At 41.4% G+C, this 64,522-nt stretch overlaps 1 protein-coding gene across 1 annotated transcript; it reads right to left on the bottom strand.

Moving 5' to 3' along the window:
• Positions 1 to 4,174: 4,174 nt before the first annotated feature.
• LOC114023476 (kelch-like protein 4) lies at positions 4,175 to 48,968 on the bottom strand. Its single transcript, XM_027836135.1, has 10 exons — positions 48,799 to 48,968; positions 48,113 to 48,249; positions 46,280 to 46,476; positions 41,877 to 42,089; positions 34,018 to 34,204; positions 21,121 to 21,345; positions 17,086 to 17,248; positions 12,660 to 12,872; positions 6,620 to 6,791; positions 4,175 to 4,697 (listed from the first exon to the last, which is right to left on the bottom strand). Exons 1-10 carry the CDS (start codon positions 48,939 to 48,941, stop codon positions 4,638 to 4,640), a joined length of 1,710 nt encoding a protein of 569 aa, XP_027691936.1. The 5' UTR covers positions 48,942 to 48,968; the 3' UTR covers positions 4,175 to 4,637.
• Between the last annotated feature and the right edge of the window lie 15,554 nt (positions 48,969 to 64,522).

Genomic DNA, 64,522 nt, shown 5'->3' with positions numbered 1-64,522 from the left:
ACCTTTGAAACATTATATATATATATATATATATATATATATATATAATGTTTCAAAGGTAGGAATGAAAAGGTTGGCAACGTGAAGAGTTGGGGACGACATTTAGGTTGAGGACTTGGGTGATGGGGAATGGTGGTAACCTGGACAGTAATAGGAAAGTTTGGGAGGGGGTAGAGTTTGAGGGAAAACATAATGAGCTCTCTTTGGGATGTGTCGAGTTTGAAGTGCCCACAGGACACTTGGTTCGAGATGTCCAAGAGACAGCTGGGGATGCGAGGTTACGGCTGGATAAATAGGTCTGGAACTCATCTACAGAGACATGATAATTGAATTCAGAGAGATCCAGGAAGTCTAACAGTGCGATCTTAAATTGCGTTAACTGATGTATAGAATTCAGAGCAGAAGAGACAGTGCAGCCAGCATTGGTAGTAATGCACGTGGAGTATTATATTCAGTTGTGGGTACCACCTTTCAAGGGGATCAGCAAGTGAATGTGTATCCATAGGGAATAAGCAGGATGATGAGAGACTGGAAACCAAATCAGTTGAAGGAGCTGAGGATGTTTAGCTTGAAGAAGAGGAGATAGAAGTAATGTAATAAACTCTGTGTTCAAATGTCTGAAGGGCTGTCCAGTAGAAGAGGCCCTAAGGTGAGTACTGTGTTGTCCAATGTGGAAGAACCTCCTACCACTTAGGGGATGAACATATACCTTCAGGAGTTGAAAACCAGGAAAAAAATGGTCTCATGGATGCTAAAATATTCATAACGGCAATTTTTGTGGGAGCAAAAAGCTGGAAACCGAAGTGATTGCTCATTGAGGAATGACTGAAAAAGTCATGGACATGAATGGTCTCGTAATGGCCAACTCTAATGGCCTTTTCTCAGTCTTCTTCCACCTTCACCTCTCTGTAGCCTTTGACATTGTTGATGACCTTGTGCTCCTTTTTCATCTCTAGGTGTTCATGACCCTGCTCTCTCCCTGTTGTCCTCCTGTCTAACCACTGCTTTCAAACTACTTTGCCGGATCTTCAACCCGGTCACTCCCACTAACAGAGGATGTCCCCTGGGGCTTTCTTCTCTCTACAATCTTGCTTGGTGATCTTACAGCTCCCATGGTTTCAGTTATAATTTCCATCCAAATAATTCTGTGATTGATACATTTGGACCTAATTTCTCTCCAGTCCTGAATTACCAACTGCCTCATAGACATTTTGAACTGGGTGGGCCATAGACATCTCACACTCAGCATGTCCAAAAGAGAATTCATTACCTTTCCCTGAAACCAGAGGTGTGATAGTAAATGTTTAGCAACCAGGTTGGGGGGAGGGGAATGTATGTAGAACAAATTTTTTTTTAAGTTTAATCTATATAATATTAGCATTTTCTCCATCACAATCAACAAAACAATATATCAAGCTTGTTTTGCAGTGCCTGATGGTTTCTGAGGTGCAAATGCTCACATTGAACATTTAATCATTGAGAACTGGTTTGATCCATATCTAGCATGCTTCTGCCTCAAACCTTCCCTCTTCTGAACTTACTTATTAATGTCAAGTACACGTCTATCCTCCCTGTTACCCAGACTCACAACCTCAGTGTCATTCTTAATTCCTTATTTGCGGTCACCCCCCATTTCCAATGTCTTGTCAGATCTTGTCACTTTACCCTTCACAATCTCTCTCATATATGTCCCCGTCTCTCTCCTTATACAGCCGCCACCCTTGGTATGGGCCCTCCTCACTTTGTGCCTGACTATAGGAATAGCCTTCTGGTTAGTCTCCCTGCCTCAGTCTCTCCCCACTCCAACTCATTTTCCACTCAGCTGCCAACATGATTTTTTAAAAACCTAGATCTGACCTTAGCAGCCACTTACTCAAACACCAGTAGCACCCTTTTACCTCCGGATTCAGATTTACCATCCTTTATGTGGCATTCAAAGCTCTTTATTAACATGCCCCCTTCCAGGTTTCTTCATCTAATTCCAATTGTTTTAGCCCCACCTGGTCCTGGCCGCTTAAATGCCACATTGCCCAAGCTAGGAAAACAGAATCTGGAGGCAAACTGCGTTACTCTTCTAACACCCTACCTTTGGAAGCTGTGAGCCCTGAAAGGTATATGTGGTCTGCAAGGTAGAGTACAGTGCTCACGGATAACAGATGGGCAAGGAGGAGGACGATGCTGTTCTTCCAGATGGGCAGTGGGCTTCTGCCTATGTGGTATGACACTACAGGTGTTAAAAATGATTCCAGGGGCAGCTAGATGGTACAGTGGATAGAGTGCTGGCCCTGGAGTCAGGAGGATCTGAGTTCAAATCTGGCCTCAGACACTTGACACTTACTAGCTGTGTGACCCTGGGCAAGTCACTTAACCCCGATTGCTTAGCAAAAAAAAAAAAAAAAGAAAAGAAAAGAAAATGATTCCCCTGACCAAACAAATCTTCCCATGACTTGTTCATACTCCTTATCCTAAGCTACAGCATTGGAGAAAACATTATATGGTAGAGAGAACCGGGCAGCTGAAATCCTGAACCCTGCCTTTGCTGTTTACTAGCTATAATGCCCTGCCTCAGTTTCCTCCTCTGTAAAAGGAGAGAGTTGGAGAAGATGATTTCTCAAGTCCTTTCTCCCTCTATGTCTTATGATATTATGAATGTCTGTATTAAATTCTAGATGCTGGTTGGGAACAAAGAGTAATTGCTTAGTCTTTAGTAATTACTATGTGCCCAGCACTGTGCTAGAACTTTGGAGAATAGAAAAGAAAGCTCTGCCCTAGCTTCTGCTTTGAAAGAGTACTCTGGGGATCACACGAGGACTTCATCTCCCTTTATTATTTACGTTACATTACTTTGGGCACTGGGAAGGACAGCATGAAAAGGAAGGGGGAAACAAGGTTATATACGCCACATTCAAGAATCACTCATTCTCTCAGAGAAAGCCACGTTTATTTGAACTCCACATGCCAATTTCCAAATACCATTTTGTGCCGATTGCATCGCAACATTAACAACCAGTAAGGATGATTCGCTTTCCGTATCATTCTGTGGAGATTCTTAAACGTTTTCTTCACAACCAACAATAAAAAGCCCATTGAAAGCAACACATTCACAATCTGAAAATGAAGTCTAATTTCACAACCTGAAAAGCTGTCAAAAGGAGACTTTCTCAATGGTTTATCCTGAATAATTTTATAGCTAAATGAAAGTTAGATTTTTAAAGCGAAAATAGTCACTACCCAACTACACTTTTATGTTTGATTAGAAGTACATTCTAAACATTCCTTATTGGAACCTTACCAAGACTAAATTAGCAAAAACAACGGCAATGAAAAACAACTTCATATAAACTGACGTATGAAAGAAATCTGTAGGAACAGTCATGCACGTTGAACACTGTGGTGTTTCCAAGTGATCACCAACCTTCTATGAAGCATATCTCCATCTTGAATTTTGATCTTTTTACTTCCTTAGCAAACACACTCAGTTAACAGTTGCTAATCACTGAGTTCCCAGGGATGTTGGAGGAGCCCACTACCCACTCTTTGGTGGTGGCAGGTGGTGGCACTTTGAAGCTGAAGCCACAGTTTGTATCAATGTGACAAATACTGGATTTTTCTCAATGTGTGAGTCATGTTTATGAAAGGACCCTAGCCACTTCCTGTTGCCAGATTGCATCCGTAACTAAATATGAGGAAAGTCCAATTTGTGAGTAAGTCCTAGCAGATGGTGGGTGAAGAACTCTGTTTTCATGAAGAAGGTAACATACTGTGATCAGCACAACAGTAATATGGGTCAGCAGGGTAATTTGTAGTATTTCTTTGAGGCAGCAGTGGATAAGAGAAGAATGCCTTGTTGGAATTTAGACAGATTTGAAAGTTCTTACATTAGAGCGTCAGATGTTCACTCCCATGTTCAATCATAATATTTTAGGTAATCAGAGAAACTTTTTTTTTTTGGCAAGGGACAATCCCACAGCATTTGCCAGTTTGGAAAGTTTGTTTTTTAAATTGAAAGCTATTAATAATACTGTGGGGGTTTGGAAAACATGTTAAATAAAGCCTCCTTTGGGTGTGATTGAAGTTCACAGAAATGGGGTGGGATCTTAGAGACCATCAAGTAATAGGATCATAGATTCAGACCTGGAAGGGACTTTAGAGGTCATGGAGTCCAACCTCTTCATTTTACAGCTAAGGAAACTGAGGCCCAGACAGATTAAGTGACTTCCCAAGGTCACATAGGTAGTAAGTGGCAGATCTAGGATTTGATGACCCCAAGATCAACACTCCTTTCTCTATTTTGTTTCACATCATAACGTGTCCTGCCTTGGCCATTACCAAGTTTCATTAAACATTGAGTATTTTCATTCAAAAGACTTAAACGTGGTTCATTGGATGGGGCTTTATATGAATCAACTGTGACAACACTTTTAGGTGACTGTCATGTGTAATTCCTGCTTGGAAAATAAAGAAACTCTAAATTTAGTTTTGAATCATATACCAAGCCCAATGTGATTTGCCCATTTAGTAGCTAGCTCCCAACAAGCACAGCTGCTACTTCAAATGTGTTTGCTTTCTTCTTCTTCTCCTCCTACACTGGTTCATGAGCTGGGAGTTTGGTTTGCTTTTATGTTTGCTGGATCTCATTAGGGCAGTTTCACAACCACAACGCAAGCTCCAGCTCTTCCAATGTTAACAGGAACTTCCTGAAGAGAAAGAGATAACACGTGGATGTCACTAAACGAGATCCTGGGGAATGGGGGTTAGTATCTTTTGTGAAATACATTTCAGAATCTGAAACTTAGAGAATGTAAGAGCTAGAAGGGACATCCATGGGTATCTAGCTGAACCACTGTATATGGTGCAGGAGGAAGTTAAGGCCCACAGAAGGGAGGTAATTTACCCCAAATCACCTAACTAGTTAAGGAGAGAGACAAAACCAAAAACAGCCTCTTGACCCTGTAGTATGGTATTATTTCTGTTATACCTCTTGAAGTCTAAAGCATAATTCTATAAGCCTCTGACTGAGAGATGGTCTCTCCTACTATCTGAAGACATCACAGGCAAATGTTTAAAGATCATCAGCAAAATGGTTTCTTTATTTGCACCTTTTAATGTATAATGCTCAGAAAGTTCGTTCTTGGGTCTCAGCTAAATCTCTCCTGCTGCTCTAATGGTCTTCTTCTTCTCTTTCTGTCCTCTGCACAGGGCTGCCCCTCAGCACAAAGTTCCTGATCGCTGAAATACCAAACTAAACTTTTCTTTTCCATCATCTCAAATTCCTCTTGAAGTGGATAACACTTCATGCCAAGGCTCTTTTTCTAGAGGGTTCCTGGTAAAATAAATTTACCTGGGATGGGAATCTGGACATCATTTAGTCCAGGTCACTGCATTAGTATGAGGGACAGGTTCTTTGTTCAGCATAGTTGGAATGGAAAGTGTGTGAAGAGGTAATGCTTAAGAAACCTGGCAAAGAAGACTGGATTCCAATTGTGCTAAATATCAGACAAAGGAGTTTGTGTTTTATCTTGGATGTATTCTGTTAGAGAGCCACTGAAGCTCCTTGGGCAGGAGAATGACACAGGGAGGCTGATGCTGTAGGAAAAACTTATTTCACAGCTCTATGGAAGACAGACTGGAGATTGGGAGAAACTGCAGGCAGAGACGCCAATTAGGAGGCCACTGTAATAGTCAAGGAAGGAGGGTGGACAACCTGAACTAGAGTGGTGGCTACACGTGTGTGAGTGGAAAGAATCCCGGTGATAACATTGGACTGCAACTATTGTATATGGGGGAGAAGGAGAGGGAAGAGTCAGAGATGAAAAAGGTTGTGAACCTGCTGACCGGAAGGATGGTAGAGCCCTTGACGGAAATAAGGCAGTTACAGTGGGGAGGGCTTGAAAGGATATATATCGAATTTGGAGTCAGAGGACCTGTGTTCACATCTCAGCCCTGTCACTTACTACCTATGTGACCTTGGGGAAGTCTCTTAACCTCTTCAGACATCAGTTTCTTCATCTGAAGGATAAGAGGGTTGCACTAGATGGTCTTTGAGATTTCTTCTGTCTCATATGCCATCTCCTACAGGAAGCTGTTAGTAATGACAGACTGGATTCTATCTCTAAATCTGTGACATGAAGCATTCCTCATAGCAAATATATGCCCAGGGCTTGCTTGCTTTTTAAAAAAAATTTAACGTTGCTATCTTTCGTTATTCAAAGGGTTATTACATGGATAAGAAATTAGGTTTATTATTGATTTCTCTTGATCCAAGTGGGCAGAACTAAGGACAGTGGTAAAGGTTATGGGGAACAAGTTTTCACCCTAAACAATTAGGGTCATCCCCAAAAAGAATGGACTGCCATGGGAAGACATGCATTTCTCATCAATGGAGGTCTCTGAGCAGAAACCAGAGGCCCCTCTGTCAGGGATTTTAGAGAGAGTATTCATGTTTCAGGTGGATGGTTTCAGAGGGTACTCTCTTCATGCTAAGATTCTCTGATTCTATCCTAGAATCTTGCCCCTCTCTTTGCACCCTGGTCAGGAGGTAACAGAATTCCCAAGCAGTTTTTTTTTTTTTTTAATGTAGGGAAAAGTGCTCTGTATATGAATGTTTCTATGATCTTACCTCTGTCCATTCATTATTTTGTGCATCATAGGACTCGACTGTGTTCAAATACGAATGTCCGTCATATCCTCCCACTGCATACAGACGATCTCCAAGAGGACAGACCCCGACAGCATCACGAGGGATGCTTAAAGGGGCTACTGTTGTCCATGTGTCTGTTTTGGGGTCATACCTAAGAAATTGTAGAAGAAAAATTGTGGGGAGGCAATCCAGTGGGAAGACAGTTCAAAACAACCATCCCCACACATAGCAAATATACACATGTATGTACGGATATACAAACACAGCCATATATACATATATTATTTAAATACACAGGTACAGGGGCAGCTAGGTGGCGCAGTGGATAGAGCTCCGGCCCTGAAGTCAGGAGGACCTGAGTTCAAATCCAGCCTCTGACCAAACACTTGACACATACTAGCTGTGTGACCTTGGACAAGTCACTTAACCCCGACTGCCTCACTAAAAAAAAAAAAATACACAGGTACATCTCAAAACAAAGACTTGACAGTATATTTCAGAATGTTCAATAGCCCTCCACAATAAAGTTAGGACTATTTAACAGGCTGCATGTCTTCATTCAACCACTAGAGGACTCTCCAAGCACATTATAAAACTAGAAAACATTTGCAAGGTATCAACAATGTCTTTGTTGGGACTCAGAGAGGAAGTCTTACAATTTCTAATCGCATCCCAGAAAGAAAAACTCCCCATTGACCATAATTATGACTGTTTGTGGGGGTTGGGGGGGGGCATTGGCTTCTCCACTATATTTTTGTCTCTTTTTTCAGAAGCCCTAGGTTTTTTCCCATTTCATTCTCAAGTTAACTCCTTTTTCCTGAACCTTTTCTATCAGTGAGATGGAAAAAAATCCAGTTATCCCCACTCATTGGAAAGCCTGAGGAATTCTTGTCCCAAGGCTTGGCGCATTTTCCTACCAGGTACAGGATAAAAAAATCAAAGAGGGAAAACCAATAAAACAACACACTCACCTTAACCCCTGTTATAAGCCTCTCTGATTTTATTTTTGTCTACTAAAAATCAAATGGTAAGTTTATTTTATTCAAGAGAAATAATTTTACGATATTCTACTGTATTTTAAAATTAAAGCTTCTTGTTAAACAACTTTTCTATTACATTCTGCTTTGTTCCATCTGTTTCTATCTGAACATAACTGAAACATGTAACTTCTCTTTAATCTGACCTCAGGACAATTTATATTCCTTTAATGTGCCTAACATATTCCAATTTGTATCATATTTATCTCCATACATGTACTATTTCTCCCAAAATGCATTAATCGTAAGTTCCTTGAGGGCAGGGACTATACCTACTTCATCTTTTTATTTCCCCCCAAATTTAGCACAATGCACTGCACAGAGTAGCTATTTAGCAAATATTTGTGAGTGAAAGAATGAATGAGTGAATGAACTTGTCTGTACACTTAGGAGGAATCTTTTAGATTGTATGGATTCAACTGTACATTAAAAGAAAATGGAAATATTTAATCACTTAACTTTTAGCACCACGTACTTTGTTATATATTATGTGGTGACATTCTTAAATTCTCTGGCTGCATTCTCTATCCACACTGAATCCTCAGTTCAACAAAACTGCTATGATCAATTGCTGCAAAACTCATCTGTCTATGAGGACAGCCACATGTGTGAATAATAACTCATTTTATATAGATTTGTTTTTCTTAGCAGATTTGCTTGAAAAGATTCAGAATTTTGCATTTGTGTGGTGACTAATAAAATCTGGCTAATGTTCACATCAACCAGAGGAGCTGAGTAATGTCCGGTCTTCCAAAGGTTAAGTGAAGGACAAATTTCAACGACACTGCTCCTAGTGAAGATGTTCGGGAAAAATCATCAGCCCCACCTGCTTAGTAACAGGCTGATTACAAACCTAAAGAAATCCCTTTCCCTTTTGTTTCTCTTTCCTCTTAAATATTAGCTATGGTACCTACACTGTACAGCTAAGGATGCTCTCAGGGAAAGCATGGTGGGCCAGAAGTCAAGAGAACCAAGTTTGCATTCTTGTTTTGCCAATTACAGTGTCATTAGGGACATCCACGTAACTTCCTGCACCTCCTTTTCCCCACTGATGTAAAAGGAATCCCTCTCATCATCCTCACTCCTATCTGAACCCAAATCAGTTTTTGGTGGCAATTGTAAACAACTGGATCCGAGGTTCCTCCACGTTTTCCAGGCCATCTTGTCACATTCTTTGCAAGGATGTTTGAATATGTTTGGACTATAGGTTTAAAGATTTTTTTTTCTTTTTGTTGTTGTTATTAAAGAGTAATCATATAAAAGGGAATAACGGTGAGTTAGGAAATGGAATGCTGTCAGTCCACATGACCAAATGAGATGATAGATGGAAAACAACCTGAAAACCTGAAAAGTGTCATATAACAGCTAGCTAGTATTAGTAGTATTATTGATATTATTATTTACTGTTATTGTTGTTAAGCAAAGTGCAGCTAAAACAAGAAAAAGGAGTTCTTATTCATCTTGCTGTATGCATTTGCAAGGAAATGTAACTAAAGGTATGGACCTTTAGACCTTTCTAGAGCAGACTGCACTGTAAAAAACTCCATGGCCACCAAACCAACGTTCTGGTCCTTCAAGTCACCTCTGAGAGAGGCAGCGTGGTCCGGGGAAAGCCTGCTACATTGGGAGGCTGAGGCCCTGGGTTCCAATGCTAGCTTGGCTGCTTCCTACCTTTGTGACCCGGAGCAAGTCACTTGCCCTCTCTAGGCCTCGGTTCCCTCGTCAGAAAAGTGGGAGGGGTGGGGGAGGTGGCTTCCAAGGTTCCATCCAGCTCTCTATGTCAGCCTGAGATAATCTGGTAACTCTGGGAGGCATGGCTTGGAACAGGATGTGTAGGCCAGTGTGGGGGATCAGGGTGGGCATCTGATCAGGAGGTTGTACACTGCCTGAAACCCATGTCCCAGGTGGCTGAGGAAACCGAGGCAGATAGTCTGGGGATTTGGAGGCGTGGGGACAAGCCCTGTGGCCCTAATGTCTCTCAGCAGATAACTGTTTAGAGTGAAATTCCCCGGTCTACACACAAAGGAGAATGCTCAGTTATTTGGACAGTTTACAGTGAAGTTTAGTCACAAAAGTAATGTGTTACCAATCTATTTGGTGCTTTGATGAGGTCAAGTTTACATCACCCTCATAAAGATGCAAAGCACCGATGGGGCCCTGTTTTCTGGCTATCATGCTCCATAGATCCATGTGTTTGGACAAAAGTCCTCTCAAAGATCCTGAGCAGTAAACAATGCACTGTCTCATGGCAATCTTCTGTGCACTTTCCAATTGCAGTTTAATGTCTTTACCATGGAACAAATGTTTTCCATGATGAAGCAATTAATAATACTTCAACACTTATATAACAATATTTACATAGTTCTTATTACGTGCCAGGCACTGTGCTAAATGCTTTCCAATTAATATCTCATTTGCACCTCACAACCACCTTGGGAGGTAGGTGCTATTATTCTCCCCATTTTACAGATGATGAAACTGAAGCAAACAGGTGTTAAGCTGCTTGCCCAGGGTCACACAGCTAGTCAGTGTCTGAGGTTGGATTTGAACTCTGGTCTTCCTGATTCCAGGCATGGCGCTCTATCCCACCACGGTGCCACCTAACCGCCCCAGATATTTGAACATACAATAGGCCACACCAGATCTCCCTAAAATATACTCCAGTGTTCCACTGCATTATGGTCTCATCGATATGGGTACCTTATCCCTGCCTGCCTATCCCGTGTAACTTTGTCACAGCAGGTCTTCCTCACATTCTCTTGACCTCACAAAGATCCAGGGGAGTGCCTATACCTCTCTGGCTATGCCTGGCTCTCACTAGGTGACCAGTCTATCTTCTTTATACGCGTACATTTCTTTTATGACATCCTTCATTCTACTTTCTCCTTCATTTGCAACTTGCTCAAAACACAGCCTAAAACACAGGCTCTCAGATCTGGGGCTGCAAGTGACCTCAGAGGTCAGCTTGTATATCTGCCTCATAAGAGAGATGACAAACACGAAGCCCAGAGAGGCCAGAGCACTTTCCAGGCTATCCAGGTCAGAAGGAGCAGAATTGGCATTGGAATCTAGTTCCTTCGGACTCGGACTGTGACATCCCTTCCATTACACCACACAGCCTCTAGTCCATATACTGACTTTTACTTGCCATTACGCATTAGCTGACTAGGTAGAGATTATCACCATCTTCTTTCTATATTATTCTGTCTCTGTCTTTTGGCATACAACTAAACACACTGGGTTTTTTATGATCTAAAATCTAAAAAACCCAGAAAACTCTCCTAAAATTCAAATCAATTTTATTTGTTTTGCGGATAAATGTACTTAGGCCATATTAGGGAAGTTAGGTGCCTGACTGTTTTCTCAGACTCATGGAGGTCACACTCAACATGTTTCATCTTTAAAGAAATTCTCCTTAATTCTACAAAAAAGGGAAACGCTCCCACTTGATTATGTTTCAGTACTCCCAGACATGCTGGATTTGCTCATTGTGGCTACTGCTTCACACAGCAGCGTGTACTTGTAATGAGGCCTGTCCTCGATGTGATTTCTTCCAGCTGACTCTGTGTGACTCAGCACTCGGGCCCTTAGGGGGAACGGACTTTTTCGACTGCTCAAGGCTAAAAGGCTTTGTTGCTTTGCTATGATGCCTTTTTTCTCCTAGAAATAGAATGAGAAGGGTGATTTTATTATATAGCCAATAATCTCTGATGATATAAGTACCATATGGAGGAGAGCTCAGGCAAAAACCTGGGCGCCTCTCACTTGTCACGTGACCTTAGATAAGTTTCATTTTACCTCCGTGGGCTTAATTTCTTTTGAATGAAGAGGTTGAACTAGATGCTCTATAGGAATATTTTCCAACCCACACCATACCATAAATTCTCTACTGCAACTCTGCCCTACGTGGATGGTACATCCTTGGTGCCTCAGGGCCACAGACAAGGAGTCGGAAGTTAAGAAGGGCAGAATACAAAGAGTTTCTAACGTTTTTTTGAGAAGGGCCTATGGCACTAAAATGTGTCTTGGGCCATGGACTGGCAATTAGGAAATGGTGATCTAAGAGGCCCTGATCAGCCCTCACACTCCATCACAGTTCTAAGTTGCTGTTCTTTGTTATGGAAATCGTACATGTGAGGACTTGAAGGTGTTTATAATTTTGTTTGCTTTTTGGTGGAGCCCTAAACAAGACACAGACAGCTTCTGCTGACCTCTGCAGATGGTTAGGAACAGCAGTGTGCATCATCTCCCTCCAACACTCAGGCCTGTAGGACATTCTCGGAAATCTCTTTGGCCTTTGAGGGTGGACTTTACTTTCGAAGCAGCCAAATGTCATTCTGAGCTAAGTTTGCTAAATAACGTCAGCAAGTTAATCTCAGCAATGATGACTGTGGTGGGAGGTCTGGGGGCGCCAGGGAAGGGGAAGATCATGATGTGACTACAGTGAGGAGACATGTAATATGTATGTGTGACTCTGGGCCTTCCATGGCTCTGAAGGCAATTCCAGATGTGGTGCTCCAAAATTCATAGCAATGACAGCCTCTCTGGGATAAGTGCACTTAGGCAGCCCCTGGCAGGTGACTGCTCTGAAGGACGAGGCTCATTCAGTGTTCTGCTAGGTTTGTAAAAAGAACAATCTGCACAGTCACACCTTATTAACTCAGAGAGGACAAGGATCCTGCTTCATAGCGCTTCCCCAGCAGTTCCTAGTACAGTGCTTAGCATGAGCTAAGTAAAAACTTGTGTCATTAATTTATAAAGAGGGAAGGGATAGAAAGAAGGGCAACAAAGAAAGAAGAAGGAAAGAAGGGATTTAGAAAACGGAAGGGAGGGAGGACGAGAGGAAAGAAAGGAGGGCAAGAAATTAGAGAAGGAATGGCAATAAAGAAAAAGAAAGGAAGGGAAAGAGGGAAGGAGGAAGGACTATGGAAGGGCAAGGAAGGGAATGAGGGAGAGGGAAATAAGAAAGCAAGAAAAGGCACCTTTCCACACAGTCAGACAGCCTGGAACAGTGGTTGGATGCAGGGGCATCATGTCCTCCAACAGCGTATAACAATCCATTGTACGTTGCAACCCCAACACCGCCGCGTCTTTTTGACATTGATGCACACATACTCCATTTGTTGGTGTGAGGGTCAAAACACTCCATAGACTTTAAACAAGAGCTTCCATCTCGTCCACCAACAGCATATAATCTAGAAAAGGAAAGAGAGAGAAAGAGAGGCTGTACAAGGCTCTCTATTTCCTAAGTTGAATGAACAAGGGAGGAGCCATGGAAAATTATTGAAATATTATAAATACAGACTCGACTCAATAGCAGCACTGAGCTTTGGAGTAGACGGAGCAGGTCATATGCTATGAACTGAGTCATGTAGTCAAGTCCTCTCCCATTCCCCAGCCAGTGCCTGAAATCCCACCATTAGAGTCATGCCTGTTTTGGTTCTTGAAGGATTTAAATTTTCAAGAATTTATTCATTATTTAAATGCCAATACTCTACCTTCTTGCAGATCAGTATTCTGTGGGGAAAAATGCCCAAGGCGGAATTGGGGGAAGCATGTTAAAAGGAGGTCACTAAAGACAGACTTCACCTGCTACACAATTTTGCCTTCTGCTGGCCGGGCCTAGCAGGACAGCCCGGCCTTGCAGGACAGCATGGCCTGGTAGGACAGCATGGCCTGGCAGGATAGCCGCTGCTGCTTTGGAGAACTTCCTCTCTTGCAGATCAGTGGCTGGGAAATAGTAAGGCATGCATCTCTTCCTGTATATCACATTAATCTAATACAGAGACAACATGGTAGAGGGACCATAGCTCTGATCTCGGAGGTGAGATCCTGCCTCACACACTGGGCAAGTCATATACTCATTCATTCATTTTTTCATTCACTCAACAACCATTTTATCAGGCACCTACTATGTGCCAAGCAGTGTGCTAAGTTCCATGGACAAAGGGACAAAACCCAAATGGTCAATGAGTTTATATTCTATTGAGAGAAACCTCATGTACACAGACACAGAAATCCAAAATATCTACAAGGAAGGCCAAACTGGAACCACACACAGACAGGACAGCTTTCAAAGCTACCAGCAATCATTAGATACTACAGAGCTACAGTTTTAAGTACAAGTCTCTTTTGACCTAAACATATAAAATAAAATGCCCATTTTATGTAGTATTTGTTAAGTTTGGAATAAAAATAAAATTTGCAAATACAAAATAAATACAAAGTGTCTGAGAAGGAGCAGACCTCAGTAAGTGGAATCATGAGAAGCCTCGTGAACGGGGGTGGCATGAGGGCTAAGCCTGGAAGGCAGCTGGGGACTCTAAAAGGGGGACTGAGAGCATTATGGGTAAGGAGCCCAGCCTGTGGAAAGGCATGGAAATGGGACATAAACTGTCACGTACAGGGAATGGCAAGCAGGCCAGTCTGGATGAAACGCAGAGCATATGAAGGGGCGTACGTGATAGGAAATATAATAGAATTCTGTCTATCTACCCATCTATCTGTCTATCTGTCTGTCTATCTATGGCTGGAAAGTTAGGTTAGAAAAAAAAAAAGAAAGTTAGGTTAGCATCAGATTGTACAGGGTTTTAAATACCAAACAGAGGAATGTATGTGTGTGTGTGTGTGTGTGTGTGTGTGTGTGTGTGTGTTTTCCTGAAGGCAATAGGGAGCCACTGGAATTTCTCGAGTAGTGGAGTGACATGGTCAAACCTGTGCTTATTAGTAATATCACTTAGGCAGCTCCGCAGAGGATAAATTGGAAAGGGGAGAGATCTGAGACAGGGTGACTCATTAGCAAGCTGGCATAACAGTGCAAGCAAGAGGCTATAAGGACCTGGGGGTGGGGTTTTGAATGAGAAGGGGAAGGGGTATATAGCCTAAGCACCTTGGAAACCTGAAAGCACTCTATACATGTAAGTTCTCATTAGTATAACAATATGTCAAAATTCTATTCTAGAATATTATATATTATTAATATGATGATCTATTGTTATTATCATAACATAAGAACACAGATGAACTTTAAAACTGGCTTTGCCCCTGAAAACTGTATTGACTTGAGTACTTTTCCTGTGGACTTTAAAACACCACATAGAGAGGCAAAGGTGGGGTGGGGACACGTCTACCTCGAAGCCTGGAAGATCTGGGTCCAGGCCACAGTTCTGACCCACTGAGTTCGCTGGGGCTGTGTAACCCTGCCACTCTTAGGACTAGCCATTGCAGAGAAAGTGCTGAGTTGCACTGGGGGAAGTCTGGCAGAGGAAATTCCTCACTGGAAGGCCTCTACCAATGAAATCACAGGCCCAGTGCTAGCCCTGTCCTTCTAAACCTGTCTCCTCCTTCCCCCAGAGAGAAAATGGAAGAACTTCAAATTTGGCTTTCACCCTAGAAAATGTATTGACTTAGGTGATTTTACTATGACCTTTAAAATATCACACTTGATAGACAGACCTGTGAATTTAATTTTAACTTAATCCCACATTGACAAATAAAATAAATGCTTACGAAATTACAAAAGTCTTTAACTGGCCTTCACGCTGAGTTGAGAGCGACTGAAACACAGCAACCAATGAGTTCGACTTGACGATCTCAGCATGTTCCTTCTTGGGCAGTAGATGTTGTTACCAACCCCACTGGGTGACCATTTGAAAGAGAACTTTTGACCTGAGTCACTGTAGGGCTGAGACTCTCTCCTCTTGAACACAAACCCCTCAGGTTTGTGCTGGGGAAGGCACCAAAGACAGAATTTGGCCTGAATGTCATGGTGAGCCTGTGCCTCTACTGTGCCCACCGGCTCCACACCAAAGCCAGATGGGCAGCCATGAACGTAGCATGAGTCGAGAAGGGCTGAAATGCAGCCACCGCCCTGCCCTAGGTACTTAAACGGAAGCGGTGGCCCTGAAAGGTACCGGGAAAAGCGTACATGTTAACAGTAGGCCATGAATACCTATGGAACTTTGAGCGTGGGCTTATACCCTGTCAGGGATTATTACCGAAGAGGGATAGGTTTTGATCAGAGGTACAGGTGAGAGGTTCAGGGAAAGTCAGCCAAGGTAGAATGTTAGGGGACACTGTGAGGGGGGAATTCCAAGAAGAGAGAGGGATTACTGAAAGGGAAGGTGCTCATGCCAGAGCTAGTAGAACCATGATTAGGAATGCTTTTGACTAGGGCAAGTGACATGAAGCACCCTCAGATGAGTGTGTATATGTGTGTGTGTGTGCGTGTGCGTGTGCGTGTGTGCGTGTGTGTGTGTGTGTGTGTGTGTGTGTGTGTGTAAGGACCTCACTGGTAGCTTCCTATGTTAACTAACTAGTTGCAAAGCCTAGTGCCAAAAGAAGACAAGTATTTTCAGCACCTTCTAAATTTTGTGCCCTGGGGCAAATCCCAGGCCACCCCACCCTGTTTATGACTTTAAGAGCTGGTCTGGAGGCCCAGCACTGATCTTGGCCGGATGGAAAAGCACAGATTGGGAAAGGAATGGGCAGATCATACAGGAGATTTTTATATGGCAAAAATAGGAACTGTTCTATAAATTGTTCAATCAAACATCTGTTTCAAATAATTGTTCTTTCATAATGACAACAGGTTCCTAGTATAATGTCACTTGCCAATAAGCAAGATACTTCTTTCCTTATGAGTACCTTATTGGTAGGTGATATAAAGGACACATATACTGCATGACCCAAGAGGCAGTGAGATAGGGTGGAAAGAATACTGGATTTGGATTCAAGAAGGCCTGGCTTCACATAGACACTTGCTAGCTTTATGAATTTAGTCACTTAATCTGTCTGAGCCTCATTTTACTCATCTGTGAAATGGGAATAATAATACCATACACGACACAAGATTTTCATGAGGACCAAATTATTATCCTTAGGGCTGAAGATAGTGTATTAAAAGAAAATAGTGTATTAACATCATGACTGGTGGTGTTACATAATGGACAAAACTAGTGTCACACTCAGAAAGCCCCGGGCTCATGCCCTGCCTCTGTGGTCCTGGGCAAGTTACTTCACCTCTCAATTCCCACAGGCAACTCTCCAAAGACTAAGGTGCAGATTATCTGGGGATCTGCATTGGCAGACAGTTTCATCACAGGGGTCAGAATAAAAATATGTAACAGATAACAAACTATATAAAAACACATATACTGTACCATATGGTCAACTTCACAAGTGCCATAGGAAAATGTGCAATTATGATGCTACAGATTTTAAAAATGCAATGGTAACCTACATCGATGTAATTTCCATCATTTTCCCATCAATTTTATTAGCACCTTAATAAAAATGTGGGCCTTGCAAAGCTCAGCTTCTTTAAAATTTGGGGAAAAAATGAAAGAAAACAAAGATCTTGTTTGAAAGGATAGGTAGGTGCATGTGAGCTGGGAAGGGTTTCCTTACTTGCTGTTCAATGCCGCGACGCCCACTGTGCTCCGAGGAGTTGACATGCTAGCCACGTAATTCCACTGCCGTGCTTGAGGGTCCCATCTTTCTACAGTGTTAAGATAACTCCATCCATCATGGCCACCAACAGCATACATCGGTCCTTCGAGCATGGCCACCCCTAAAGGAGGAGAATGGTGTTAGAGTTTTGCCTAGATTCAACATCCCCCATGATTACTGTACTCCTTTTCAAGTAACCACCGGCTTTGGATTTGATTTTCATTTCTCAAAGAATCTTCTGCTACTGATCTGAAGCTAAAGCTGTTCCCATAACCCCGTAAAGGCTCCCCAGGGACCCTTTGGGCATAATCAATGTCTCATGGAAGAGTATCATTGTTGAAATTGTGTGAAGCCAATGAAGGTTGTAGAATTACCTTTTCTGGGAATGTCAATATGTAGGGGACACTTTTTTTTCCCGAGCACAATGAATTACATGGGAGAAGTGGTATAAAGGATGTCATCAAATCAATGTATAATCGAAAAAAGATGGGCTGGCCCCATAGCGAGAGGGAGGGATAAACAGTAGACATGGGCATCCTGGCAGGGCCAAGAGAATTGAAGGAAACTGTCTCCTCCCCCTACCTGTTTCATGGATCCCTGCAGCAAATTTACAGGAGGCTGTGGACAAGATTTGCCCCAGTTGGGCAGGAATGTCCAGGCTGTGCTCACTGGAAGGAAAGAATGGCCATATTCTTTATAGGCTCAGAGCTTAGATATGGCCTTGTCTGCAAGCAGCGTCTGCATGAACTCATCTATGTTGTAAAGATCCATCTGAGAGTGGGTCCTAGCAATGGCAGTTCTCTTTCCCTTTGCAGATCGTGAGTGTTAGCAAAAGAAGAAGGTAATGGGTTCATTGAGACATCTCAGCGGACAGTTAATTTTCTAGGCTCTGCTAAGAGATTTCCCACTTAGCTCCTTCTGATGGCCCATCCCTGCATTGCTTTTCTTCACCACTCCAGGAATTAATATTGTTGGTTTATTTGCTTCCTTCCTCTTTTAAATCTTAGTCAGTTTTGCTGGCAAATCACTATCACCTCATCTATATCCTCACTGACATTAATTAGGACATTTCTTTCATTCACTCTTGTTTCCCTCTAGCATAAGCTATACCTCTACTGACACAGTGAAATTGAGGTCCGAGTAATTAGTATAGTCTATGATTCAGGTAGTTAATGGAACTGTCTGGTATATAAGGGAATGAGTAGTAGACCCTGAGTCAAGAGGTCTGGATTCTAGTATTAATTTTGCTATTCAGTGTGAGACTGTGGATAGGTCACTTAAGATGTCTTGGCCTCACTCCTCTGTAAAATGTGGGATGGGGTTGGTTAGATTGCCCTGCCAACGACTGAGAGAGGAAAGCTCTCAGTAACATGAGAGGACAAGCAAGATCCCTGCAAACATGATGGAAGGGCATGGGTGTAACAAAGACTGGAGGGGAAGCTGGCACACCTGAGGTTCTTTGCCCCCCCTCACCATAAAGGGCAACTTGGGACCCGAAAAGCTGTCTGCAAGAGGTTCACTGCAGCCCGAATTCTAGAATTTTTCCCAACTGTGAGGCTTCACCCCTTGAATTATCGTCTCCGCTCTTTGTTGTTGTTCCTATGTATGGACAAAACCCTGTGATTCTGTGATTTTCTGTCCTGGTAAATTAGCTTTTCATTGGGTTCTTCCTCAGGTTATTATTTAGGTTAGAAGTGCTTAGACTAAGTAATGACTAACTTCTGTGTTTAATGAATAATTAGGTGCCTGATAAGCAAAAATATTTAGTCAGGCAAAGCTAGAATATTTGCACAGGATGTAGATAAAGTTTCATATATTCTGAAAGAGGAAATCAATGATACATTGACTTTTTTTATACTGCAAACAGACAGGGAGCCTCTTTCTAGGGAAAACATGGTAAGGCTAGCATTATGATCACCAGTATCGAGCCCCACGCTAATGATGCCTTAAATAGCCCTCTTCCTAATGAGTAACATTGGTGTTAAAACCTGAATATAATAGGATTAGCTTGTTACTTTTGTTTGAGGAGATGTGCTTTGACCTGTGGCATAAATGAATACAGTAAATGAGGAGAAAACTATCACATGAGGGAGAAAAACAAGAAATTTTGTCAAGTATGGTACTGTGGAAAGATCACTCACTAGACTTGGAGTAAATGACGAGTCTGAGGCCTAACTCTCCTACATGTTGTGTGACTTTAGGCTAGTGCTCACCCTCTCTAGGCCTCAGTTTCTCTGTGGGTTAGACTAGATGATTGTGAAAAGGATTCTATATCTTATGTGAGACTCTAACATCTTTCATTTCTCAATCCTAAACCATATTTTCCACCATATTTTTAATTTTGCCATCCTCTCCCGTGCCCCGCTTTGTACTGAAGTCACCTTCCTTTGAACGAGATTTCTCTCACAAGGTTCCATTATATAAATGAGCCATTTCTCAAAATGCACTAAATGAGTTGCTTTGCAATGATTATGAAAAGAAAGGTTCTGACTGAGCATAACCCAAAGTTTACAAAAGCCTCAGGCTTGTATATTTGGAGTAAAAAGTCACCTTAAGTCTCTGAATGGTTTTACATTTAATGCTTTTCGGTGGTTCTGATGGACACAGGAAGCTCATGGACCCAGAATGGAAAAAGATATCCCGGAAAATATCCAGTTAAATGCTTCCTCCACCCCCTCCCAGGCCTAAGGATGTCGGTCCACATCCCAGCAGGCCAGAAATAAGTTTCCCTTCCCAGAAATTCTGGGGAAGCTAAGATAGTTCTTACAGTGACTAGGGCTTTTGTCCCATCCAGTCTTCTACTGGGGTGGACTCAAAACCACCCCATTGATCCCATCGTTCCTGTGGGGGGGTGAGGATAACTCAGGGTTCCTTCCAACTGCAGCAATTTTCCTAAATAAGTTCTGGTCTAATTTTGCATTCTAGCAGCTTTGCTGAAATGCAGATTGGTCCCCATGGGGAAGGGAACAAGGTAACATTTACCTAGAGATAATTTCCTTACCCCACCTACCTTTTTTCCCATGACAGACTTCTGAAATTCATTGATTTTCATTGTTTCAAGTCTGTCAGTATGTCCCTCCTCAAAATTTCCATTGGGAAATGGAACCAATAATGATGATGTTAGCCCACAAGGCTAACAACTCTGTTCTAGGCAAACTATGGAATGCTCCATCTTGGTTTTGCTGTATGTGGTACTTGGTGGGGGGGAGAGATACTATTTGACTTGGGTTTTTGAGAAGCATTGTGACAGTGAGCCAGGCTCAGATTTGAGAAGACCTGGGTTCAAGTCCCGTCTCTGACACATACTGGCTGTGTGACTGTGGCTAGATCAAGTCAAGTCAACAAGCATTTATTAAGCACCTACCGTGTGCCAGGTACATTGCTAAATCACTTGATCTCTAAAACTCTAGGCAACTCTCTGTGTAACTCTCTAGGTTACACAGTAGGTGCAGTTTTACTACATCAGTGGAGACAGTTGTTTCACCAAGAATTCCCTATATCAGTGAAATCCCAGATCTGGCAAAAAAAAATAGCCAAAGTTTTCTTGGAGGGCGAAATTAGCTGACTCCTCCATTAAAGTCCTATTCCAGTAGCTTATTTGTGCATAAGACTATGCCAATGGAGCACAAGCTCTGTAAGGTCCTAAACGAGTTGGAAAGGCTTTTAGCATAGGCCTGGTGATGGACCATGTGTTTACTGTCTGAGGACCAAGCTTGTTAAATTCAGAGGTGTTCAGCACCAGGTCATCCACCAAGTGTTGACTTATTTTAGGTCAAGCAACTCACAAGGGTATAGAGGAGTTGTGATCTGCAATGGAGAAGAGAATGCCCATACCTAGGAAATTACAGATTCTTAAACTTGTGGTTTGTTATTTGACTCATGACCTGTGCAAATTCTTGTAATGACTAGCAACCTCATGGTCCGGCTCTACTGTATGCTCATTTCTGTTTTCTGGATAAAATAGATAGACTACATTTAGTGTATTTAACTTACCCAGACCATGTCTATGAGTTGACATGGGAGGCATAATGGACCAGATTTTGGCCACTGGATTAAAACATTCCACGGTGTTTGAAGTTTTTAGACCATCTCTTCCGCCCACAATATAGAGCTTGTTGTCAATGACTGCAACTCCAAACTGCAATCGCCGACCATTCATGGTACCAACTTGTATCCAACTGTTTGTACGAAGGTCATATTTTTCAATTGTGGTGGTGCCTGTTAAAAGATGAGCCTCATAACTATCACCTATGTTTTAAGAATGGCATTTGTACATTTTGCCCCCTGATGCTTATGTAGCATACAACTTCTCATACAATAATAAAAATCCAAGAAACCAAAGTGAATCACTCCAGTCTATGGGAGGGTGCCGGAGAAGCTCCAGTCCAAGCAGAATTGGAAACGACTAGTCCAGCAGAATATACCTAATGTCCTGTCAGCGGCTCCACCACAACAGTTCCTAGCACCTTGGCAGATGTGCCTAGTTGGTAGAGCTCTATGGACACTAATAGAATGCCACTGACAAGCTGGCAAAAATCATAGGGGCTGAAGCTCGTAGAACAGTCAGAAGGAAGTTTTCTCTTATTTCTGACTATCGGTCAGTGCTTCCTCCCCTGTTCCAGCATGCTCTTGGCAGCTCAGGAATTCTTTGGAATGCTGCTCTTCAGTTGTTTCAAGTGTGTCAATATGTCCCAGTAACAGCCACATTGTGTGATGGTCAACTATGAATGACTTAGCTCTTCTCAGCAATACAATGATCCAAGGCAATTCCAAAAGACTCGTGATGGAAAATGCTGTCCATACCCAGAGAAAGAACTGATGAACTCTGAATGTCATCAAAGCATACTATTTTCACTTTCTTTATTTTTTTTCCCTTTTGGCTGTTACTTCTTTCACAATTATGACTAATATGGAAATATATTTTACATGATTACACATATATAACCTATATCAAATTATTGACTATTTTAGGAAGAGGTGAGGGAAAGGAGAGAGAAAAATTTGGAACTCACAATTTTGTAAAAATGAATGTTAAATATGACTAATGTGGAAATATGTTTAACATGATTGTACATGTATAACATATCAGATTGCTTACTGTTCTGGAGAGGGGTGAGGAAAGTGGGGGAGGGAAAAAAGTTTGGAACTCAAAATCTTACAAAAACGAATGTTGAAACTATCTTTATGTGTAATTGAAAAAATACTATTAAATGCAAAAAATGAATGTTAAAAATTGTCTTTACATATAATTGGAAAAAATAAAATACTATTAAGAAATAGGGGAGTAGTTAGGTGACACAGTGGATAGAGCACCGGCCCTGGCATCAGGAGGACCTGAGTTGAAATCTAGCCTCAGACACTTGACATTTACTAGCTATGTGACCCTCGGCAAGTCACTTAACCCCAATTGCCTCTCAAAAAAAATAATAAAAGAAAAAAAGAAAAACAACAACAAAAAAGAAAACAAAAAAAAATAGGTCACGCAAGACCAAAAAAATAACATCTTTTCTCAAGGTTTCCATTGGGAAATGGAACCAATGATGATGTTAGGATGCCAGATTAACAACTATGTTCTAGGCAAACTATGGAATCTTATGTTATCTACATGTTATGGTGGAAAAGACCCCAAACTTGAAGCAGAAGGCGTGAGTTCAAGCCCTTATCTATTGCTTATTAACTGTGTAATTGCACCTCTCTAGATCTCTTCATTTTGTAACATGAGGATAATAATCCCTGTATTTCTGGCCTTCCAGGTTTGTTCTGAGTACATGGAAATATGAGCTAGGAGTAGTACAGTGGCTGCATACTTCACTAATCTCCCATAGAACTCTTGTTCTCCTCTTTGCTGAGGGATTCTCTTCTTGGTATGTGAATCTGGGTGTCTTGTAAGGGCAGAAGCAGGAATCTGGGAATGGCTACTGATTTGGGCCATGGTTGTATGATCCTAGTAGTGTTCTCTAGAGGAGTTGGTTTGCTCCCAGACATCCCACTGGACAACACTAAGAGGGCGGGTCAGATGGTCAATTGGAGGGACCCTAATGGTAGAACTAACAAGCACAGGCCGCCTGTGATGAGCACAGGGCTATAGGCTAGTATCTGAGACAACTAACTACTTAAGTCAACAGACATTTATTAGGCACCTACTATGGAGCAGGCATTGTGCTAGGCCCTGGGGATACAAAGGCAAAAAGGAAATTGTCTCTCAAGGAGCTTACATTCTACTGCGGGAAAAAAAAGAGAAGCAAATAAGAAATATATACAAAGTCATTCTGGGGAGAGGGAGTACAAACAAGTGGGGGGGCTCAGCATTCCAGGAAGTGGAGGTAGAGGAAGGAGAGCACTCCAGGGATGGGAGACAGTTTATGCAAAGACAGAAGCAAGAGGTACAGTGCTACATTCAAGGGACAGTGAGTTGGCCAGTTAGGCTGAAACCTAGAGCGAGTAAGGGGGAAAACTGGGGAATTCGTTTGAGAAGATGGATCAGAGAAGCCAGATTGTAAAGGATGTTAAAACCCAAACAGAGGAGTTAGTATTTTATTCTGGAAGCAGTAGGAGGGCCACAGGGCAGCTCTTGCTGCTGAGTCTTATGAGAGGGCTCATTAGCGCCCACTGGTCCTCTGGGAAATGCTTATTCAGTCCAAATTTTAAGCCTTAATTAGGGATTTTTGCCCATACTGAGTCACTGAAAGCCCACTAAGCTAAATCAGTGCCTTGCACACAGTAGGCATCTAATAAGATTTGTTGAATTGAATTACAAATATACTATACAACCAGAACCTATGGCTAAATATATACCCTACCATTAACATTTTAATGACCTCTGTCAATTTAGTGCAATGATTTCTGGGATGCTTTGTGTTTTAAAGACAAATAATTAGTGAGCCAGGACGAAAATTTGAGATCAAAGGGACCTCCAATGTTGGTCCTCCCCCTGGCCCATGACTATATGAAAGGGTTATAATTAGGAGGGTAGAGTTCTGAGGCATTTAGTCCTTTATATACTAATAGAGGGCTTCTTTCTTCTCATTTACTGGGCTACAGCCATTGACCGCCATAGAAAATTAGACTGCTCCCTGCCAGGCATTCAGTCGCCCCTGATCTTTTGTCAGTAAAAGCTAATTTAGGCTCTTGTGCCGTAAGATGTGGAATGGGCTGCCTTGGGAAGGAGTGAGCTCCGTGACCCTGGGAGGTCTTCAGGAGACCTCAGAGGCCATACCGTACAACGGAGATTTTTTTCATTTCATTTTGTTTTTTAATTAGCAAACATTTCTTTTCTCTCTCTTCCATTTCCCCCAATTTTTGAATTACATCTTTTTTTTTCCATGAACAAAAATCTATTTTCTCTTCCACTCCCCCCCCATTAAAAATATAGAACCCTTGTAACAAATATGCATAATCAAGCAAAACCAATTCATGAATCGATCATATCTCCCTAGGCACCTGGAGTACATCGCCTCCATCAGGAAGTGGGTAGCATGTTTCATCATTGGTCTTCTGGAATTCTGGTTGGTCATTGTGTTGATCTGGGTTAGGATGTCTTTTAAAAAGGTGTCTCCTTTATAGTGTTATCCAGCTCAGGCTGGAACAAGAGTCTCTACTACAGAATATCAAACAAAGGGGCTTCCAGCCTTTGCTTGGATACCTTCAATGAAGGAGAAAGCATTCCCTCCCAAAGCAGAGCATTGCAGGTGGCACTGTTAAGGTGGAAACTGTCTTCTAAATGATGCCCACCCACTCCTCGTTCTGCCCTTCCAGTGCCCATATGATAATCTCCCAAACACTTGAAGATAGTCAATGGAGGGCAGGTAAATGCTTAGGGAAAAAAATGTATGCACAATGCACTTCTTAGTTTAATCTTCATTATCAGTAGGATTAATAATTGGCAAGGAGCATGCTCTAGCACATTCCTGAAGATAGCTATCATTTCCCCTCCCTGAGTCTAGATCTTACAGGAATTCAAGTCAAGTTCATTGGCCTAGAGTTTGCAGGCTTTGGTCTCCTCTTTTTTGAAAATTAGGACATCTGCCCTTCTCCATTCCTATGCTCAGTAATCTTTCAAGGAACAATGATAGGAACTCCACAATCAGATTCCCTCAGTTCTTTGGGCACCTCCTGGATAAGCAGAAAAAATGCTTTGTGTTGAGATGAACTTTCCTCGACTGCCTTAAGTATGCTGTACTACTGATGCTATACTTCTAGCCTCAGGCCATGGTTTCATATTCTTTCCATTACCTTCCCTAGCTTCCCCCTTTTCTACATGTCTTTTAAAAAATCTGAGTTAGTCCTTTTTTGAGAGGTGGGGAACACTGCATATACTGGCTGATATGTTGGTTAGTTAATAACAGCATTTATATAGCACTTTAAGGATTGCAAAGTACTTTGCACATGTTATCTCATTTGACCCCCATAAGTACCCTGTCAGGTTATTATTATCCTCATTTTATATTTGAGAAACTGAGGCCCGGAGAGGTTAAGTGACTCATTCAGGGCATACGTTAAGAAGTATCTGAGGCTGGATTTGAACTCTGGTCCTCTTTACTCTGAAGTACAATGCTTTATTTTGCTAGCTATTTGCATGAGACTGTGTCTTTCTTTTTTATTCTTTATTATAAGGGATAGCTCTCTGGATTGGGGGGAGGGAGAAAGAGATATTGGGAAATGTAGGTGATATAAAAACAAAAGCTAGCAATAAAAGTTTTTAAAAATGTCAGTATCTAAGTTGGTTGATAGACTCCTGTACAACCTCATCAGTCTATTTAGGCAATTCCCCCTCTTCAGCCTCAACAGAACTGGTTCTCTTTGTATCTCTAGAAATTCATTCTTAGGGGCTTCCCATCCCACTTCCCCTATACAGTATAAAGTTGGTTCCGGGCAGCCTACTGATTCTTTCTCTGAGCTCCCTGAAATTTGCTTCCCTAAAACTTAGGGTGCACATGACAGCAGGCCCAGGTTTCCTTTCCTCCCCTATCACACTTTTTAAAAAAATTATTTATTTTTAACATTTTTTTTTTAGTTCCAAATTCTCTCCCTTCCTCCAGCCCTTCCTCCGTCCACTGAGAAGACAAGCAATATGATAGCCATCCCACATGTGAAGTCATGAAAAAACATTTTTCCATATTGGCCATGTTGCAAAAAAAGAAAAAGAAAGGAAAAAAAAACTGCTTCAATCTGCATGCAGAGTTCATCACTTCTCTCTCTCTGGGGGTGGACAGCATTTTTCATCCTGGGTCCTTTGAAATTGTTCTAAAATGAAGTAGTCACGTCCTCCTGAGATCACCAACATCTGCAGCCCCGCCACCACCAACAGTGACACTGAGATTCACACTCAAAATTCCCCTTTGGACTTTTCTATCTTTTAAAGGATTAATTTTGTCTTTAAGGCAAGTCAAGAAGAGATTAGCTTCTCTGCTTTTAGCCTAGAGCTCCAGGCAAAGTCTGACTAATTAAAGCCCCCATCACCACGTATTGATGAGTCAATCAAGAACTACTGGACTATTTCTTCAGCATTTCCTACATTTCCAGGGCTGTGCTGACTTAGCAGTGGAGATTTAAAGAAAGAGGGCAGCAGTCCCTGGCCTCAAGGAGCCTTCCAGGGAGAGAGCACGTGGAAGGACAGGGAGAGGGAAAAGGAGAGGGAGGGAGAGAGAGAGAGAGACAGAGACAGAGAGACAGAGAGAGACAGAGAGACAGAGAGAGAGAGCTCAATACACAAGCTGTAGGTGTGCCAACGTAAAATAGGACAAAGGACTGGGGGGTGCAGGGAACCAGGAAAGTTCTTTTACAGAAGGTGCCATTTGAGCTGATTCTTGAAGAAAGCCAGGGCTCCTAAGAGACAGAGGTGAGGAAGAAGGGTGATCCAGGCATAGGGGACCACCAATGTAAGGACACCAAGAAAGAGACCTGTGTGAGGAATGGCTAACGGGCCAGGATGGCTGCACTCCAGGGTTCATGAAGGAGAGGAACATTTTAGAATACCTGAATGATAAGAAAGTGCCAGCTTGTGAACACTTAAAAATACCAAACAGAGGGGTTTATATTTGATCTTAGGGGTAATAGGGAACCACTGGAGTTAAGTGAGTAATTTATCAAGTTTGTACTTTAAGAACATCTCTTCCGCAGCTGTATGTAGAATGCTTTGGAGCAGGGAGAATCTTGAGGCAAGGAAGCCAATTAGGAGGCTGGTGCAAGAGTCCAGGAGAGGGGTGCTGCGTGAGCCTGAAATAAGGTGGTGGTTGGCTGTGTGACATATTGGAGTGGTGTTATGGAGAGAGAAGCAAGATTTGGCAACTGACTGAATGTGTAGAGTGGGTGAGAGTGAGAATTTGAGGATAACACCAAGGTTGCAAACTTGGCAGATTGGAAGGATGAGGGCGCCTTTGAGAGTGAAAGGGAATTTCAGAAGAGGGGCACGTTGAGACCTGTTGAGCGTGACATGCCTTTAAGACACCCAGTGTGAGATGTCTAATAGGTCATTGGTTAGTAGGCATGGAACTCAGGAGAGAGACTAAGTCTGGGTACAAAGATCTGGGAATCATCTACAAAGAGATGATCATTGAACCCACAGGAGCCTCCATGACTCCTTCTCCATGTCCATTCCCCCTCCCCACTTTGTCCAGGTTCTCTGTCATAAGCTCAATCAAAATATCACTTCTATTTCTACCTGCATAAATTTTAACCCAAATTGTCTTTCCCATGCTTCAGAGCATCCTCCTCCCTCTCCTGGGGGTTCAGAGATTTCCTCACGTGAGTATTTCTTCTTAATATCCCTGTGCTACCTACCCACCCTCTTTATCTATTGTTTCAAGCAATCCATTTTAGTCAGTTGAATTGTTTTAAAATATTGCTCACTTTGAGTTTCCCTGACCTTCCTCACTATCTGCTTGTCTCTCCTTTTCCCAGTCTATTTCTTCTTCCTAATTATTTTGATGAGTGAAATTTCCCAGAATGCCAATTTAATTCATCATGAAGGGTGGGGGTAGAATCATAATTATTGAGAATATGAGGATATTACTGTTATACTGAACACGGCACAAAACAACATTACCTAGGAAAAGTCTAGTTGCTAGCTCTGCGACAGCTTTAAAAATTCTCCCAACCCCAGTAATCGCAGTCAATGTAGAGGAAAAAATGTGTCTTACACTTCTCATTTGTGATATTTAGGACTAGTAGACAGTCCCACAACTAGGATGGGTAAGTGGCACTTTGCCCCAGGGTGCCCAATTTCGAGGGTGCTGGTAGCACTTGGGGCCCTTCAGCAACACATCGCTTAGCATCTAATTAGCAAGAATAATTAGTTAAAACAGGAAGCCTCATGCCAGCATCCTAGAGCTTCTGTTTTCCTGCCTGGAGAGGGTGATGTCCATTCTCTCCCCACCATCCCTTGCAATGAAGTCCCACCTAGCAACACTTTCTCCGGGAATGCTTTGTGCTGCTTGCCTCAGAAATAGACATTGCTAATGATGACTGTTTGCAGTTGAGGGAACATAACCTTGATTCTGAATGTCTGTCCGTATTTCTGCCCATTAACATGCCTGTCAACACTTTTGCTTGTGGCTCATGCCTGTCTGTGTTAGAACTAGCTCCTGAAATCTGGCTCCTTCCCTGGCCTCTCATGATGGAGGTCATTCAGGAAACCACACTTCTGATTAGGAATGCTTGGGATCTCTCTTGTCTTGGAGATAGGTTGCAGAATTCCCATTAGTAGAAGAGCCACAGACCTTTGCAAAAAATTGCTCCCCCATTCAACTTTAAAGCTCTCCTCAGCCCTGATTTTCTGGCTGATTTGTTTAAAAAAAAAAAAAAAAAACAACAACCCTGTTTTCCCCAGGATACTTGCAGCTTAGAATACATCTGTTTTAGCAGTTTCCTTGATCTGCTTTTAAAAGAAATCCAAACACTTTCATATTAGCCTATATCCTGCCCCTTCCCTGGTTACCCCTTTATCTTTTCTTCCTTCTGAAAATGTGCACCAGTTACCTACTATGGGCCAAGCACTGAATGCTTGCCCTATTTTCGCAATTTTTCACGTGGACATTGTAACAATACCAAGCTTCTGAAATTCTTTTAAAAAGACAAGTGAAAAAAGACACTAAAAGGAAATCCAGATGTTCATTAAATATTCTTGTAAAACTGATTTGTAAAAGAGCATAAATCAGGAATATGATTCTTTCAGTGGCAAATGTTTTATAAAAATAAATGTTCAGTTGTCAGTAGTTAACAAGGCAATGCTCTGAAAACCGGCCCCATTATGCTCTAATCAGGCCGTGCTTTTCCCTTCCCTGGCCTCTCTTCCATAGTTTTGCATAAATCTACTTATAGCAATAGTAGTTGTAAGAGAGCTAGAAGTACAGTTAGAAGATTATCTCATTCACATATATGCCCATTTTATAGATGAAGAAACTTAGCCCCCCCCCAAAAAAAGGAAGTGGCCTGCCCAAGGTCAAACAGTTAACTAGTGCAAGGGCCAGAACTAGAACCCAGATCTGTTGATTCTTAATCCAGAGCTCTTCCCTTTTGAAGGGATCATGGTCTGTGGGCTTCATTGGTATCCAAGGAAGGCTTCCAGCACAGTGGGTGGCCCTTCTGTAGTAAATTTATGGACAACATGGAGGAGAGTTTCACAGATATGGGTGAGTGTGAGCTGCACTCTCCTTGTCAAGTAATGATGCTAACAGCTTTCTTTCAAGTCTCAAGTAAAAATGCTAATAGTTCTTATGCATGGAGCCTTCGAAAGCTTACAAAGTGCTTTACACGCAGTCTCTCATTTGAGGCGCCCACTAGCTCAGTGAGGTGGGTGCTCTTATTATCTTCAATTTGATAAATGGGCAACCCAAGTCTCAGACAGGTTAGGTGACGTCCCCATGGTCACACAGCCAGTAAGTGTCAGAGGCAGAATTGGAAGCCAGACTTCCTGATGCCTCATCTAGCTCCCTCAACTACCCTCAGCCTTCCTCTTCTTTCTCCTTTGAAACTCAGGATATCTGCCCTAGTATTTTATACTGAATATTAGTTGTTCAGTCATTTTTTAGTTGTGTCTGACCCTTCGTGATCCCATTTGGGGTTTTCTTGGCAAAGATACTGAAGTACTTTGCCATTTTCTTCTCCAGCTTATTTTACAGATGAGGAAACTGAGGTAAACAGGGTTAAGTTACATCCCCAGGGTCACACAGCTAGGAAGTATCCTAGGTAGGATTTGAACTCGGGAAGATGAGTCTTCCTGACTCCAGGCCTGGCACTCTGTGTACTGTGCCACCTAGCTGCCTCTTTATATTGAGTATTCAACCTAATGAAGAAGGAAATGGCAAACCACTCCAGAATATTTGTCAAGAAAACTCCAAATGGGGTCACGAAGAGTCCAACACGACTGGAAACGACTGAACAACAACTCAATGGAAACACTGCACGAAGAACTGGCTGAAACACTGTTCACATTTCCCCTCTATGGTCAAATGCAATCAGATTGCAAGCTACTAACTGAGCATCCCCGTCACCTCCTCTCTTCTGAAGACCAAGAGCTCCATGGAGTAATCCTACAGGCTTTGGGAATCATTACATTTCCAAGCTCTTGTTCAAAGCGCTGTGATTAATTAGCATGTTTCTTATGAAGCAGTCCAATTTCCAGTGACATAGATAACGGAGGAAAGAGCAGATTTCTGACAGCAGAAATCCTTTCCGCATGATTAGACGCACATAGGAGGAGCCGCTTGATGCAGAAAGCGTTGAAGGGGGTTCATTTTGATGGGTACCGCAGTGAATGTGGCATTACCTCTCCAAATGGCTACTAAAGAAAAGGAGCTAATCCAGCCAGGTTTTCCTCACCAGTATAATAACACTAGGTCACAGTCAGCCAGCCAATAAACACTTATTAAGCACCTACTGTGTGCTGGGCACTGTGCTAAGTACTGGAGATGCAAGAAAGGTGATGGACAGCCCCTGCTCTCGAGGAGCTCACAGTCTAATGGGGGAGACAATATGCCACTATGGATGAACAAGGTATAAAGAGGACACGTGAGGAGCACTTTAAGTTTGGCAAAGGCCTTTTCCTTTCATTGTCTCATTTGAGCCTCACATTGACTTTGTGAACATAGGTGCTATTATTCCCATTTTACATATGATGAAACTGAGGCTTCAAAAGGTGCACTGACTTGCCCAGGATGTCCGAGGAGGGATTTGAACTCAGCTCTGAGCCCAGGGCTCTGGCCACGATACTAATGTCATTTCTCTAGCTCAGGAACATCCGACTCCCAAGAAACTTTTCCTTATCTGCAAACTGAGAAGGCTTTCAAAGGGCCTTTCTCATTCTAAGGTGCTCTGACCTTATTGGAAACAGAGGTTTCCAGAATGAGAAGGCATGGCGGCCCAGCCAGTGACCTGGTTCACCCCATGCCCACCAGAGAGGCCCAGGGGTGTGCCAGGACACAGCCACATGTGGCCGCTTCCTTCAGTCCTCCCCCGAGGCAGAGCGCCTTGGTCGCTTTCAGGCAGCCACTGGAAGGCTAACTCAGCCGCTCTGTGACTTCCACCCATTGTTCCAGGTCCTGCCCTCCCACGTGACAGTGGCTCAAATACTTAACAAGGGCTTCCTGTTCTCCCTCCCATCACCCCCCACACTCTCCAGTCCAGCCTCTGAGGCCAAACAGAGTCAGACCAATTCCTCTTTTGCGTGAGGACCCTTAAAATATCTGAAAACAGTAATTGTGCCCCACCCCTCCCTGCCCAGCTTTGTCTTCTCCAGGCTAAAGGTCCCAGTCCCTTCATCCAGTCCTCACGTGACAGACTCAAGACCCTACTCTGCTCTGGATGCTTTCCAGCTTAGCCATTTTAAAATGGGGTACCCAAATAGGATCAGACCAGGACAGAGTACAACAGAACTACCATTTCCTAATTCCTCTCAATACAGCTCAACCTTACTTATAGAAGCATTCTGGGATGCTATATCATACTACTGACTCATATTGGGCTTGTGGTCCACTAGAACCCTAAGATCTTTTTCAGACAAATTGCTGCCTCCCTCACAAATATCACCTACTTCACAGGGTTGTTGTGAAGACTAAATGTGATCACATCTGTAAAGCACTGTGCAAATCGAAAAGCACTATAAATGCTAACTATTGTTATGAAATAGGGCTAGGTAGAGGATCTGTGATTTCCTTGTTTTAGAGAACTCTCAGGTACAGAAACTCCCTGTAACTTTGCAGGTCGACACCTTCTCTGTAACTTCTATAATCTTTAAGTGTTGCCTAGATCCCTGAGAACCTCTAGAGAATTGCTTACAGTCACAGAGCCAGCATGTGTAAGAGGTCAGACATGAGACCAGGTCTTCCTGGCCTCCAGGCCAGCTCTGTGTCTCCTGTGCCATAGGGCCCCCTGTTACTATTATTGTTATTATCTTGTACTTAGAAAGTTGATTTTTCGAAATAAGTCTAAGGAGCACCCTGGATGGCAGATGCAGGAAAAGATTTGAACATGCTAACTCTGAGAAGGCTAAATTCAAATCTTTTGGGTTCTCCTTCTGCTTCCCAGCCTGGTGTCCCCTGAGCTGTGCGCTTTCTCTGCATGTTTAAGAGAGATCAAGGTGAAGGCGAACGGGAGCAGGAAAAGCACTCTGCAGCAGCAGGAGGAGCACTGAATTCAGATGCTTTCAGCCCTTTTTCAACTCCTTAGCTTCCAGGGCTGAATTTTATAAGTATCTCAAAGGAGAGTTTGAACTAGGGGCCTCAGTCCTCTGAGTAGGCAGCTACATGGTACCACAGTACATAAAGCACTAGGCCTGGAGTCAGGAAGACCTGAGTTCAAATTCAGCTTCAGACACTATCTGTGTGACCCTGGGCAAGTCACTTTACCTCAGCCTCGGTTTCCCCAACTATAACCTTCCCAAAGCCTTTTGGGGGCTTCCATCTGGACCTGATGGCAAATCTCGAGTAACTTCTAGAACTTTGGTTACATCTTGGAACTCCCTGGCACAGAAGAAAGAGGCCCGGCCAGATGTAGAGTCTAAGGGCCTGGGTTCAAATCCCAGCCTGTTACTACTTGTATACACTGATCAAGCTACCTAACCTCCCTGGGCCTCAGTTTCTCCTCTGTAAAATGAGGGGTTTGGAGTCAATCAGGGATTCTTCCCCTTTGTGTCCTGGGCCTTTTTGGCAGTCTGTGAACTCCTTCTCAGAATCAGGTTTATAAATGAATAAAATGAAATACTTTGCATTGCAAAGGAAATCAGTGACAATCAAATATAGTTCTCCAAATATTTTTTAAAACCAAGTTCCTGGCCCTAGGAAAAGAACTCTGGGACGAGATGATCTCTAAGATCTCTTCAAGTTCTAGAACAAAAATGGAACGTGAACACCAAAGGCAAGTCTTTGCATCTTTGAAAAGGTGCTTCAGGCATATTTGTGTTAAAGTGGTTTTTAATTTGGGAGAAAAATTTACATAACAACCTCAATTATATACAGGAGAACAAAAGAATGGTGACCAATGTAATCATGAGAATGGAAGCTCCCTGAGGACAGGGACTGTTTCCCTGGACACAGGCCAGATCCTTAATGAATGTCTGGTGAATTAAACATTGCAGTGACCAATCCTATCTTCTGAGGCCTAACAATGAAGATGCCTCCCACCCCTCCCAATGTACGGGTAGCAAAAGAGACATAGATTGTCAGGCAGGGCCCATGGGTTGGCTTGTTTTACTTTATGTTACTTGTTGATGACGAGGGAGGGCTCAGGGGAGCAAAGGAGGAAATGATGGTAATGTAAAAAAGAGTGAAATTACAACATTTTAAAAAGAGAGACAAATGTGCCCTTTTACTCCCTTCCCTCCTCCAACAAGGGTTGTGTTCTTCAGACTTCAATCACAGTTTTGAGAGATTCATTTTCTACATTTGCCTCTGTTACCTTTGGTGGCATCCATGCCTCCCACTGCATACAGGGCCCCCACTGTCGATTTTCGAGGCTTGGTCCGAGGACTTTGCATCATGGACCTTCTCTCTGGCAAGAGATGATACTTCATAGCTTCCATCAGGAGCTTTTGACACTCCAGGTCATGCACGAACATGGTACTATTCTCGAGATCAGCCAGTAACTGAAAAACATTAATGTTAGATATGAGGCCTTCTTTAAAATCATCCTCAGATGCCTCCTTGGGCATCTCACAGAATTTACCAATGGAGCACAAGCCCTGACAGGTCCTACCAAGGTGAAAGGGCTTTAGGATGTGGGCCTGGTTGTGGGCTATCATCCAAAGACCTGCCTAGACTTGGATTACAAGCAACTCATGAAGACTGTCTGCTGTGGAAGCGTAAAGGGCTGAACTCTTCATCCGGGGGAATTCTCCAAACATATGAAATCACAGGTATTTTGAAGTATCAAAATCTAGCACGTGAATTAAAATAGAAGAGGAAAAGAGATTTAGAACCATGAGCAAGAGGAGAGAGAACTTACTTCTTTGGGGTGTGCTTGATTTTTATTTATTTTACTGTATAAGTCTTAACACTACAGTGATTTAGAAATACAAATGGCGCCCACTTTAAATATTGCACACTTAACCTCTTTGTAACTTTGAGGAAATTTCTTCCCTACTATGGGCTTCTGCTCTCTGAAATAGAGGGACTGGATTTCACTGAGTAGAGTCCAGGAGTCGGGAATCTGTGGCCTTGAGACCACACGTGGCCTTCCAGGTCCTTGGGGGCTACCCTCTGACTGAGTCCAAGTTTTACAGAACAAATCCTTTGCTTAAGGGGATCTCTTCTATGAAGTTTGGATTCAGTTAAAGGGCTGCACTTGAGGACCTAGAGGGCCACAGGCTCCCCACCCCTGGACTAGACAATCTCTTACATCTCTTCTAGCCAAAAAATTATACAATTTTCCAGTTTTAGGAAAGAAAATAATTTATTTATTGAAATGATATAGAAAAATAGAGATAATGAGAATAGTTGACACGTATAGGGTTTATACACATTCCTCACAACAACCATTTTGGTAGATACTGCTTCTTACCCTCACTCTTCAACCCTTGACAATCTAGCTTGTGACCTAATCACCAAATTGAAATTGTTCTCTCCAAAGTCACCAAAGATCTCTGCATGACTTCATCTACTGCTCTTTTCTTAGTCCCGATCCTCCCTGCCCCATCTGCTGCATCTGCCTGTTGACAATCCTCTTCTCCTAGATACTGTCTCTTCTTTGGGTTTTCTTCACATTACTCTCTCCTGGTTCTCCTCTTACCTGCATGACCACTCTCTTAACTTTGGATGATCCTCAAGGTTCTGTCCTAGGTCTTCTTATCTCATCCCTCTACATGTTCTCTCTTGATGACCTCATAAGCTCTCATGGGTTCAACTATCACCTCTATACAGATGGCTCTTAAACATATATTACATATAAATATAAAAACGTGTCTGTACGCACACATACATCTCACACAGAGACATATCAAGTCCCAGTCTCTCCCCGTGCTCCAACCCTACATTACCAGTTGCCCTGGAGACATCTCAAATTCAACATGTCCCAAACTGAACGTATGTCTTTCCTTCCAGAGCCTCCACTACTCCAAACTTTCTGATTTCTGTTGAAGGCACGGCCATCCTGCTATCACCTCAGGTTTGTGACCTTGGCCTTATCCTCAACTCCTCACCCTCCATCATCCCACACGTCCCATCAGTCATAACATCTTCCATGGGTGACTCTTTCTTTCCACGTGCCCTCATCATCTCTTGCCTACATCATTACAATCTGCTGCTGAGTGGTTGCCCTGCCTCGTGCCTCCCCACTCCCATCCATCTTCCACTCAGCTGCCATTTTGGCAGCTTATCCTTAAATGCAAATCTGACCACGTGACTCCTCTACTCGAACAACTCTAGAGGCTCCCCATTGTTTCTAGGATAAATAGAAACTCCTCTGTTTATCTTTGGAAACCATAAATATTTTTGGCTCCAATGCATCTTTCTAGTCTTACTATACATCACTCATCCTCTCACACTCTGTGATCCAGCCAAAGTAACCATCTCTCTGTTCCTCACTTAGGACATGCTCCCTCAGTCTTCTACTTCTGTGTCTTTTCTTTTTTTTTTTTTAAGGCAATTGGGGTTAAGTGACTTGCCCAGGGTCACACAGCTACTAAGTGTCAAGTGTTTGGTCTGAGGCCAGAACTCAGGTACTCCTGACTTCAGGGTCAGCGCTCTATCCACTGCGCCACCTAGCTGACCCCCTTTCTGTGTCTTTTCACTGGCCAGCCCCGTGCCTGGAATGCAGTCCCTCCTTGCCTCTACCTCATGGAGTCTTCCTCTTCTTTAAGACGTGCCTTAAGCGCCGTCTTCCGGGTGAAGCCTTCCCTGATGCCCCCATCTGCTAGTGCCCTCCCTCTCAAACAACTTTGTATTTAACTACTTTCTCTCAATGTACTGTATTCACTTTATATTGATACTGTACATGTATACTCAGTGTCTCCCCATTACAATGTAACTTGTTATAAGCCAAGATTGTTTTTCCATGAACTTGTCATCTCATCATCCAGCACAGTGCCTGGCACTATGTGGTGCTAAGAAAATGCTTGTTGATTGACTTACTGATTAAATTAACAGGTTTACCAAAGATGCTTTACTAAAACCCTGCTTTGTCCTCTTGTAAATCTGCCTAAGGGGCCTTGTACTGCAAAGGTCCTGAGCTTGGTCCTCAGGCTGGTTTTGATTTTGGGTGGCAGAAGGGCAGTCACAGTCTCTCTTAACCCCTATATGTACTGTCCCTGGATAGACCCTTACAAGCCAATAGGCTTCTCTGTGGAATCAAATCAGGAACCAATTAAATTAAGATAAAACTTGGAGCACTTAGCAACACAAAACATTACATGTTTTTAGTGTTTGTAGGGGGAAAAAAAGGAATCGATTTTTTACCTTCTTACATGAGGTTGCTTGTCTATCAAGTCCTAGCCATGGTATTCACATGTGAACAGTGATGGATGATTCAGGTTTACTGTGTATAGAGGCATATGTATGCATATACACACATGTCTACATATAATGTGTGAAACTATAAATATACACATACATGTGCATGTGTGTGTGTATGTGTGTGTGTGTCTGTGTAGACACAGAGCTCTTATTCCTCTAGTATTGATCATTTACACCCTGAAGAAGAAAATTTATCATGGTTTATCAACAACCATGCAATTGTAAAATAGAAATGCACTCAAGCATCTGCTATAACACTGAGGAATTCATGAGTCAAATCAAGAAGCATTTATTGAGCTCCTACTATGTACCAAGCACTGGAATAAAAAAAAATATGGTCCTTCCTCTCAAAGATCTTAAAGTCTAATGGAGGAGACAACATGTAAATAACGATATACAAACAAAATACAGACAGGATAAACTGGGAGTAACTTCAGAGGGAAGGCACTAGTATTAAGGGGGACTGGGAAGAGGTACTGGAGAAGGTGGGACTTTAGCTGAGACTTGAAGGAGTCCAGAGGATCCAGGAGGCACAGATGAGGAAAGAGAGCATTCTAGGTATGGGAGACAGACACTGACAATGGCTGGAGTTGGGAGATAGACTGTCTATTGCAAGGAACAGCAAGGAGGAGGCCAGTGGATGAGAGGGATGAGAGAGAGAGAGAGAGAGAGAGAGAGAGAGAGAGAGAGAGAGTAAGAGAGGAGGGGGAGGCAGAGTAAGGTGTAGGCAGGCTGGAAAGGTAAGAAGGGGCCAAGCTATGAAGGACTTTAAAAGCCAAACAGAGGATTTGATATTTGATTGGAGGTAAAAGATTTGTAGCCATGCCAATCAGTTCTCAATCCCAACCTAGCTCCTAAACTGGTCTGGGCAGGATTATCGTTCTAGGTGACAGTGGATAGGGGGCTAGACTTGAAGATGGGAAGACCTGGGCTCAAATACTACTTCATGCACTTTATTATCCATGTGATTTTAGGAAAGTTACTTAGCCTCTGTGCCTCAGTTTCCTCAACTGTAAATGGAGATAATAATAGCACCTGCTTCACAGCTTGTTGTGGGGATCAAATGAGCTGACATGTGCGAAGTGCTTTGCAGACGTTAAAGCACAATATAAATGACTAATCTCCAGGGCTCTAGCTTCTCCTGGGCCTCTCTGCTGAGACTTCTCTCCTCATTTCCTCACCTAGATAGCAGGCAGCAGCAGGACACAGAAATGGAATTCTAGGCAGTCTGTTTTGCTACCCTCTGAAACTCCATTGAGGCAGGAAATTGAAATTTGATGCATTAAATGAAATTTGAAAATTATCTATGGATTTCCTTCCTCCATGGTACTTCTCTTTATCATTACTGCATCTAAATAACAGCTGGATGGAGCCTTTGAGGCACATAATTCATAGGGTCATAGAATCTCTGAGTTAGAAACAACTTCAGAGTCCAATCAGTGTCTAAATAAGATTCCCCTCTGTACTTTGCCGTATCTGCGATGTCATTGATGTGGGTCCTCTCTCCAATGGCACAGAACACAACCCATTCATACACTCTTCATTGTGTGACCCTCGATCATGTCCTCACATAAATCTCTCGTAGGTTGCTGATCTACCACGTCAGAGCTTTTCTCTAGATTTCTTGACATTAGGTGTGTGCTAATGAGACATGTAGGCTTTTCATCAGTTAAATCTAGTCTTTTTTCTGCTCGTGTGGCTCTCTGATGTCATTCTTTATGCCACTTCTCCTGTGTGATTCCTCAATGATAATGTGTTGCAGCCTACTCACACCCACCATGAATCGCTCCACTGCCCTCCAGATGACTCATAACTTTAATTTTTCAGAGACTGTGCTGTTCTATGACTCACTGCCATATAACTTCACTAAAAGAATAATAATATTAAAAAGTTGGGCCCTTCTTTCATCTGGAAGCTTAGAGACATTAAAATCACTGCATGATTCCCTAGAGACAATCCAACTGCTCTCCTCCTTCTATTCAATTCTGGAGCCACTTCACTGTTCATCCACAGAGTCTGTCAAAGGTATAGTTATACGGATAAACTAGCTCTACAGGGGGTCCATCCAACCGACAATGGGCTTTCTTCATCTGCTTAGTTTTTTTTTTTTAACGTGGATGGTTAAGCTGAACTCTTTTGGGTGATTTTGAATCTTCGTTCAATATTCTGGTTCTAGATTCAATAAGCAAAATGTCATTTGCAAACGTGAGCATGTGGAAGGATTCCTCTTCCATTTTGTTCTGAACTGGATATCCTCTATGAGAGTGGCAAATGCCTTTGGCAAGCATATAGTTCTCTGTTTTATGTCTCGTTTTGTATCAGTAGTCAGGGAGTTAGGAAAGAGGTATGTCTATTCTTTAATTTTTCAAAGAATCTGGAATGATTTTGCCATATGCACTAGAGGGACCATTCTGGAGGAGGGCCTCTAAGGCAGCAGTTTATTTTACCAAATCAAATGCTTTCATAGTCAACAAACAATGTGCACAGTGGGATCTTATATTCCCTACAACTTTCAGTCAACTGTAATTGACTGAATTTATTTTCTACAAATTATATTCTCTACATATTACATTTCCTATAAACTTTCAGTCAATGTGATTGTAACAACGTGGTCTGTTGTAGAATATAATTTGTCCAAGCTTTCCTCTTCCTTCCTTATATCTTCATCAATAATGCCCTTTGTCTGTGTGTACAGCAGACTTTTCTCATAAAGATTTTTATAGAGATGGAAAGCAGGCCTATGGGGTAGGACTTACTGATATAATCTCAGTTCCCCTTTTTCTGTTTGTCTTTGGTTTCCTCTCAACTTTCAGTTATCTTCAGTCAGTCAATAAGCTTTTATTAAGCACCCACCAAGTGCCAGGACCTGTCCTAAGCATTAGTGATATAAAAAAGGCAAAAGATAGTCCCTGCTCTCTCAGAGCTTACAGTCTGATGGGGGAGACAACACACAAACATACATGTATGAGCGAACTATGTACAAGATAAACTGGAAATAATCAACAGAGAAAAAGCACTAACATTGTGGGGGAATCAGGAAAGGCTTCCTGTCAAAGGTGGAATTTTAGCTCAGACTTGCAGGAAGCCAAGAGGCAAAGATGAGGAGGGAGAGCATTCCAGGCATAGGGGACAGCCAGTGAAAATGCCAAGAGTTGGGGGACGGAATGTCTAGTGTGAGGAACAGCAAGGAAACTGGTGTCATTGAATCACAGAGAATATGGAGGGAGGGGGCATGTAACATGTAAGAAGACTTGAAGAGTAGGAATGGGCCAATTCATGGAAGGCTTTAAAAGCCAAACAGAGGATTTTTTTATTTGGTCCTGGAAGCAACAGGGAGCCACTGGAGTTGTTTGAACTGGAGGCGGGGGGAGGTGACATGGTGAAACTTGCACTTTAAGAAGATCAATTTGACAACTGAGTAAAAGCTGACCTGGAGTGGGGACAGACTTGAGGCAGGGAGACAAACTAGCAGACTTGATAATTGCAAGTCTTGATAATTGATCCTTTAAATCCCCCACTATTTTGTCAGTTCTCACACAGACCTCTTTTGTGTGCATTTGGTCTAATCTAACTGCTTCTCATCTGTATTTAGTAACATTTCTACTTCTGAAGGGTTACGTTATATAACTGTGGTGTTAGAATCCAAATTTGGAGGTTCCACTGTCATTAATGGAGAAAAGAGTTCATTATAGAAATCTTTACAGATTATTTATACTTTTCATCTGTTTGTTGAACTTCCATTTTTATCCTTAAATGCTCTTATGATTATCTGGCTTAAATGGACATCTTGTCAAACTTTCCACACATTTATTTTTTTTCTCCATTGCTAGTAGCTATTTTATGAGGTTGTACTACTTATCCACCTCCTCTATCTATTGCTCTTAGAGGTGTCAAATTTGCCACCTGTTGGACTCCCTAGTCCATCCCCAACCAGATTAAAATGTAACTGGCAAATGTTTAACAAAATAAATAAAATAAAATGCAACATAGATAATGTTAATTTGTGGTTTTGTAAGTCAACAGCTGGCAGAGATCCATTTCCATTTGAATTTGACACCCCTGTATTCTTCTATTGTCCCCTCCATAACATTTTACAAATGTATTTATTTTGTATTTTAAACCAGGTTGCCCTTGGTTCCATATCTCTCTGCTTGGCAAGAAGATCAAGTGTTTGCCAGCTGAGGCAACTAACCTAGAGGTTAGTTGTGGCAACTGATTTATACCAGGTAAATTTGTTTAAGTAAAAGTGACAGTCTGTGTTAATATCTGTTGTTTTATCCATTTCCCATTTGCTTTTCTATCAACTGTTTTAAAAAATAGGCCAGGTTAGAGATAATTCAATTATATATCATATCTTTTCATTTCTGTTCTTTCATCTAATTAATTTTTGTCCATTCAGGCTAGTAATCTATACATAGGCAGTTGGTTCATAAATGTTTCCTACATCAATAGGCAGTTCTTTTCTGCCTATTAAAGTAAATCATTATATCTTGCTCACTACGTAAGTTTTGATGCACCCTAAGATTGCATCAGCTTTTCTGGCTGCCGTAGCATAACTGATTCATATGGATCTTACAATCTACTAAAACTTGAATTTTTTTCAGATGATCTATCTTATACTTGTAAAGTTGATTATTTGAACCCAAATGTAAGCTTACATTTATCCCTCTTAAATGTCATCTTATCAAATCCTTATCTATATATTAATCCCCAGAAATCCTCTGAAAAAAATTTATATGGATTAATAAGGATTTGGATTATTACCAGTTTGGGAATTATGATTCGAGTTATTTACATCAATTTCCTTACCTGTGGTGGAAGTAATGGCAATCTAATTAAAGACAGGAGCATTCCCAGGTGTTGCTGTCTGTTCTGAAAATCATGCTTTACCCATATCATTAAAGCATGGAATATAGCTTCTTCATCTGGCACATTAATGTCATCACTAGACAAAAGTTTTGCAATTTCATTAGCTGGAAGTAGGAGAAATTCCTGGTTCTTTGTCACCTCTACAAAGTGTTCCTAAAAAAGGAAGTTATTTTAGTGAGACTAAACACATTTTAACTCCACATCAAAATAGTACATCTCAAAACATTTCCTAGGATTAAGCCCCTGAGGTTGATATACCCAATCCAATTTGAGAAGCAGGGAAATGAAGGCAAAGGATGAAAATAATGAAAACCAAAACTGAGATACACAGATTTTCCAGATCGCAGGGGCGCCATGCCCCTCACCCCTGCGATATGGAAGGGATAACTATATTTGATTCTAGAAACAATAGGGAACCACTGGAGTTTACTGAGTAGGAGGTGACATGGTTAGACCTGTACTTTAGGAAAACCACTTTGGTGGCTGAATAGAGAATAGAATGGAGTGGGGAGAGACTTGAGGTAGGGAGATTCACCAGTAAAATACTGTAGTAGTCCAGGCATGAGGTTGAATATTTCTGTGACCAGAAACAAAACTATTGCTTGGGAGCCATGACCTATGAATGAGTCTCTGGGTAGGCACAGGTAGGCCGGTCCTTGAATGACATATTCTACCTCAGTCCCTGGGTCTGTCCTCCAAAACCTTTCTAGTTAGGTGGAACCTATTAGAGTTTGTGATCTATTGGTATAGATTACAAAAGTTCAGGGTCATGATGAAGATTTGCATGAATGTCCTATAGTTTATGTTCTACAGTACCAGGCACACAACCCTCAGCTTATATATAAAGAATATGTAATGCAGAACTGGGGGATAAGGGAGGAGTCCTACGTATATTCCTCTATTACTCAGTCATTAAATATTCAAGACTAGGGTCCTATGGATTCAAGAAATATGAACCCTAGGAATGTGGAAATATGACTAGACACAATGGAACACGAGAGGATTGGGTGCTACCACTATTAGGCCTATACTCTCTCTGTCTCACACTACAGTTTTTGGATTAGTAAAAAGATGTTTTCTGTACAGACCTTGCCAAAATGGGCTAATTTTCTTTCCTTATTACATTATTCATTTCCTTATTACATTACTCATTAAGTAAAATGAGGTAATAAGGAATAGAGACACGAACGCACTTTAAAACATTAAAATCTCAACATTAGTGGAATTAATATTATTTTAATTTAATTTTAAAGTTGTAGTGATAACTTTTCCTTGTATATAGCATTTTTTTGAGTTATGCTCTCTGCCTCCATCCTCAGCAACTACCCTACCCATTGAGTCTTCCCCAGTAACCCCTTGTGACAAAGAAAAACACTTCAGCAAAACCAGCCAACACAAGGACCATGGCTGACAGTATATGCAACATTCTGTGCTCATAGTCCTCCACTTCTCCAAGAAAATGATGGAGGTACATTTCTGGAACGTATTATCATTATCATTATTATTATTATTAAAGTGGTTTGTAATGTTAATTGGCTGCCAGGAGCTTGAGCAGTGGAAGAGGAGGTCATGTTAACTGAATAAATGAAGTTTGGATGTTTGTATATTAGCTAAATAAAAATAACTTATTTGGGTCAGACTGCCCACGCACAGTACTTCAAAATAAGAAATTGCAGAGGATCTTTCAATTAAGTTTAAAGACTATGATATAAACTGCCTCCACCCTGGGGTACAATTTTGTTTGTCATTTTGGGAGAAACCCTTTGCATGTTCCATCTCAAATATTTTCTTTGTCACTGTTGTGGTTTCTACTCAATTTTGTCTATCCAGCACATCGATTTCATGAAACTCATTCAATGATTAGAGTACCCTTTGTGAAATTCTCTGTCACTAACTAGGATTGTAATTGAATACATAAAGGAGTTGTGAATTCTTTTTCGACACCAAACAATACATCACAAACATTTCGTTATGGCATGTCTCTTGGTTATTTCAACAGTGTGCACAATATGGTCAAAAATAACTGGGATTAAAGAGGACACCAGCAGTGCATTTTAATGCACATCCTGTTTTAACACTGTTTCGGTCACATAATAGGAAAAGGAAGACAAATCCATTTGGAGCTACAGAAATAAACTCAAGCTGTTTATCAGAAAATGTTTCGTCTGCTGGAGTCAGATACCAGGCAGGAAACCGTTAACACTCGAGCTTTAAGAACTGAAGTAATCTCTCAGGAAGTTCTCATGTTGGCTTTTGTGGTGGGGTTCATCGTTGAACTAGCTAACTGCTCTTTCTTTAGATTATAAGGAATCAGCATTTAGGGCAGAGTGACAAAAATAGCCTCTTTAAATGACACATTTTCAAATTTGAGCCAATTCTACTCGCAGTGTCATTGTCTCCTGAAGCGCTGTGGACAGTTCATATCTGCGACAGTCTCCATGAAAAAGACGGTCTCTTTAACCCACTGCAGAGAATTTCTGTCTTGTGCAAAATTGTCATTGTTAAGTACAGTCCACAACCCTAGAGAAACACTCCCATTTGGTTAAATGAATGAAACCAGAGATGGGGGCTGAAATGGCTTTAAATCTTTAACACCTCTCTCCACATCGACATTGGTGGAATTGCTTTGCTTATCATATCTAAAATCTTTTGGGTTCCCTTTCATGTGTATTCCTTCACCTCTAGCTCTGGTAGTATCTTTCACATTGTGTTAATCTGAAGAAAAAGAAAGAATAAATGCTGTTGGAGTTTTTCTTATCCTGAAATATTTATCTCTTAATTTGGCTTCAGAGCAAGATCTCCTTTGTGGATGTCATTCCTAGCAAGGGACAGCAGTGAGTTATTTCTCTTCACTGATTTAGGGAAAGATTGGTATTTGTGGTAATGCTGCATTTAATTTCCCTTACTTAGATTCTCTCTCTGCCCCTATCATATACTCTATATTTTGTCTCACTGTCTATAATTTGACTGCAGGGCGAAATTTTGTGGAAAATGAAAATTCTTGAGAACCATTCCATACAAATGTGCGATTGACCACTACTATTCCTAATGGGATTAAGACGACTTTGGAATTACAGTAATTTCAAAGACTGACTTATCAGCTCTTTGTAGCTACCCAGATATTTCTTTTTTATTTTATATTATTATAAAACATACAGCAAATATACTTTCAGAAATCCAAGTTGAGAAATTTTGAACCCATCTTAGTTGGTACCAATCCAGTCATACTGTTATAGTTCCTTACTTCAAAAAAGAATGCAAAAAAGAAAGGAAAATAACTGTGTCACTTTCAGGAGTTATCTCCAAATTTAAAATTGGAAATGTTACAAAACATTGTTCAAATCAGGGCCTACAAAAAGAACTTCTCCATATATGTATATATATACACACACAGACACACACACACACAGTTCAAATCCTAGTGACCTCAGGTGAGTCACTTCATCTCTCTGTGCCTGTTTCATCCTCTGCAAAATGAAGGGTACTGGACAAGACGATCTATATAATGTCCCTTTCAGCTCTAGGTCTAGGATACTAGAAAAAAAAATTATGCTTTTGCCAAGAGAATCACTAAATAGTGCATACCCTTGGACTCAGTGTTACCATGACTAGACCTTTATGCCAAAGTGATCGAAGACAGAAGAAAAAGATCCAGAAATACAGAAGCATTTATAATAGCTTTTTTGGTGTCATAAAAGAACTGGGCTGAACAAGTTAGCTATTTGAATGCCATGGATGGCCACTGTACTGTAAAAAATGATAAAAGGGATGGTTTCAGAGAAACCTGGGAAACATAAACTGATGCAGTATGAAGGGAGCAGAACCAGGAGAACAATTTATACAACAACAACAATGTTGTAAAGATGAACAATTTAGAAAGACTTGAGAACTCTGATCAAACTCAATGGCCAACCACAATTCCAAAGGACCAATGATGTAGTATCCTACCCACCTCCTGAGAGAGAAGTGATGGATTCAGGCTACAGAATTGAAATGTACATTTTCTGATTTGGCCAGTGTGGGAATTTGCTTTGCTTTAACAAACAGCCATAGATTCTTGTAATAATATTTGTTATAAGAGCTTTGGCTTTTTTCCCCAATGGTGGGGGGAGAAGGAAGGGATAAAAAACAGGTTTTTGTTTATTGAAAAAAATTAAAAAAAGAAATACATATCTTTGCAAGGTTCAGTTTGAGGCTATGCTGTGACTTTTGTTTTTGCAAGCTGTAGGTACAAAATTTGGGTGTGGGTAGTTGGCATGATTAAAAAACCCACAAACCAGATAGCGAGTTGTACAGCCTGCTAAAATCATGGCAACGGAAATGAAGAAGACTATTGTGCTTACCATCGTGTAGTCATGTGCCACCTTTAGGAGATACATACATCCCTGTGCATCGCCAAATGAGCGAATCCCTAAGCAGTTGGAGGGATGGAGCTGCTTGATGAGGAAATTGCAGCATACTTCAATGACTTGAGAAAGCTGGAGGAGACAGGCTGCAGACAGCAGATTTTCTATGGTGTCTTCTTTTAATTCTAAGACACCTAAGATACATATAAATAAATAAATAAATATATATATATATATACACACATACATATATAAACATAAAAATACACACACACGCACACACACACACACACACACACACACACAAAGTGAGGATTGGTTATAAGGGATATTTAGCCCAGAGTAGAAAATCCCCAGGGACAGGCTAGCTGTCTTCAAGTTTCTGAAGGGCTATCAATGGGAAGTAGAATTATTCGATTTGGCCCTAGAAGGGAGAACCAGGAGAAATGGGGATAAGTTTCAAAACAGCAGATTTAGGTTCAAGGTAAGACAAAACTTCCTAACAGAGGGGGTGGCACAGTAGAAATAATGCTGGATTTGCAGTCAGAGGGCCTGGATTCAAAACTCACCTTTGTCATTTATTACTTGTGTGACCCTGGAGAAGTGATTCTATCTCTCGGCCTAGCTTTCTACATGCATGAAATGAGAAGGGTGGACTAGATGGCCTCGGGGTCCTTCCAGCTCTAAATCTGTAATTCTAGAACTATCCCAAAGCAGAACAGTGGATTCCTTTGTCATTGGCAGTCTTCAAGCAGAGGCTGGATGACTGGTGGGTGTGTTGTGATGGAGAGTCTTTTGGGGGTATGGTCTGGACTAGGCCCCTTTCAATTCTGAAATTTCAGGATCCTGACCTTTTGAATAGTGGGAGAGGTTAGATGTGTAATCACTGTTGCCAAAGTATTACACACTGGATGGAATGAGTTGGTTGGAAGTATATATAGATTTAATAGCCAAAGGAAGGAAACGAATAAATATCTAGCATAGGACTCAACCCACTTTTTTTAGGCAAGACTGTGTCCAGATAATTATAGAAAGGTAGGTCCCTAGAGTCTTATACAAGATATAAAATGTCTATCGGTTTTATGCCATGCCACGTATTATCTGTCTCTTGCCTCTTTATGCAATCTACATATTAAATATCTGCAATTCAAGAATCAGGAACTACCTCTAATATTCTTCACAGTATTCGGATATGTTATGGTTGTTTAGTTGTTCAGTCACATCCAACTCTTCGTGACCCCGTGGACCATAACACACCAATGCTGTCCATGGGGTTTTCTTGGCAAAGATACTGGAGTCGTTTACAATTCCTTCTCCAGTAGATTAAGGCAAACAGAAGTTAAGTGACTTGCTTAGGATCACACATTAAGCATCTGATGCTGGATTTGAATTCAGGTTTTCCTGACTCCAGGCCCAGCACTCTATCCACTGAACCATCTTGCTGCCTCTATTTGGATATGTACTCTCATAATAATGATTAGAAGCCGCATGATACAGCAGAAAGTGTCCTGGACTTGGGGTCATAAAAGCTGAATTCAAATTTTGCTCTGCCTGTTCTACCCTGGACAAGTCATTTATTCTCTTTGGACCTTAGTACCTTCCTCTGTTGGCCAAGATGGCTTCTAAGGCTCCTCCTGGCTCTAATATGCTATGATCCTATAAAGTGGGGAAGTAGAAGCCACACGGAAACAAGTATGTCATTACCAATTCTTCAAGTGGTTAGGACTCTGTGAACTGGTGCCATAAGATTATGTGATGAGATATGTGAGGGAAAGGACAAAGCTGTGACCTTTGCCTTTAACTTCGGAAACATGGTCAAGTTGGGGTTACCTGTGTAAGCGTAGTGCACCAAAGCTTTCAGCGCATCTGGGTCTATTCCCTCCATCTTGATCTCCTCCTGCTTGGCTTCCAGCACATCATTAGTAAACATTGCAGCAAAATAGTCTGATGCAGCACTCAGCACCAGCCTTGAAATAGGAATATTTCAGAAGAACTTTAATTAATCTAGCATATTATTAGAAAGTACAAAATTTAACTTTAGAACGTAGATAAGGCTGCCTTCCACATGATACTTTGTGGGCTGTGAAAGTGTTCAGTGCACACCAAAAGGGAAATTAAGAATGTGGGCTTGAACTGCTTTGAGGACCTCTCTGAATCTTGTTTTTTGTCCAATCAATCAACATGCCTGCTTGTATTTTGTACCCATTATATGTCAGGCCCTTTGCTTAAGCACTGGGGCTACAAGCACAAACAATGAAACTGTCTCTACTTGTAAGCCCTTTATAGAAAAAAAAATGGGCCTTCTTGTTCAGGATCTTTTCAAAGCTATAATCAATTCCATATCCCTTTTTCCAGGGCTCCAGTTTGTTTGATAGTCTAATTATTACCACAGCAAACCAGAAGTAACATTAAAGTATGCATTCTTTCCTTATTCTTGAGAATTCTTGCAATCTCCCCTCCCAACTTCCAATTCCCTCCCCACACTGCAATTGTTCTGAGAAAGTAGAGCACCAAACCTATGGGCTGGGATTGTGTGATGTCCAGCAAGGAGGAGCACATCACAGAGCTGTTTCTGCTGGAGGTAGTTCTCCATTTTGCGGATGGTCTGCTCTGCATGATTGGTGGACTGGAAGAACTCCTCAGATCTAGCACTATTCATTCCCAAGGCTGGACAGTTATCGACAGGTAAACTGAAAAGAAGAAGAACAAGAAAGGAAAGGGATTGCGCTGCTTCCTTTTGTAAACAAAGATGTCTTTTCCCCCAGTAAGATTTCAAACACCCAAGAAGAATTTAGCTCCAGCAACTACCAAAAAATAACCTTCCAATTTGTTCTCAAAGCTTAGTATTTTTGCCCTGATCAATGTAGCAACTTCACAGAAAGTGGAGAAGTTACAGTGACATTGTGATTGGAAGGGAACCAAGGAGAGCTAACCCTTGATTCAAGTACATGGCTAATGGAAAGTAGAAAGCAAACTTCAAAAAGTGACTCTTTTGGAGCAGCTAGGTGGTGCAGTGGAGAGAACACCAGCCCTGAAGTCAGGAGGACCTGAGTTCAAATGTGACCTCAGACCAAACACTTGACACTTACTAGCTGTGTGACCCTGGGCAAGTCACTTAACCCCAATTGCCTCAAAACAAAAAAAAAAGTGACTCTGGGCAGATTGGGGGAAGGGGTATTCAGAATGCACGCCATCTTGGGGTGAGGGGAGGGACGAGATGGGGAGAAAATTTGGAACTCAAAATCTTGTGGAAGTGAATGTTGAAAACTAAAAATAAATAAATAAATTTTAAAAAGTGACTCTTTAAGTCTTGTGATTATTGTGAATGTTTTCTCCCAAATCTCCAAATATTTGGTGGAACTGTGAATTGGTCAAGTCATTCTGGTTTTTATTTGTCTGTTTGTTTGTTTTTTAGGCAATTGGGTTTAAGTGACTTGCCCAGGGTCACACAGCTAGTAAATGTCAAGTATTTGGTCTGAGGCGGGAATTGAACTCAGGTCCTCCTGACTCCAGGGCCGGTGTTCTATCCACTGCAGCACCTAGCTGCCCCTGGTCAAGTCATTCTGGAAACCAATTTGGAACAATGCCCCCAAAGTCCCTAAATTGCACATACCCTTTGACCCAGTGAGACCACAACCAGGCCTCTGTACCCCAATGAAATCAAAGACAGAAAAAAAAGTCCCAAATATACAAAAATATTCATAGCAGCTCTTTTTTTTTTAGTAGCTTCAAATTGGAAACTAGGGTACCTACCTATTGGGGAATGGTTAAACAAGTTACGGCATGTGAACAGAACAGAATGTATATTCTGTCATATGAAATAATAAAATGGATAGTTTCAGAAGAAAGTGATGCAGAATAATGTAAACAGAACTAAGAGATCAATTTATATGCTAACAATAACTTTGAAAGCCTTTAGAACTCTTTTCACTGCAATGATCAGCCACGAGTCCAGAGGATAAAGCATGCCACCCACCGCCTACTAGAGAGAGATGATGAGCTTAAACTATAGAATGAGACGTACATTTTTGGAGAAGGCCAACATAGAAATCTGTTTTGCTGAATTATGCATATATTATGAGGGTTTTATTCTTTAAAAATTGCTCAACAGTGAGAGAGTGAGAGAGAATAAATGCTTGTAAAAATAAATAAAGTAACTTTTTAAAAAGAAAGTTAAGCCTCCCTCTGTGTAATAGGAGAAGTACTAACTTGGCTTAATTCAGTCCAATGGGAGAATGAAGGCATGGGCCAAACCTTTTATTCATTTACTCTGCTTTGGGACCTTGTGTCACCATTTGGGAACTAAATGAAACCTTGTCAGTGGCTTTTCTTACTTGCCTTCTACCACTCTTTGGGACAGGCCTTTTTTTTTTTAAAACTGGTTTACTTGAAGGCTCCCCTGGCACAATAAATAGTCTACAAAGCAATGAGTTTTGGGGGTTTTTTTGTATCCTCACTCTGTACATGGATTGGGCTGTTCTCCTCTCCTCTTTCCTTTACTCCAGTGTGGTCCAATCTCCACAAATTAACTCAAGTGCTCACTGGTTTCCTAGTATGCAAGATGGTGGTCATTAAGGAGAAAGAGTTCTATAAATTCTTAATGGAGTGTAAAGAGTACTAGAATTCTAGTCAAAGGGCTTAGTTGCAAATTTTAGCTCTGCCAGTTACTAGCTGTGTGACCTTGGGCAAGTCACAACCTGTGTCTGCCTCGGTCACCTCATCTGTAAAATGGGGATAATAATAACACCTACCTCCCAGAGTTGTTGTGAGGATTGAATGAGATAATACTTGTAAAGCACTTTGCAAACCTGAGGGTGCTCTTGAAATGCTGGCTATTATTAAAAGGTCAAGATGACCTAGGTAACACAAGGTGGTGATTTTGTTGGTTTATCTGTTGTCTCTGTTGTCCTCTTATCAGAGGAAAGCAGAAGAGCAAAGAAGGGAGAGGAACACTGCTAGGGATGGAGGGGTTAATGATAATGGCTGGCAATGACAAGGTCGAGCTGCCCAATTCATTCTGCTTGTTTTCTATGCCAAGGTAAATGAACTTTAAACTGGTAAGGACTGAACAAAAATGGCCAAATGGAAGCTAGAGGACAAGATAAATAGACAGTGAGAGAGCACGCAGCTGCGCTTCACACATTCAAGTCACTGGACCCTGATGAACTAGCACACTGTGTAAATTTTCTATGGGAGATTTCCAAAAAAGCCATCAACAAGAATCACATAGGATAAGAAGGCATGGATGGGTTGTAATCTGCATTGGGGAGGGAGCACCTACACCAACAACAATCACATGTCCTTTGAAATACAGAAACGTAGCAGGCTAACCTACAGAGAGCAAAAACTTGACTGCCCTAAAGAAAGAAAGCCTGGGCACTCAAAAATGATATGGAGGTTATATAGGTGAGAAAGCACTCAAAGTACAACTAATATATCCATCGAAATATATGAAAAGAGGTAAACAAAGAACTCATTGGTGTAGCATCTCTCAAACTATAACTGTCTCAATTCATTTCATAGCCCGAGCTTTGTGTCTTCTAAGATATTTCTTATGATCGTGCCTATAAAGATGTTTGCTTCTTAGAATTTTGTAACTGCAAAGATCATCTTTCCTCTAGGAGATGCAAATGAATTGTTACTGCTTGCCACAGAGAGATACACACATGCACACATTTATATATAGCTATATTAAAAATTAAGATCTTCCTTCCCTTGTTAGGTTCTCTGCGTATTAGAAATTTATTCCCTCTCCCCTAGAGAAGTTGAGTTAGCATTCTTATGTAGAATCCCAAGGGAAGAAGTTTTAAGCACAACCATTAGAGATCCTTTGATTCTTGCTTGAGAAAACAACTCACAGCTGTCTTCTAGGCATTCTTCCTGAACTCTGTGAGAAGATTCGTGTCCACGTTAATTGGCAAATATACTGCATACCTATGTAGTTATAATTGCTTCTTTTGCTTTCATCCCTCAAACCATCTGACAAGGTCTCCCCCTTGTTTTACAACTTAATAGAGAAGTGTCCAACTAGACCCAAATGGCCCCATAGCACTTGGGATCAGAGATGAAACCTTCCATATCCTTCTTCTTGGACAACTTGGAATAAAAGGGAAGCACTTCCATCCCACATTCTCATCCCCATCAACCAATTACTGTGCTCAAAGATCCCAAAGCATAGGTCTGGACAGGTAACACCTTCCCCCCATCAATCACTGTTCTGGAACATCCTCAAAAGAGGAAGCACCCCTATCCCATGTCAGAGACGTGATTCTACCTACATTAAATGAGGAAGCTTGGAAGCCAGCTTTGTAGTAGTCACACCACCACCTCAGTCTGCAAGCAGATTTGGAGCATTCCACTCCTGTCTCAAGCTGGCAGAAAAGGAATATCCTTTCATAATTCTCCCTGGAGAGTTTACATGGATGTTGTCCTTTTCCCCCTCTCTAGTGCAGATGCTGATTTGCCACATAATCAGTCATTTCAAGAGGCTTTTGCTGCTAAACGTGGACACTCACAAAGAGAACCCTCAGATGACCTAATTTCCTCACACAATCGGTCTAGGCTACAAAGGCATCTTCGTGCTCATGTAGTTCAACCAAGTGCGTAATGTTAGCTACAACATTCCAGAGAAGTGTTCTTCCAGCCAGTACTCGAACAACCCCAATAATGGGGAACCCACTAAGTTCATAAGGCAGCCCATTCCATTCTCAGACAGCCTTAATTGTGGAAAAGTTGATCCTCATACTGCGACAACATTTTTCTCCCTTTCACATCCATTTAGATCATTTGAAGACTAGCTATCATTCCCCTTCCTGCTCCCCCAAGTCTTTTCTTCTTTAAGGTAAGTCATACACAGATCCCTCAACTGTTCTTAAACAAGTTTTAAGTCTCCTTATCATAGGATCCCTCCAGTTGTTTGTCAGTGACCCTGCTAAGACCCCAAACTGGTGTTCTACCGAGTGTAGGGAGGACAACTGAACGTTACGGAGCAGAACAGAACTGTCACTACCTTTGTGTTGGGCTCTAGACTTCTATTAATGTAACTGAGGGAGCAAACATTTGAAAGCTGAAGTTCACATTAGCTATTTTTGCTGCCACAGCATCCTGTTGTTCTAGATAGAACTTGTCGCTCTTTTATCGGATGGCCTGCCAGATCTATCCCATCCTACACTGGTGTGGTTGATTTTTTGAACCTAAGTGCAGGATTTTATATTTACCCCATAAATCCATCTTGTGAGACCGAACCTAGTATTCAAGTCTGTGAAGATCTCCTGGGGGCCTAATTCTGTTATCTAACACAGTGACTATCCCTCCTGAATTGCTACTCTGTCTGTTCTAAGCTATTCTCTAGGCCACAGAAAGTCGGTCTATTGATATCTAATACCTGCTTTTAGTAAACATGCAGGTTTTGAAACTATTAGACTGGCTATTAAATTTCTTTGACTAAAGACTCGTCATTGTCAGATGTGATCTGGTGACTACCCTAGGCTGTAGTGGTCTCTCCTTACCCAGGTGCCCTATGAAATTTGGCAAGGAATCACATATAACATCTCAGCTGTCTTGAACTAGTCTTTAAACTTTTTGCTATTGTCTGACTTTTGTTTTTAATTTAAAATATTTATTGACTTCTCATTTATACCCTGCCTTCCTTTCCAAATTTATTCCATCCTCTCTACCCTGCAAGTCACACTTGTAACAAAATAATTAAGAGGAAAAAAAGAGTTCATTAAAACTAGCCAAATATTAATCAGATGTGACCATATGCAATGTTCTACACCCATTGCCTCTTGCCTCTTCAAGGAATGAAAGAAAGCTACATTTTCTCAGCTTTTTTTGGAGGGACAAGATTGGTCATTATAAGTATATACTGTGCAGTTTCTTTTTGTTGTTGTCGTACTTCGTTATATTTCCGTAATTATTCTGTATTTTGTCTTCCTGATTCTCCTTACTTCACTCCACCTCAGCTCATATAAGTCTTCCCATGCATATCAGAGTTTTTCATATTCATTATTTCTCGTGGTGCCGTAGTAATCCATTATGTACCACCATTTAATCAGTCATTCTCCAATCAATGGGCACATACTTTGTTTGCAAGTCTTTGCTACCATAAACGTTCTGATATGAATATGTTGGTGTCTATGGGAATTTTCTTTCTATCTTTGGCTTCCTTGTGGTATTTCTAGCAGTTGGATCTCTGAGTCAAAGGATATAGCTATTTTAGTCACTTTCTTAGCATAATTCCAGCTGCTTTCCAGAATAGTTGGACCATTTCATATCCCCTCAACTAGATTTTAAGCTCCTTAAGTGCACAGATGATGTCCTATAGTTCTTTATACCCTCCACAGGCCATAGCCAAATGTCTTACACATAGAACTCAGCAAAATATTCACGGATTTGAAATGCAAGAAAATGTCAATCATTTAACTACTCTATACCAGTTGTTCTCAAAGTGTGATACAGGGGTCCCTAACACCCTTTCAGGGAGTCTGTGAGGTCAAAGGTTCTATGAGGTCAGAATTATTCTCATAATAATATTAAGATGTTTTAATTTTGAATATGGTAAATATTGATAATTATAACTCACATAAACAAAAGCTCTTGTGGTAATCCTCAATAATTTTTAAGGGTGTAAAGAGGTCCTGAGACCACAGAGTTTAAGAACTGCTGCTCTACCCCTATCATCTTTGTTGCAGCAAAACTTAAGGATATACTTGGAGGACAGAAGAACCATTTCCTAGTTTTAGCTCCTATTACTAATGCTACCTGTTCCCAAGGTCCTGCCCTCTCATATGTCATCATGGCATGGGGATAATCCTGAATTCCCCAGGTAGAGCAGAATTGCAAATAGGTCCTACTAACATAGAGAGAGGCCCAGGGACCATACAAAGAGCAGGCTGATGAGGACCAATGGAGCTAAGCGCAAAGATGTTCATCACTAGGACAACTCCAGCAGATGAAGTTGTTAGTGACAGCAAGGCTCAAAGCCTAAGTCAGAGAGAGGGAGTGAAATGTATCTGTAGGAGTGCCTTTGCACACAGGAGCTGCTTAACTGAGTGTGAAGTGAGTGTTGGCTCACAGGTCACTGGAATATTGAAGAAGTACTATACATGAAAAGGATCATCTTAATCCAGAGTAATCCTTGAAAGCAAAAGTTTAGCATCTCTTCTTTTTTAGCATTTCTTGTCCCAATGAGCTACATCAGACCTGCACAACTTGGCAGTAGGTAGGGGCCAAAATTAAAATAGGCTACACTTCTTCAGGCCGCAGATAGGTTAAACTAGAGATGGACTAACGATGGTTGGTTGCTATGAGTCACAGGACAAACAGGAGAGTGTGCAGTGGCAACCCTACATTTTTTGTGGGCAGCCCAAAATCCTTTGGTATGCTGCAAGTGGCCTGTGGGCTTATGTCGTGCTGGCCTGAGCTACATATATAACTTTGGCATGGTTCTGTGGTGAGTAAACAATAAATACAACTATACTATGATATGTTAAGTTAATCAAAACATATTTAGCTCTTAGCTAAAGGATGAACTAAGGATGGCTTTTGAAATTGAGAGTGAGAAGAAAATTAAAACCTCCAAATTAATTGCCCAAATCAATTCATCTTTGTCTACACACATGCTTGGAGTGGACTCAAATAAAAGGGAAAAAAAGCAAATAGCATTTTCTTAAATACTCATAGGCCATCGCACAGTGTACAAACTACATATCTTTCAAGGAATCACTCAGCATTCAGAATAAGCTGATAAGAAACTGAATGAGGTGCATCATGGAGCTCTTAGAGCACAGATTGTTAATTTCAATCTTATCACTTTAAGCAACTGGTAACATATGTTAGTGCTTACAAGAAGGTGGAAACTGTATTTGTTTTTTTTATACAACCAAGTAAAGCATGGTTTAAAAAAAAGTGGACAAAATTCTCCTTTGCCTCCCCCAGTAATATTGCAAAACGTTCATTTATCCCAAATGTAAATAAAAAAAAAGGTTAGGCAAGCTAAGTAATCTCGAAGCATTTCATTTCTCCAGAGGCTCATTCAAATAATGAAATATGTGTTGCATTTACAGTCAGAGGGGTCTGGATTCAAGTTCTACCTCAGCTACTTACTACTACCTGTGGATCTTGAGGAAGTTAATTAAGCTCTCTGTGCCTCAGTTTCCTGATGTGTAAAATGAAGGGAATTAGATTAAATGACTTCTCTTTAGGATTCCTACCAGTTTTAAACCTGTTAGTGGAAAAGATCATCATTGTCAGGCATTACAGTTGTTAGACATATACACTCCTTTGCAGTCATAGAAATGCTATTGCCCCATCCCAGAATCCATACTCACATGATATTAGGGAAGTTGTGTTTTTACCACATACTTCCTTTCCTCATCTCTGGGAAAATTCATTTGAATTGAGCAAGCATTTATTAGGAACCTTTTATGTGTTACTGTCTTAAGAGGGCTTACCTTCTATTGGAGGTAATGCAATGCTACAGAAATAAGTCTAATACTAGAAAATTGAAGTGACAGAGGGCAGTTATGCCTAGGAGATCGGGAAGGGCTTCACAAAAAAGGGGGTTTTGGAGCTGAGCCTCGTGGAGTTTCTTGGAAGTGGAGATGGGGGGAAAGGGGAGGAAGTACATCTCAGGTGTAGGAGGCAGCCTTTTAAAAAGACTCAGAGAAGCGAGATGGAATATGGAATTTAGAACGCGGAGTTTGTGAAGTCGTATAAAATACGAAATAAGGTTGTAAAGATAAGTGGACAATACATTACAAGAGCCTTCAATGCCGGGCTTAGAAGTTGGCATCTTACAGACTTTGGAGAGCAGGGTGCTGTCAGAAGATAGATCCCGTCAGGCTTGTGGAAGATTATTTCAGTAGACAGGTGGGGGACTGATTTAGAGGTGAGAACCAACAACTTGATGAAGAGAATCTAAGAAAAGGATGCGGGCGGCTAGGTGGCACAGTGCAGAGAGCAACAGCCCTGAAGTCAGGAGGACCCGAGTTTAAATCCGGCCTCAGACACTTACTTAGCTGTGTGACCCTGGGCAAGTCACTTAACCCCAATTGCCTTTAAAAAAAAAAAAAGAAAAAGAAAAGGAAAAGGATGGCTCCTGACTTAAAATGAAACTGCAGTGCCCCACACGAACCACTAGCTCCTCCCTCAAACAGCCCCACCACAAGCTGGTGGGGTGGGGAAAGAGATCGAGGCAGCACTGACACCCGTGACAAAACTGCCCAAAATATCCATTGCCCCCCACATCAGTCAAGAAAACGAGATATCACTCATTTGCCCGTGTCATCCATGGGGCTTAAAGAGTCGAGCATCTTGGCAGATAGTAGTAGACAAATCCCTAGGCTTTCACCAAGACACTCCTTCCAGAAATGGGTGGGAGGGGCAGGGTAGGAAGAGGTAGGGGTGGGCACGAGCCTGACCACGCCCTCACTCGGTAGCCAATCATATTGTTCCTTGTTAGCATGTGCAGTGTGGTGTTTTTCGAGCTCTTCTGCGCCTGCCCCGCCTGACGAACAGGTAAATGGCCGCTCGCTCTTGGTGCTGTTGTGCTGCTGTGGCGCAGGGGCCCACTAAACAATCCAGTCCCATCCGATGCCTTCGGAGCCCATCCGAAAATCGAGGGTATCAGGATGCAAGGCCCCTTAGGCTTTACAAAGATGATTGCAGTGTTTCCCCGCTGATCTACATCTGGAAGTGTCTGCTCTGGCCCGCAGGCCGAGGCAGCGCGGCCGCGGCGGCCGCGGCTTTTCGACTTAAAGGTCTTCTGGCTGCGGCATCGGTTGGTGAGTGAACAACCCGAGGTGCAGGGGATCGGCCACGTAGCCTGAGAGTTTGCAGATCTGGCTTGCAGAGAGAGGGAGCCTCCCTCACCCTTCTCAAGAGGCCGCATGGCCCCTGCTGAGACCTGGCACTGAAAAGATGAGATGAACCCCGCCTCCTTTAACTGAAGACTGAGGGACTTATCTGCTTATCACCGCCGCAGTATAAGTAGATCAAAGTCGTCTAAGAATCCACAGGTACTAGATTGCCTGCTGCAGTGATATGGATTAGGCATTGGTCTCTTCACTGAAGATCCAGGGACATTTCCGGCACTCCCCCAACTCCATCTCCCTTCACAGAACTGAACAGAAAGAAAGCCTCAAAAGATCAGAGTCATCAAGCACCATTCTGACCGGCTGCAGTGATATCACTAAAGCTGCCGGGACATTTCCAGTTAACTCACATAGCAGGGTGGTCAGATCCAGGGCCTGCAAAGATCCTGACCCTATCAGATGAAACGTCCAGTTACTTTAGGCACTCCCAACTCCACTAAAAGCCACAACGAATTCCTCAAAAGATCCAGAACCACCAGTCTCCATTTCAGCATGCTGCTTGGTGAGGGACAAATATCGCACTGTTACTAAAGGCTGAGGGACTTTTCCAGTGTCCTGGAATGTTCCAGAAATGATGGGGAAAAAACCCACATCATCCCACTAAAGATCATTCAGTAAAGAAGCTAAATTTTAGAAATACAAAGAAAGGGAAAAACAGGCTTTCTGCCATCAAGGAACTTTCATTTTGGTGGGGGATGGGAAAATCATGCAAATAACTATATAGAAAAGATATATACAGTGTAAAGGGAAGATGAACTCTGTCAGGAGGGTATTTGGGCGTGGGAGGTCACTGTGATAGGCCTCCTGCAGAAGATGTGATTTTATTTGAATCTTAAAGAAAGCCTGGGATGCTAGGAGGCAAAAGTGAGGGGAGGGGATCCATTGTGGGCATGGAGAACAATGAGTGAAGGGGCACAGAAATGGGAGGTAGAGTGTTATGTGGGAGGAACATCAAGCAGGCAAGAGCACCTTAAAGTGTAAGAAGAATGGAAAAATAGGAAGGGGGTAGGTTGTGAAGGGCTTTACATGCCAAAGAGGGAAATTTATATTTGGCCTGCCATCATTCTGTTGGGCGATAAAACATGCAAATAACTACTAAAAAAAAACAAAACACAAAACCAAAACCCTAAACCTGAAGGTAATCTTGGGGAAGACACCAGCGGTGGAAGAGGATTAAGATAAAATAATCCTCTTGCAGAAAGTAGGATTGAAACTGAGTCTTTAAGGTAACCACAGAGGCTCATGGGTGGAAATGAGAAAGAAGTTCTTTCCAGGCATAGACCAGTGAAAAGGTTTAGAATTAGTAAATTGAGTATCACGTAGCAGGAACAGCAAGTGGGCTGGGGTAGCTGAACCTTAGACTATGTGGAAGGGGAGAAAGTATAAGAAGAGTGGAAAAGTAGGAAGGGGACAGATGGGGAAGGACTTTATATTTGATCTTGGGGTAATAGGGACCTGAGTAGGAGGAGGGAAGGAGGATGGGGAGGTGACAAATGACATAGATCTAAACTTGAGGAAAAATTACTAGGCAGCTAAGGACTAAGGTGATTTGTGTTGGCAAGAGGCTTGAAATAGGGACAGCAGTAAGAAAGGTATTGCAGTAGTTCAGGCAGGAGGTAACGAGAACCTGTTTAACAATGGTGGCTGTGAGTGGATGAAGGGGAACATTAGAAGTACTGTGTAAGCAGAAATAGTAAGACTAGACCACACATAGGACGTGTGGGGTGAATGGGGATGAGGAATCAATGTTGATACTATGGTTGGGACCTTGAGTGATTTGGAAGATGGTGGTACTATTGATGAAAATAGAAAAGTAGGAGTAAAAGGGGAAGCTTGTTAGGGTAAGATAATGAGTCCTGTTTTGGACATGTTGATTTCAAGATGCCTATGTGGTATTCAGATTGAGATTTCCAGAAAGCAGTTGTTGATGCAAAACTAGGAGGGAGATTAAAGCTGAATAGATTGATCTAAGAATCATCTGAGTAGGAAGGATCATTGAATCCACGAAGGCTGATGTCAAGACATCATTGTTAACTTTGGCAGAACAGTTTGAGTTGAGTGGGGACAAGAGCCAGACTGCAGAAGGGTAGAAAAACAAGTCAGAGAAGTGGAGGCACTTACATATGAAAGCTTTCCCAAGTTTAGCTAAGAAGGGGATTAGAAAAACTGGATTATAGCTATGGATCAAGTGAGGGTTGTTTTGACAGGGCATGTTCCTCTTTATATTCTTTCCATCCCAATGACCTCCATACCCCCATTTGAGCAATAACAACAAACACAAAAATATTCAAATGAAGTCATTTTTAAGGATGAGGCAGAAATGGCCATGTTTGTAGGCAGCAGGGAAGCAGCCAGTAGATGGGAGGAACTAAAGATTGGAAAAGGGGGTTTATAGGGGAGGGAAGCTGATGAAACAGGAAGGGATGAAATTGGGTTCATTGTGAGGGGTTTATATTCTTCATATGAGAAAAAAGAGTGAAGGAGGAAATAACTGGGAGAAGATGTTTGAATGATAGGAAATGAAGAGGGAAGAAAAGTCGGCTTTCTGCAAATAGCCTCATTTTGAGAAGGCAGAAGAACGAAAATGAGGGGTAGTAAAGTTTGGAACGGTTGCTGTAATAAATAATGTAGAGAATTGATAAGGGAGGTCTAAGGAGATTGCCGTTTTGTAGAAAGTACCCAACTTAGATTACGCAACATAATATAGTTGACAGTCATCTCCAGAGATAACATCCCTGGAATATGGAAGAAGAACCTTCATTTTTCCATTAAAAAAAAAACAAAACAAAAACTTGATTTCCTACTGGGCTACAGAAACATAGCTGTTTTCAAAGTGAGATCATGAATATTACCTGTTCTAAAAAGGGAGGAAAGTCCTTTCTACAGAGTTGCCCACCCCCTTAGAACAGTATCATTACACCAGTAAACGAAGCCCCTTTAGCCATCCAGGCTGATGTGAGTTAGAGATTGCCAGTCTTCCCAATGCATGTTCAGGCCTTGTAGAGAAGACAAATCCTCTGTAATTAGTAGCCTCCTCAAAATTCTCACAAATCTTTCACTGTTAAAGATCTTGTCACTAAAAGATCCCTTGTCATGTTCTCTCCATCTTAGTACACTGGTCATGGAATGTCTAGGAACTGTGTGCTTTGTACTTAAGGTCTTGGGGATTGTTAGCTGTCAACAGTGAGGGAGCCAATCTCCATGGAGTCACTACTTTATCAAAATCTGCTTTCCTCAATATTCAGTACCTTGAGACAGATAAGTTACAATGCTATTTTGAGAGAGGACTCTTGATCTTCCTCCCTAGGAATAGCTGCAGCATGGTGGAGACTGATGTCTTCTACTGAAGAAGTCCGCTAAGATCAGACCATTTTGTAGCACGTGTGAGGAGTAATCCTTATCTCCACCCTTAATACACAGTGACAGGTACTCTTCACCTTTCCTGTAGTGGGGATGACCAGTCTAGGGACTAGCTACTTTAAAGCTGAGATCATGGTGATTCCCTGCAGCAGTGAGGGGTTAATGCCAAATCCTAGGGAACAGCTCCACACTTCTGCATAACCTAAGAAATCAAGAGAGCTTAGCGATCAGATCTCACTTGGGTTGCATTTGCCTGCAAGTGGGAGGTATAGACCCCATCTTTTTACTAAAGACCTAAAATATCTTCATCTTTTTGCTCCTGTAAAGGAGATTCTATAGACAAGCTGCTTTCAGATTGAGGAGATTTCTGTTGCCTGCTCTGAAAAGGGAGAGCTCGTATCTGCCCTCTCCTCCACCCCCTTCAGAACAATAGCCAACCATGAACAAGTGGTGGCATTTTAGTGATAGGGGCTGCTTATTTGGGGCCTCCACAGGGTTATTTCCCTAAAGCTCCCCAAACATCTCTTCTTTCTGCTGTGCCTAAGAACATTCCAGGCATTAGCTACTTTGAAGTTGAGATTGTGGTGATTTCCTGTAATGATGAGGGATTAGCACCGGGACCTAGGGAGCAGCTCCACACTTCAGCACAATCTCCATCTACCACAGCCTAACAAACCAAGGTGGCTTAGTCTTCTAGGATGTTGCTTGGAAAGCATTTCCTTGCAACATGGTGAACACATACCACATCTTTTCCCCGTATACCTAAAGATCTCCCTCTTTCATTCTGCTGGGCTAAAGAAGCTTCCATGGACTAGCTGCTTTCAGACCAAGATTATGGATATTGCTGGCTCTGAAAAAGGGAGGGAACTGCTATCTAGAGAGCTGCCTCTGCTTCAAAACAATATCCCTTAAATAATAAACTGAGACATCTTTAACAATTCTTCCTGTGTTTGTGTAGAATCTCTCCATCTCCTGAAATGTGTATTTGTGCCCTCCTGAGGGACATTTCATTAAAGACCCCAAACCCCCAAACTCCTTTCTGCTGGGTTAAAGAACAATCCAAGAAGATAAGAGAGGGACTTTTAGAAGAGGAGAGGATAAGGGAGAGACCATGAAGACAGATTAAAAATGAATTGGACACCTAATCTTAAATGAGTGGATTAAAGAACATCATAGAAACAATAAATAATTTAATTAAAGAGAACGACAATAGTGAGACAATGTACCAGAACATATGGGATGCAGCAAAAGCGATAATCAAAGGAAAATTTATACCTCTAAATGCTTACATCAATAAAATAAAGAACAGACCAATGAAGTGACTATGCAATGAAAAAAAAAAACTAGGAAAAAAACAAATGAAAATCCCCAATAAACACCAAATTGGAAATCCTAAAAATTAAAAGTGAGATTAATGAAACTGAGTGTAAGAAAACCATTGAATTAATAAATAAAACTAGGAGTTGATTTTATGAAAAAACAATAATATAGATAAATCATTGGTTAATATGATTTTAAAAGAGAAAACCAAATTACCAGTATCAAAAATGAAAAGGGTGAATACACTACTAATGAAAGTGAAATCAAAGCAATCATCAGGAGTTATGTTGCCTAATTATATGCCAATAAATTTAACAATTTGAGTGAAATGGAAGAATGCTTACAAAAATATAAAGGAAATGGAATATCCAAATAAACCTATGTTAGAAAAAGAAATTGAACAGACCATAAATGAGCTTCCTAAGAAAAAAACATCAGGACCAGATGGATTGACAAGTAAGTTCTACCAAATAATTTCAAGATCAACTAGTTCCAATATTAAATAAATTATTTGGAACAATAGGCAAAGAAGGAGTCCTACCAAACTCCTTTTATGAAACAAATGTGGTGCTGATACCTAAACCAGGAAGAGCAAAAACAGAAAGAAAATTGTAGACCAATTTTGCTAATGAATATGGATGAAAAAATCCTAAATAAAATAATAGCTAGGAGACTACAGCAATATATTATATCACAAAGATTATATATTGTGATTTATATCAGGGATGCAAGGATGGTATAACAAGGAAAACTATTAATATCATTGATTCTATCAATAACAAAAAAAATCACATGATTATATCAATAGATGCAAAAAAAGCTTTTGACAAAATACAACCAGCATTCCTGTTAAAAACACTTAGCTTAGGTATAAATGGATTTTTTCTTAAAATGATCAGCATCCACCTAAAACTATCAGTATGCATTGTTTGTAATGGGGATAAGCTAGGAGTCTTCCCAATACGATCAGGAGTGAAACAAGGATGCCCATTATAGCCAATGTTTTCCATTATAGTATTAGAAATGTTACCAATAGCGATAAGAGGAGGAAAAGAAATCAGAGTGGGCAATGAGGTAATTAAATTATCTCTCTTTGCAGATGATATCACATACTTAGAAAATGTTAGAAATTCAACTAAAAAGCTAGTTGAAACAAGAACTAGCAGATTAGCAGGATATAAGATAAACCCGCATAAATCATCAGCATTTCTATATATCACCAACAAAACCCTGAAAGAAGAGATAGTAAGAGATACCCCATTTAAAATAACCGTAGACAGCATAACATACATGGGAGTATACCAGTCAAGACAGACCCAGGAACTACATAAACATAATTACAAAACACTTTTTTGTACAAATAAAGTCAGATTTAAATAATTGGAGAAATATTAATTGCTTATGCGTAGACAGAGCCAATGTTATGAAAATGGCAATTCTATCTAAACCAATTATTTATTCAATGCCATTCCGATTAAATTACCAAAAAATTATTTTATTGAGCTAGGAAAAATGCTAACATTCATTTGGAAGAACAAAAGGTCAAGAATATAAAAAAAAAATTAATGAAAAAAATGTAAAGGAAGAAGGTTTAGCAACATCAGATCTTAATTATAACATGTAAATATCAACTATCTGGTACTGGCTAAGAAAAAAGAAAAGTGGATCAGTGAAACAGTAGACA

The sequence above is a fragment of the Vombatus ursinus genome, unplaced genomic scaffold, assembly GCF_900497805.2.
Source record: "Vombatus ursinus unplaced genomic scaffold, bare-nosed wombat genome assembly UNPS02004428.1, whole genome shotgun sequence".
Taxonomy (NCBI): domain Eukaryota; kingdom Metazoa; phylum Chordata; class Mammalia; order Diprotodontia; family Vombatidae; genus Vombatus; species Vombatus ursinus.
This window is presented reverse-complemented; position numbering and strand designations above follow the sequence as displayed.

Excerpts from the sequence above, each read along its gene's own strand:
- LOC114023476 (XM_027836135.1), bottom strand. The coding sequence starts at position 48,941 with ATGAATAGTGCTAGATCTGAGGAGTTCTTCCAGTCCACCAATCATGCA. Across the intron at positions 42,090-46,279 it reads TGGCACATGACTACACGATG|GAACACTTTGTAGAGGTGAC; the intron begins GTAAGCACAATA and ends TTCCTTTTTTAG. Across the intron at positions 34,205-41,876 it reads TGCCATTACTTCCACCACAG|TTACTGGCTGATCTCGAGAA; the intron begins GTAAGGAAATTG and ends AATGTTTTTCAG.